At 29.3% G+C, this 64,637-nt stretch overlaps 6 protein-coding genes and 1 long non-coding RNA gene across 15 annotated transcripts; 2 read left to right on the top strand and 5 right to left on the bottom strand.

Moving 5' to 3' along the window:
• Positions 1–17,474: 17,474 nt before the first annotated feature.
• Positions 17,475–18,190, bottom strand: LOC122516092. Its single transcript, XR_006303487.1, has 2 exons — positions 18,081–18,190; positions 17,475–17,621 (listed from the first exon to the last, which is right to left on the bottom strand). It is a non-coding gene; the product is annotated as an uncharacterized LOC122516092 (long non-coding RNA).
• Positions 18,191–19,497: 1,307 nt separating this feature from the next.
• Positions 19,498–38,094, bottom strand: LOC122516084 (phospholipid phosphatase 1-like). 4 transcript variants are annotated; one of them, XM_043633642.1, is made up of 6 exons: positions 38,013–38,094; positions 27,309–27,477; positions 23,376–23,530; positions 22,995–23,218; positions 22,278–22,398; positions 19,498–22,199 (listed from the first exon to the last, which is right to left on the bottom strand). In XM_043633642.1, exons 1-6 carry the CDS (start codon positions 38,016–38,018, stop codon positions 21,819–21,821), a joined length of 1,056 nt encoding a protein of 351 aa, XP_043489577.1. In that variant the 5' UTR covers positions 38,019–38,094; the 3' UTR covers positions 19,498–21,818. The 4 variants fall into 4 exon arrangements, with proteins under 4 accessions (XP_043489577.1, XP_043489579.1, XP_043489580.1 ...); XM_043633644.1 differs by lacking the exon at positions 38,013–38,094 and adding an exon at positions 34,838–35,044; XM_043633645.1 differs by lacking the exon at positions 38,013–38,094 and adding an exon at positions 31,482–31,564.
• A 2,245-nt stretch (positions 38,095–40,339) lies between these two features.
• LOC122516091 (general transcriptional corepressor trfA) lies at positions 40,340–43,884 on the bottom strand. Its single transcript, XM_043633655.1, has 7 exons — positions 43,553–43,884; positions 43,309–43,434; positions 42,950–43,120; positions 41,878–42,292; positions 41,371–41,801; positions 41,201–41,299; positions 40,340–41,088 (listed from the first exon to the last, which is right to left on the bottom strand). Exons 3-7 carry the CDS (start codon positions 43,086–43,088, stop codon positions 40,343–40,345), a joined length of 1,830 nt encoding a protein of 609 aa, XP_043489590.1. The 5' UTR covers positions 43,089–43,120; positions 43,309–43,434; positions 43,553–43,884; the 3' UTR covers positions 40,340–40,342.
• Positions 43,885–44,119: 235 nt separating this feature from the next.
• LOC122516086 (methionyl-tRNA formyltransferase, mitochondrial) lies at positions 44,120–47,206 on the top strand. 2 transcript variants are annotated; one of them, XM_043633646.1, is made up of 7 exons: positions 44,120–44,454; positions 44,624–44,821; positions 44,938–45,060; positions 45,774–45,952; positions 46,169–46,363; positions 46,457–46,672; positions 46,748–47,206. In XM_043633646.1, the coding sequence occupies exons 1-6, from the start codon at positions 44,264–44,266 to the stop codon at positions 46,624–46,626; spliced, it is 1,056 nt and encodes a 351-aa protein (XP_043489581.1). In that variant the 5' UTR covers positions 44,120–44,263; the 3' UTR covers positions 46,627–46,672; positions 46,748–47,206. The 2 variants fall into 2 exon arrangements, with proteins under 2 accessions (XP_043489581.1, XP_043489582.1); XM_043633647.1 differs by having other exon boundaries at positions 44,348–44,438.
• Positions 47,207–47,391: 185 nt separating this feature from the next.
• On the bottom strand, positions 47,392–52,028 carry LOC122516082 (egalitarian protein homolog). 2 transcript variants are annotated; one of them, XM_043633639.1, is made up of 7 exons: positions 51,447–52,028; positions 50,893–51,037; positions 49,327–50,803; positions 49,163–49,243; positions 48,846–49,090; positions 48,389–48,774; positions 47,392–48,270 (listed from the first exon to the last, which is right to left on the bottom strand). In XM_043633639.1, exons 3-7 carry the CDS (start codon positions 50,731–50,733, stop codon positions 47,903–47,905), a joined length of 2,487 nt encoding a protein of 828 aa, XP_043489574.1. In that variant the 5' UTR covers positions 50,734–50,803; positions 50,893–51,037; positions 51,447–52,028; the 3' UTR covers positions 47,392–47,902. The 2 variants fall into 2 exon arrangements, with proteins under 2 accessions (XP_043489574.1, XP_043489575.1); XM_043633640.1 differs by lacking the exon at positions 50,893–51,037.
• A 227-nt stretch (positions 52,029–52,255) lies between these two features.
• On the bottom strand, positions 52,256–55,509 carry LOC122516081. 2 transcript variants are annotated; one of them, XM_043633637.1, is made up of 9 exons: positions 55,075–55,509; positions 54,837–54,994; positions 54,477–54,767; positions 54,351–54,406; positions 53,889–54,264; positions 53,392–53,542; positions 53,176–53,311; positions 52,522–53,099; positions 52,256–52,451 (listed from the first exon to the last, which is right to left on the bottom strand). In XM_043633637.1, exons 1-9 carry the CDS (start codon positions 55,153–55,155, stop codon positions 52,353–52,355), a joined length of 1,926 nt encoding a protein of 641 aa, XP_043489572.1. In that variant the 5' UTR covers positions 55,156–55,509; the 3' UTR covers positions 52,256–52,352. The 2 variants fall into 2 exon arrangements, with proteins under 2 accessions (XP_043489572.1, XP_043489573.1); XM_043633638.1 differs by having other exon boundaries at positions 52,522–53,096.
• A 456-nt stretch (positions 55,510–55,965) lies between these two features.
• Positions 55,966–58,033, top strand: LOC122516080 (maternal B9.10 protein-like). 3 transcript variants are annotated; one of them, XM_043633633.1, is made up of 3 exons: positions 55,966–56,083; positions 56,875–57,554; positions 57,640–58,033. In XM_043633633.1, exons 2-3 carry the CDS (start codon positions 57,111–57,113, stop codon positions 57,988–57,990), a joined length of 795 nt encoding a protein of 264 aa, XP_043489568.1. In that variant the 5' UTR covers positions 55,966–56,083; positions 56,875–57,110; the 3' UTR covers positions 57,991–58,033. The 3 variants fall into 3 exon arrangements, with proteins under 3 accessions (XP_043489568.1, XP_043489569.1, XP_043489571.1); XM_043633634.1 differs by lacking the exon at positions 55,966–56,083 and adding an exon at positions 56,171–56,340; XM_043633636.1 differs by lacking the exon at positions 55,966–56,083 and adding an exon at positions 56,171–56,351.
• The last annotated feature ends 6,604 nt before the right edge of the window (positions 58,034–64,637 follow it).

Here is a 64,637-nt window from a genome sequence, read left to right as displayed (position 1 = left end):
TTAGGAACCGTGAAGTTTTCTTTTAAACGAAAAAAAAGAAAAGAAATTCTCTTTTTCTCTCTCTCTCTCTCTCTCTTTACGAGCACGAAAATTCTTTCACAAATATTTTTCAACTCGGTGGATCGGCCAAAAATTCGAGTAAGCTCACGAAAAAAAAAAAATAAAGTTGCCTTTCAACCGTAATAACGACGGATAGTTTTTTTTTCCCTTTCTTGTTCTAGTTTTTTTTTCCTCCTTTTTTTTTTTTACAACAAAAATTTTTTCCTCTCCCTTTTTACGAGCTCGAAAATTCTCTCAACGATATTTCTCAAGACGATGATCGTCCAAAAATTCGAGAACCAATCAACGAGAATCAAAACAAAACAAAAGAATCCGTCCCATTGGAACTCACGTAAATGACTAACAGATTTTTGTTCTCTACTCCTTATCTTTTTTTTTCCTTGGTTTTTTTTTCTTTTTTTTTTGTTTACCTTCTTTTATATCAGAATAATACCTGATAAATTTAGAAACAAGTCCATACGCTTTTAATAGTGAATTGTTTTCGGAGCACGCGTATCTTTTGTTTTCATTTGACGTTCGCGCGTGAGCGCGCGCGCGCGCGTGCAAAAACAGAACAAAAAAAACGGGGGGCGTGAAGGATGGGTTGGGGGATGGAAATATAACGTTCGGTCTCTTCCCACTCGAGAAAGTAGTCATGGGGATTGGGTCAACCGTAATGGTCCTTTTTTTATGTTTACTCCTCTTTTTCTATTTTTGTTGTTGTTGTTGTTCCTTGTGAATGTGTGTTATATTCGTGCGTACGAGTACATATGTAAATGTTGCGAGAGTCGAATCTCTCCCGCTGCGAGCCACACAGTTCTTTCTCGGAATCGAAGCGTTGATAATTTTCAAAGTAACTCGAGTAGTTCCCTTTCCCACGATTCTTTTACTTTTACTTCTTTTTTTTTTTTTTTCGTTGTAGTCTTTTTTTCCTTTTTTCCATTTTTTTCTCTCTAGTTTCATTTTTCTAATTCCGAGAGAATCCATGTGTGTGTGTGTGTGTGTGTGTGTGTGTGAAAACATGGACGAACTAACGGTCAATCGATTTAGACAATTATATTTTTTGTCTACAGTTACATTAATATTAATCATTGGAATACTGAGATTATGTTTATTATTTAGTCCGATTAATTATTGTTCATTTATTCTATTATAATTTAATACGTGTACTGTTACACGTGTACCGTTCTCGATACATTTCTGAAATTTATTTCTATATTTTTCTCATTAAGTGATAAAGAAGTAATTAATTATTGTTAATATCACTTTGATATCATATAGAATTACAGTTTTCAAACTTTTTCGATCCACGGAACTCTTATGGTTGTGAAAATCATTGCTTTAGAATGATACTTGGTACATTTTTTAAAACTGTGCACCGAAATCTGTACACGCGTATAATTGTGACAATTTATTGATCGAAAGGTTTTGATAATTTTCATTTAACATTAAATAAATACAATGCATATAAGAGAAAACAATGACGCGTTTGTATAAAATATATAAGTATGATAATAATTTATAATTAAAATGACAATAAATCATCGTTGGACGTGTCAGATCAAATGGAAGCAAATTATCGTCCGCTTAAAAATATTTGAAAATGGTTGAAGTTTGTTTTCGAAATTTTAACATTAACATAGCAATTGCAAATGCGTGACTGGTGTACAATACAGCGAACTGTACTTCAATTTTTATTTTGTAATACGAAAGAAAACTGATTACATGCTCTCATTTAATAATAAAAATAACAATAGCGTACTAAACGAAGATTTATATACACCATTAAATTACAGAAAAGGTTATGATAATCCAGCAAACAAACATTGTTGAGTATTTTGATATATAGAAAATATAAAAAAATCTTAATAGTAAGGTTGCATGCAACATTACAAAAAGGGTGGACAAATCATCTTTATGTTTTCCTCGATTCAACGAAATACATCGGTACATAAAACTATGAATAAAAAATATTAAAAATAAATATATTACTAACTGAGATATATTTTCTTACATACACGCTTTTGCATGGAATTTTTTAATTTTTATCCAATTCTGTTTCTATAGGATTTCGATTGAATACGAATTAGAAAAAACGTACAAATGGTAAGATTCTAAATTGAACTTTTATATAATATATTGAATTATATTTTGCTGATTATTTAGATGTAAAATGAATCTTCTAGATTTTTGCCATATAAAAATTTATATCATTTTTACGCTATCGTGAAAAAAACAAAAACAACAGAATGTAGGGTTTATAATATAAAAATATAAACGGTGAGTGAGGGGTGACTCTTGTGGAGAAAGAGAAAAAAAATAAATTCCTTTTTCTTTTAGTTCTCGATTTCCATTGGACTAATATTGACAAAAATAAATGACAAAGAGGGCACCTGTTCCAAGCGATAGCTCAATCACATTCGATCGGTAGAACTGAGCTAGAACGTGCTTACCGACCGATCGCTTAAATTCTCGACATTTTATGAGGGTGCATTATACGAAGAAAACCTATGCGAAAGATTTACAACCACGGTTAATGCCTTTAAATAATCGTAAATCTTTTCTAGGAGAAAAGAGACTGCCATTCTTCAAGAACAAATTCTTACGCGTGTATATAAATACATTGTGTCAAACTAAAAGTATCAGGACAACGCGACGTTTCCTGCAAATTTTTATAATAGTTTTTAATTCATTTTGTTCAGTTTTTCTTTTTTTATTTTTTTGTACAATGTATCTCTCGAATCCAAAGTCGAAATATTTATTGTAAGCCGTAGCGGATTAAATTGATGTACAATAAAAGAAAAATATTCTAAAGCATAAGGGACCGTTCTTAGATCCCAATTATTTGTAACATTTAAATACCGATTTTATATTATATACCCTGGTGGGATTTAAAAATTGTATGTGCAATAAAAGAAAAATAATATGAAACATAAGAGTACTTTATTCTGTATAAAGTTATTTTTCAAAATTATATAAAACATAAGAATACTGGTTCTTACGTAAAAATTATTTGTAACAATTAAATACTTTTCTTTAATTGTACAAACAATAAAATCATAAAATTGATGTATACAATAAACAAACAAACAAAAAAATAAGATATTTCAACGCATAACAGTCCGTTTTTAAGTAAAAATTATTAGTAACATTTAAATACTACTTTTATATCGTACACACCCTAGAGAGAAATTTTCTTTCTCTCCATTTTCTTTTCTTTCCTCGAAATGGTTTTTCTACAATAAAAATCATCTACGTAAACAAAGAAAGCATATATGCATATATTTATGAATTTCTTCTTTGAAGGTAGGTATATGTATATTTACTTTGTTATATATTTCTCTGTTGATTTAAAAATAAAAATTTCATATCTTACTTGGTTGTAACCTATACTACTGTAAGGCCTATCTAATCTCAAATGAATCAGACGCAACGTTCCAATGAAACATCGTCTTCTTATCTGGCTTTGCAGCAGTTCACGATTGCACTTCGATGCTACGTACGTACTAACACTAAGTTGATTTACTGTTTCAAATATCTTCATACAGTATAAATAAAATAATTTAAAGACAATTCTCTCGAGTATAATTCGTATTATTCAAAAAGTATATACTACTTAAGTCACTTATTTTATACTATCGTAATCAATTCTTTTTCTTATATTTTCAAATATTCGTCTGTACATTTTTAATGTATGTTTAAATTTAATCGAATAAATTTATTTTTAATAACTAAATGCATGATAATAATGATATTATAATAAATTATAACGAATCTTTTTCTGTTTTTTCACCATACAGTAGTAGTAGTAGTAGTAGTAGTAAAAGAGTCATTTGATAGGTCAGTCCCGCCGTACAGTGTCGCCATCTTGGAATGATTTGCATGCACTTTTTACAGATACGTTGACGAGAAAAATCGACCGGCGCAATTAAACTCTCGAGGAAAGTTTTTATATTCCAAGTGAACCTCCAAAGAGAATAAAAAGAACAGAAGAAATAGAAAGAAAGCAACCTAACGAAAAGATGATTTGACTCGTCAAGCTTTTTTCAACGTTTAGAAAAATGATCATAGTTAATTTTCCTTGCCTCATTTTTGACATATATTCAAATCTTTTTTGGGGGAATTACATTTTCCTATGTTTTTATTCTTTAAATTTAATATTGTATTTGATCTCTTCCTTTTCAAAATCTTTCAAATAATCAAAATTGTAATAGAAAATTGTTAGAAGTATAAATTTGTATGCAAATTCGAATTTTTTTGATATTAGAATTCATCCACCGTTTTATTATTCTTCGTAATTAATTAATAGTATTAATTTATTATATCTCTTCTCTCTCTCTCTCTTTTTCTTTCTTATATTTTTCGATCACTAAAAATTATAAAATATAAAATTATTTTATTATATTATTCTTCAAATTTACTTATTATTACCAATTTATTATTATTGACTTAATTTTTATGTTTTTCTTTCTACCTTTCATTCTTACTCCTTACAACTACGAATAATTGTACTATAAAATTATATTAACTATGAATATAAATATAAATGTACATATAATTCGAATTTTGTTCGATATTGGGACACATTTTTTTTAATTTTCTTATTCTTTGAATTTAACCTTATAATTTCTCTCTCTATCTCTCTCTCTCTCTCTCTATCTCTCTTTATGTCTCTTACTCTTTTCGACTACTTGAAATATATAGTGGAAAAGTATTCGTAATGAGTAAAGCTTTTTCTTTTAATATCTCTCGAAAAGAGAGAAGAGTCTTGAGAGAAAAAAAAGAAAAAGGAAAGAAAGAAAGAGAAAAAGAGGAAAAAAAAAAGAAAAAAAGGGAAAGGAAAGAGAAAAAAAATGAGGGATCTAGGGAACTGCCATTATGTGTAATACTTTCAGTCTTGATAGAACTCCAAGAATCGTAGAACACAAGGCAGGGGCCTCCTCCTCCACTCGAGTTAAACTCACCTACACGCAGACACACATTCATCAACGTACACATATTTATATTTTTACTTATATATAAGTGAAACACGGGTACGCGTATTACTTGTACGTACATGTATACATACACCCATACATATATACGTTTTTCATCTCACATATACTTCTTTGAATCAACGACAATAAAAAAAAGATCGTTCTGTTACGAAATGATTTTCATACAAATTTGCTTTTTATCGTTCTTTTCTCATTTACTTCGTAGGTGTCATTAATTTCATATCCTACCAACACACATACGTGATATTTATCAACATATGAATAATTATTTCAAAAGATGCTTCTAAGGAAAAAAGAACGAGAAAATAAATGAAAATTAAATATACTAAAACCCGTTATATTATTCGTTCATTTATTCCAACTATTTTCTAGATACATTTTCTATCATATAAAATACATAATCGATCGATCTCATATTATATATCATGCATATTATGCAAATGACTGAACACTATTCAGTTCAAATATATCTATACATACAGTGTATATCAAAACGTTCTCCTTTCACTAACACTTTGTATATCGATATTAAAACGTATTAATATTTTGCGTCTTAAATGTTTATTCAACATTTTCATTTCACGATACACATAATAACAATTATTATTAATTAATTAATTAATTAAATTATTACTATTATTATATTACTGGATGGTCTGATTTCTCTGAACCAGGAATGAACCTAATTTTAGGATAGTCTATTATTCTCGTTTGAAGAAAAACCAAACTAACCTACATGTTCTCTGTGTTACTATTAATATTTTTACTTTTATTATTATTATACTACTGGATTCGTGTCTATGGATGGTCTGCTTTCTCTGAAACGGGAATGAACCAAATTTTAGGGTTGTCTATTATTCTTATTTGAGAAAGGCATGAACTATTCTACGTGTTTTATTATTATCATTATTATTATTATAATAATGGATTCTCATCTATGGATGGTCTGCTTTATCTGAAACGGTAATGAACCAAATTTTAAGAGTAGACTGTTAATTTTGTTTGAAGAAGGACGAAACTATCCTACATTTTTTCAGGATAATGTGTTTTTCTGTATTTTATATTTTCGTACTTAACTAAAGTCGCTTAACGTTTTACAAATGTTTATAATAATAATTATTATTATTATTATTGTTATTGTTATTTTACAAGGAACTTTTTAAAATTATATTTATCTTATCTTTTTCAATTATTTGTTTGTTTTTCTTTGAAAAAGAACAAAATTCATTTCAGGATAAGCCATATAAGTTAAATCTGTATATATTTGTGTGCGTGCACGTGTGCGCGTGTGTTTGTATGTGTACGCATGTCATTTATGTTTCTCTTTTTCTTTCTCATTCTTTTTCTTTTTCTTTCTCTCATTCTCGTTCTTTTTCTTTCTCTTTCTCTCTTCGTAACGTTCGCGCATAAATAGTACGTCACTGCTCCCACGAATACTGATGACGTAATCGAGAACATGGTGCTAACATTGTCATAGTATTTACTTTACACAGCTTACGTATATCTTCACGGAGGAACGGGGACCCATAGTCCCAACATACTACACTTATGATGATTTTATCAAATTGTTTAAGTAAATAACAAAATGATAAATATTTTTGTTCATTTTTCTTAACTATATCTTTCATTCTATTTACAAAATTATTTATATAAATGATTTACAAGTATGAAAAAAGAAATAAAGAAGTAGAAAAATATGTATTAAGTTTAATTGTGTATACGTGTGTGTGTGTGTGAGAGAGAGAGAGTACGTATGAGTGTATTTTTGAGCGGTTATGTGTGATTATGTTCATTATTTATTCTACGTATTTAACGTAATTCTTCACATGGGACAACGGACCCAGCATACTTGGACTTATGGGTGATTTTATAAAATCGTTAAAGTAGAAAATAAAATGAGGAATGTGTTTTAGTTGAAACTATATATCTCTTTCATGTTATATATGTACATACATATATACATTTGTATATAAATATGGAGAAAGGAAAAAAGATGAAGAAGAAAAAAAAATGTATTATATTTTTAACTGTACGTAAATATGAGTGTATATGTACATGTGTGTGTGTGTGTGTGTGTGTGTGTGTGTGTGTGTGTGTGTGTGGATATGCCCTCCTTCGAAATTCTAGGATAATAACTTTTTACGATCCTCGCTAGCAGGCTAGCTAGTAGTAGTAATAGTAGTAGTAGTAGTAGTAGTAGTAGTAGTAGTAGTAGTAGTAGTCGAATAAAGTACAGCGCGGCGATATTTAACTTTAGACGATTCGTTCCTTATATAAAATTATCAGTTCCCAAAAGTAGGTCGAACAGGAAAGTCAACCTCGGTGTGTCTCACAGATAGGCACGAGCGCACACCACGATAATATTGTGGTGGTGCTACCGATGGTGGTAGTAATGGTGGTGGTGGTGGTGCTGGTGCTGGTGGTTGGTAGTAGACGATGCAAGATTTACAAAAAAAAAAAAAGATAAAAATAATAATGATAATAATAATAATAATAATAATAATAATAAAAAAGTAGTAAGAAAGAAGAAGAAGAAGAAGAAAAAAAGCCGGAGAGTAAACGAAAGTAGTAAAAGGAAATTAAATAAATAATTATACCGGGTAGTTAAAATAAATAATAATTGTTAGGTCATTTGAAGTATTTACGTTGTATGCGTTTCATCCTAGCCAGCAAATTGTCGCATATCGATTTGTTCTTTTACGTGTATGTTAATCCGTACATGTACTTAAATACAAAACGCGTTTCTGCGTGTACTACGAAACGATGACGGTCATGAGTAATACGTAAAGATTTGGGAAAATCTATGAACGAGAAGTAATGATGACGACTCAAATTATAAACCTCCTTCCTGGATTCAATTTTATTTCTTTTTTTTTCTTTCTTTCTTCTTCTTCTTCTTTTCATTTTTTTTTTTTTTTAATTTATATGAGTTCCCAGGAAACTTCAATTTCAATAATGTAATATCTTGCCTCGCGCGTAAATTTAATAATATTACGATTGTTGAGGGAATATTGGTTTATTAAAAGGTGAAAAAATAGAAAGAAAGGAGGGGAAAAGAGAAAAGGAACTGAAAGAGAGATATAAGTGAAAAGTGTTGAAAGCTCAATTCGAAACATTTTGGAGGAAATAATAAAATCCTGCCAATGGACGTGAAGTATTTCGATAAAATAAGAGATAGAAAGATTGAAAGAGAGAGAAAGAGCGGGAAAGGGACAGAGAGAGAGAGAGAGATAGAGAGAGTGAGAGAGGAGTAAGAAAGAAAAATTGCTATCCCGGGTAAGAGGATGTACGGTGTATTTTCAATCATTTTCACGAAGGAAACGAATTTAGTCGGTCTTCTTTTTTCCTCTCTCTCTCTCTCTCTTTCTCGTTTTTTTCTTCTCTTTTTTTCATTTTTTTGATCCCCCTTTCTTCTTACGTTCCGTACGCGATCGCGTCGTTTCAACTCTTTCGTGAACCTATGGATTTATACTTCACGTAGATAGGTTAGGTACCACCCTTTTGCTTCATTGTGCGTTCTTCGGTACGTTTTTGTGCACATCATCTCCGATCCCCTCTCGTCTCTCTCTCTCTCTTTCTTTCTGTCTTTATTTTCCTTTCTTTCTTTTTCTTCCTTTCTTTTCCTTTCTCTATCTTTCCTTCTTTCTTTCTTTCTTTCTTTCTCTTTCCCTTTCTCTTTCCCTTTCTCTCTTTTTCTCTGGTCTACCCTCACAACCCCCTGGTCCACCCTATGCCCGAGCGCTCGCTTTTTCCTATTTTTTAACATTTTCTTTTCTTCAATGCCTTAAAATGCAAAAATAAACGAGACCTTGCCCGGGCTGCTATGGAATTGACTCGGCGCTCTACTCTCGACATTCTTTTACAATTTTTTTAACTGGCGAAAAAAAAAAATTTCTCTCTGAAAAGATTAATTGTTTGTCGATTATTAAAAACAGAGAGAAATTTTTATTCTATACGTTGGAAATAAATTTCGGTAAGGTTTAGATCGGCCCGGTGCGTGGACAATACGGAAACAGCCAAAGCTTCGAGCCATCGTCTCTGCCCGTTCGTCTCTATCTCTATCTCCCTCTCGCTCTACATATGTATATATACCTATACATATACATACATACATACATAGATACATACATACATACATATATATATATATATATACACATATATATATATATATACGTATCTATATATTTAGATATTTCATCTAAGTATATATAGATAATATATATAATATGTATCAAATATATATAATCAAGAGAAATCTATATAGAAATATAATATATACATATATACATATATGTATAAGTATAGATAAGTATGTACATGATGAATATGTATATATATATATATTTATTACGTAAGTATTACATATTTATATAGAACGCGTTTCCACGCATATAGCTTATATAATTCGCTCTAAGTATTAGTTATACCTACACATTTATATGTACATAGATATTACATACGTTTTACATATACATATATATATATATATATGATATACATATATATATTTTCTCTCTTCGTCTATCTCTCTACTGCCCTTCCTATTTCACTCCCATTCTCTCTCTCTCACTCTCTCTCTCTCTCTCTCTTTCTCTCACTCACACTCATCTATACTTCTCTTACTCCCAACTCCCTCATTTTCCATCTTTCTCGTACACTGTCTCTCCCTCTCTCTCTTTCTCTCTTTCTCTTTCTCTCTTGGGTACACGAAGCGAGCGTCGTTTTCGTCTAGCCAATGCGATAGCGATCAACTATTGTCCAAAGGTACATGAAAAAAGTACTCCCGAACGAGTAGGCAGTCACTTTTAGAAAATACAAATACTCCCACATCCTTCCGGGAAGACGTTGAAATTCTGGACAAAGTCGCGAAAAACGTGGAAAGTTGAAACGTACCAGCTACGATCGTCCGAATCTCGCGACGGCGGACTAAACATTTTCATCCGTTACTCTTGTTCGTCGTCGTCGGTCGTCGCGTCGTGTCGTATAGCTTCTCTCTCTCTCTTTCTCTCTCTCTCAGTCTCTCTCTCTCATCTCTCTCGCTGGCCGGTTGCCCGCACTCCCATCTCATTCCCTCTCTCGCTCACTCTCTCTCCGTCTTTCTCCCTCACGTTCGCTCGTTCCCTCTGTTTCCATCTCACTCGTACTGCCGCGAAAATACGCGCGCGCGCGCGCGCACGCTCCTTCTCCCACCCATCAAGCCTGCTCGTAGCTCACACTCTGTATGTGTCCTCTTTCTCCTTCCCATCCTTTTCCTCCCAGTCGTACTCCCTCGCTACATCTCTCTCTCTCTCTCTTTCACTTTGCTTCTCTCTTTCTATCTACACTTTCTATCTCCCTCTCTCTCTCTCTCTCTCTCTCTCTCACTCACACACACAGTCCTCTACGTATACTCGCGCTATCTCTCTCTCTCTCTCTCTCTCTCTTTCTCCCTCTGACTCCCTCGCTCACTCCCGCTACTACTCCGCTCGCTTTATTCGTCGTGAAACTTTTTATGTTGTATATATTAAAGGGAAGGTATCAAGCTCCTTTTCGTTAAAGCGGATATCGTCAAATTAAGGGAGTCTCCTATTTCCCTCTCTCTCTCTCTCTCTCTCACTCACACTCCACTCACACTCTCTCTTTCTCTTTCTGTCTTTTCTTTTCTTTTCCTCTTTATCTTTCTTCTTTCTATTCCTTCTTCTTCTTCTTCGTCTTCGTCTTCGTCTTCGTCTTCGTTTTCGTCTTCGTCTTCGCGTCCACTAGCAGCACCCTAGTTTACACTCACTGTGTGCTTCTTCTTCTTCTTTCTAGTCGGTCCGCCGGTTTGAACGCGCCCTAAACAACCTACCAACGGAGCCTTTTATTACCGTCCGGTTAGGACCGGTAAGGGCCCCGGCAGGTGGAAGAGTCACCGAACAACGGAAGACTTCTTTTCTCTCTCTCTTTCTCTCTCTCTTTTTCTCTTTCTTTCTCCTTTCGTTGGAAAAAGAGAAGAAGATTCGTCAAAAATATACAAGCTACCAGGTATTTTCAAGTTGCAGGACCGTTAGTTCGTTTTGTCTTCGAGATTAAGTTTCCGATTCTTTCTATCCTTTGCCATCGTAACTCGGCTATCACTGAAAGAGAGAGAGAGAGAGAGAGAGAGGGATCAAAGAACGAAAGGATAAAAAGGGATACGTGATTTACTATCAAATTCTCATATTATTCGTCATCATTCCTTCATTATTTTATTATATTATATTAGGTTGTACCAAAAGATTCTTTAATATTTTTTTTTTAATAAATTTGACACGCTTTTATAATTGATATTTTATATTATTCCACTCGAATAATATAAAGTAGACAAAAATGATTAATCATTGACTATATATTCGATAAATAAATATAATAATTAAATAATATTGTATGTGTATAAAAGTTAATAAAAGAAAAGTTAGAAAGAAACTTTAATTATTTTAACGTGTTCTTATAATTATATTTTGTATTTTATAATATTTTTTATTCTATTGTGATTAATAATAATAAGTAAAGAAAAAAAAGGTGATAGAACCGAATGGGTCATTCATTATTCAATAAATTAATATAAAAAGAAAAAGAAGAAAAATGATATTGTACACGAAAAAAGTTGATAAGAAATATTACGAAATTTTTTTGTAGAACAATCCAATATTTTAGTAATCGATTGATAAGTTCGTGCTCTTTTTGTCGTTCATTTACTCGCATCAGAAAAACAACCGCACGGACTTATTGGCCAACCCTACACACACACAAGCTCACACACATACATAATTATATGCATACGTAAATAAGCATGAATGTATGACGAAATCCGTAAGATTAATGTTAAACACGACAAGAGATGATTAAAAGAATTCCTCAGACTCGAGTATGCGTTATTGTTCGCAATTTCTTTTTTTTGTTGCTGTCTCTCCTTTAACTCCATCATTTGCTATCAATTATCATCGCGTCATTTAATTTTTCAATTTTTTTTCCTGATTCTGTCTCTCTCTATCTCTCTCTCTTTAATTTTTTATATCATCGGATAATACAAAGATCAGAATAATTTCTTCTAGGTGATAGAGGTATAGTTGTCGTCGTTGTTCACCTTGAAATTTACGCTCTGAAGTATTTCTCCGTAGATTTTCGTCCGAACTCGTGTTTACCGTATATAATGCAAATGACTCATGAACGGACGTCGCCGTTGCCATTTGGTCGGTCCAATGCCGGACTTTGTCGAATGCCTGCTATTTATTCATATAAATATAATATATATATATATATATATATACATATATGTGTATCTATGTGTTTGTATATTCATGTATACGTGCGTATATGTATGAAGTATCTTAGAGTACTTTGTATGTGTTATAAAAATGATCAGATATCTTATTCGTAAAAAATATATTCATATGTGTATGTATTTATGTATAAGTATGTATGTATGTATGTATGTGTATATTTTTGTATACGTAAGTATATATGTACACCATATGAATTCTTATACATATATGAAGTACCTCAGAGAATTCCTTCTGTATACGTGGGTGCTGTGGAAATGTTCAGATATCTATAGGTAAAGAAGTATATGTGTAAATATTTTTGTATATGTATATATTGTATGAATGTATATATAAGTATATATGTATATCACGCGAATTCTCATATGTGAAGTACCTTAGAATGTCCTTATACGTGTTGCCCAGTATGTTCAGATATCTATTTGTAAAAAACATATATATATATATATATATATATATATGTATACATGTATTTCTATGTATATACGTATGGTGGCGTATATATATAATATATGAATTTTTATATATAAAGTACTTTAAAAAGTTCTTACATGTGTATAGAAATATATATGTTCGGATATCAATTCGTAAAGAGATATATATTCATACGTATATGTATGTATATTATATATGTATATATATATAATATATGTACGTATGTGTATATTATATGAATTCTCGCGAATGATAGTGAGAAAGAGAACGTTGGAAAAAGGAAATATTCTTCGGCTACACGTAGGAGACTCCGTACGTAGGAGTTTCTCGTGAAAACGAGAAAGAGAAAGATAGAAAGATAGATAGAAGTATAGAACGAAAAGTAGAAAGATAGATAGATAGATAGATAGATAGAATGGTAGAGAAAGAGACGAATAGACTATGGCGGCGGCTTTTTCGAAAGCGAAGACAATAGAGAGAGTGCGCATAATAAGAGCGGATACGGTAGTAGCAAGAGTCTGACGAGTAGGAGTCCTACCGAACGATGCTAAAAAAAAGAGAAAAGAAAAAAAGAAAAAATAAAAAGAGGGAGAGAAAGAGAGAAAGGAAAAAGGATAAAGAAGTAGTAGAAGTAAGGCAAAAACCCGAAGAAGAGAGAGAGAGATAAAGAAGAATAACTAACAAAAAAAAAATATCGTAGAAAAGGGAAAATGCGTGCGCGAGCGCGCATTATGCCAGCGAACTGAAAATGAGTGAAATATTCTTATGCGTAACTGCATATTCTTTCTTTCCGTTAAGCGTATTTCAGATACATGTGTACACATATTCCCATTCTTTTCTCTCTCTTTCTCTTTCTATTTCTCTCTATCACTTTCTGTCTGTCTGTCTGTCTCTCTCTTTCTCTCTCTCTCTCTCTCTTTCTCTCGCTCTCTTTCGTTATCGATTAACGGAATTCGCTTCTGCCGTTCGTCGCGACTCATCGTCGGAAAATGTTAAAAGGATCGACGTGGGCAGACGTCGATGAATTCTTCTTTTCTTCTATATTTTGTACTCATTTTTTTTCTTTTTATTTCTCTTTCTTCCTTTCTCTCTTTCTCTCTCTCTCTCTTTCTCTTTCTCTCTACATATTGTCTACGTCCGACCAAAAGTCACTAACAACACTTTTGGCACGAAATGATTTATGCAGTTTATATAAGATTAAACATTTCATAAATAATACAGGAAAAGTTTATTAAGCATAATTAATAGTATGGAAAAGCATACTTTTTGTCTAAATCTGATTTTTCTAATTAAAATTTGTTAGACTAGCAACAACTCAGTCAGATTAACATAAATGTTTGTTAGTGACTTTTGGTTGAATATATATATATATATATTTTTTTTTTGTTCTCTCTCTTTCTTTCTAACTCTTTTTTGTTATTCCAATAGAAAGAAACAGATACTGAACAACATAGGGACCTGTTCGTGTTAATTCTTTCTCTCTGTCTTTCTCACGCGATGATTTTCGAAGGTGAATTTCGTGAATGGTTTCCCCGAAACGCAGGCGTACCTGCGCAAATCATTATGCGAGCCTGATTTTCATTCTTATTCGACGAGATAGTAACATGGCCGCCGAAATATCCGCGATACCTTCACTAAAGTTAACCTCCAAATTCGATAAAACCGAATATTCGGGTGTAGAACGGTGAACCAAATGAGAGAAAGAGAGAGATCCGTTGAAAGATCTATGGACTCTTTGCGTTCTCGTTCGAATTTTTACAGGTACAGATATAGATAGATAGAAAGATAGAAAAAGAAAGATGGTAAAAAGAGAGAAAAAGAAAGGCACAGAGTTTATTTCGCATGAACGAAAGCCTGGTATGGATAGAAAAGTGAAAAAGAGAGTAATATGTACACATATATGAGGTATTAAAAAGAAGAGAACTAACGGAGTGACAATGCGACATGTGTACATGTATGTAATGAACAGCGTATTATTATTATTATTATTATTATTGTTATTATTATTGTTAATATAAAATAAAGTAAAAAAGAAGGAGGAGAAAACTAAAAGCTTAAAAGAAAAAGTTAAAACAGGGGTTAGGGAGATGGGGGTGGGGGTAAAATAAAAAAAAAATTGAAAATGAAAATGAAAATGAAAATTGCGAACCCGACGTGTCGAAGTTCAAAGGAAGTTCAAATCGACTCTCGCTGGATGCTTCACAGTCTGTGCGTTTCTCTCGATGTGTTCGTGAAAAAAAAACAAACAAACAAAAAAAAGAAAAACGAATAATAAATAAATTAATACGAGAGATAATTAATACAGACAACCGAAAGATAAATTCGTGTATGCGTTAGTCGAAAAATTGTGTAAAATTGGTCGAAGATCTTCATGGTGGTCGTTTGCTAGGATCGAACATGTTGAGTAAATGAAAAGAAAGTTTGAAGCTTTGTTTTCTCCAATTAGAAAATGAAATATGTAATTTTATCTCGGATCATGCAATAACCGGATCGATCCTGCATACGTCAGCCGAAATTTTGAAAAATTTCTCGAAGATCTTCCATGGTGGTCGTTGATTAGGATTGGACATGCCGAGCACATCGAATTTGAGGCTTTCCGATTAGAAAATGAAATAATTCTATCTCGGACCATGGAACGGTCGATCGATCGTGCATACGTTAGACGAAAAATATTGAAATTAGTCGAAGATCTCATGGTCGTTGTTTACTAGAATCAAACGGTTTGGGTACACGGAAAGAAAGTTTGGGCTTCTGTTTTGTCTATCACTGAAAAATGAAATAATTTAATCTCGGACCACATGCACAATGGCCGATCGATCGATTGTACCATACGTTAGCCGAAAAATTGTCGAATTGTTTCTTCGATCTTATGGTCGTTTGCTAGAGTCTAACATGTTGACGGGCACGGAAAGAAACCGTGGGATTTCTTTTTTTCTTTTTTTCCTTTCCCGGTTAGGGAATGAAATAATTCTATCTCGCATCAGGCCGATGTAATGGCCGATCGATGAGACGTCATTAATATTTTCAATCCGTTACGGAAATATGAGTTATTAGTAATATCAGGCGAAACGTTTTTACGATTCTTTTCGATGTAACTAGTACGTATGTATGCATGCACCGATCGATTGGTGGAAAACGAATGCGATTTTTAGATTAACAGAGGCCGCGTAATTCCGCGTTAGCTGGAGGTAATAAAGGGTGGGGTGGAGGCAACTAGGAGGGCAGAGAGAAAGAGAAAGAGAGGGCGGCGGTGGACTAGCGGGGTTAAGGGGGGCTGATGAGGGATTGGTAGGAGGGGCACGGGGAAGTAGATTCGAATCGAAAATTCAAAGGATATACGCGCGGCACGGCGATATGCACTGCGCGCCGCAGCGCTTTTCTCTTCTCTTCTAGCTTTAACGCGGAAAAGAGACAGAGAAACAGAGTGTTAGAGAGAGAGAAAGAGAGAGAGAGAGAGAGAGAGAAACAGAATATGTGTATGAGAGAGAGAGAGAGAGAGAGGGCAAAAAAGCGCAGGATTTTATTAAAAAGTCTTATTCCCAGTCGAAATAAGTGATCGATTTTGCATGTAATGTAACCCTATATATTATCTTCCAACGGTGTATGAGGGTGCCTTGAGATTTTCAATTGAATGCGTCACAGGACGTCCTTCTGGGCTTGGTGCACGTTCTCCCTTGCCTCTGCAGGGAAGCCCGAACAGTTATTGACCTACCGTCCGAGATAAATATTTTCAATCAATTATCGAAAAAGTCCGATCTAAAGAAACTCTTCGATCAATATGAAAAATTTGTAAAGAATAATTTAATCAGAGAAAAATTTTAATTTCTATTACATCGGATCATTGGTAAATTCAATCTTTTATCAAAGAACTGGGGACAGGAATTTTGCCATCGTTCGGACAAACATCGCCGTTGGAAAATGTTTTGTCCATACTGGCGTAGCCTCTCTAGTGATACGGGCCGCCATCTTGCGGGACTTTCGGCAAGATCTCGATGGCATCGCAAGCGCGTCATCGTCCCGATGATGCCAACTCGATGATCTCGTCCACTTCGGCTCGATCGGGACTTGAAATTTTCTTTTCTACCAAGCAGGGCGGGGCATCACTTTCGCCGCTTACCTCCTACGTATGGTATATTAGGATTAAAGTGGATCTCGCGTTGTGCCTCGTTCCCACAATAAAGGGAATGTCGCGATATTAAAGCCCGTAAAAGCTACGGAACACGTAGCTTGCTTTCTTTTTCTTTGCTACGTCTTTTTCTCTCTCTCTCTCTCTCTTTCTCTTGTCTTCTTCAAGGGATTCCTTGCGTTCGCCCAAACCAGACGGAACCAAACACCGAAATCCTTTCGTCTTATGCCATCTTCTTTTTCCTTCTGTTATAGTCTTCTAACTGATCTCTTCTCCTTCTCCTTCTCCTTCTACTTCTTCTTCTTCTTCTTCTTCTTCTTCCTTTTTCTTTTTCTTCAAACAAGTCCATCTAGTATCACCATCGGCCTGACCCCATCAGCCAGAACTTTACTTCGTTCCTGGCCGTTCGAATCGGACACCTTTAGAAAACTTTCGATGACGTTCTTAAATGATCCCTTTCTTTCTCTTTCGAATAAGACAGAAAGGAAGAAAGAGAGAAAGAGAAAGAGAGACAAAGAAAGAGAGAGAGAGAGAAAGAGAGAGAGAGAGAGGGAGAAAGTTGGAAATCGATCGATCCTTTTCTCCCTCTCTCTCTCTATCTCTCTCTTCACCGACTCCAATGGGAACGGTTCCAAACAACGAAATTCAAAAACGAAATCAAACGATTCGAAAGCCTTCCTAACGCTTTCCTTTCATCCAAATCCAACTCTTACAGAAGAACCTCCGTCTTATTCGTATGAACTGGAAAAAGGAAGAATATAAAAGTAAAAAATAAAAGAAAGAAAGAAAAAAATAGTTAGTCCCGTCTAGGGAAAACGTCCGACTCAACTTTAGAAGACGAGGATGAGGAAGAGGACGAGGACAACAACGTGTAGTCGGTGACGACAAACACGTGGACAGATTTATGGTTAGCTAGTTCTTGTTCTCTCTTTTTCTCTGTCTCTGCTTTTTGTATTCTTTTTGCAAGTGTTGTTTCTTTTTTTTGTTTTGTTTTTTTGTTTGTTTCATGCACCACGCGAGATCGGGTCGTGCGCGCTTTGAAAACGTTTAACGAAGAGTGGCAAGTGTCAGTCAAAGGGTGAGAAGAGAAGAGAAGAGAAGAGGAGAAGAGAAGAGAAGAGAAGAGGGAAAAGGAGGAAGGGATGAAGAGGGGGTGGTGGAAGGGGGTGGGTGTATATACGGAATCGACGATTGGCTTACATGCCACCTGTAGCACCGCGGGAATGTGGTCGGACTCTCTCTGGGCCGCAACCTCCACCTCCACCTCCACGGTACCAGCACCACCAACCAGTACCACCACCAGTACCAGTACCACCAGCAGCAGCAGCAGCAGTAGCAGTAGCAGTAGCAGTAGCAGTAGCAGTAGCAGTAGCAGTTCCACGCGATATCGCTTAGAGAGCCTCCGGTAGAAGGGATTCATCAATAAAGTTTACTATTTTTCCGATATCGTTTTTCCAATTCTATAAATCGTCGTAGCGGAGAGTTCGTACATACGTGCGCGGCGGGCGCACACCGGCGAAAGAGCCCCGTTATGAATGGCCCACGTCGGTTGACGTTAATCTGCCACTTCATCTCTCTCATCCAGGCTCCGCGCGTTGTATTGCGCCAATCTCCCTTCTTCCCCCTCCTCATCCTCATCCTCATCCTCATCCTCATCCTCCAACTCCTCTACCTCTTCTTTTACCTCATCCTCTTGCACATCCCCCTCCCACGCAAGCGACTAACCGTCCTACCCTTCCACCCCTTAGCAAGCCATCCTCCTAATCAATTGTTTTGTTGGAAGGGTGGTGCGCAGGGTAAAGGAGGATAACTGCTACGCGGAAAAAAAAAGAAGAAGAGTCACGCGAGAGACCCACAACAGAGGACTGAGAGAATGAGAGACATAGATATAAACGGAGAGAAAAAAAATACCTTCGACATAGGAGAGGAGCATCCCGTAACGCGCGTTCGTTCGTTCCATCGTTCGTCCGTCCGTCTGTCCATCCATCCGTACGTCCGTTGGTCGGTCGGTCCACTTTACGCGCCACGCGCGACCACCGAATTAAATCGTCGTCGTGACGCTCGTTTTGGATATCCGCTTGACCTCGAAAAAAAAGCAACCTCCATGCATGCCCCGACCTTTATGACATTCTTGATCGCATCGATCCGGATTAATCACTTCCGCTCGCGCCCCTTTCTTTTTATTTCTGCTTCTTCTTTTTCCCTTTTTTCCTTTTTTCCTTTTTTTATTTTTGTGTTCCACCATGCTCTCTTGCTTTTGTTATTTTTTTATTTATATGTTTGCTTTTACTCTTTTTTACGCTACTTTTTTTTCCCCTTTCCTTTCCTCTTTTTTGTTTTTTTCTTTTTCATTCTTTCACCCACCCACTTTACTTTTCCCGCCCGCGAGATCGTTTAAAACGTCATTTTTATTATCCCACCCTCTCTCTCTCTCTCTGTTCATCTACTTTTATTCGTTTTTTTTCTTCTTCTCATTCGTTCGTTCGTTCGTTCGTTCGTTCATTCGTTCTTCAACACGACCCGTGATCTGATTTATTCCGCCACTCTTTTTTTCGGTTATTTAATCTTCATTGATAATGACGAATGAATGCACTTTCCGTGGAGAAACAAATATGCGTTATCTTTCAAAACTTCTTTTTATTCGTTCTCAAGAAAATGCCGTACTAACAATTAATGACAATACTATTTTAATTATTTTCTATATCCTATATTACCTAAATTATTTACAATTTTTTTCGTCATTTTTTTTTTCGTTCACGTTGATTGAATTAAAAAGTAGTTTTTCACCACCCTTATAATTGTAAGGATATATTTTTTTTATTTGTACCGAGATTTACTTTCTTTTCAGGATAATTGACATTTCTATTACACGCGTTACATTGTTGCAACGTTAACGATTTAAGGCAATGATCTATATATTTAAAAATTGACTTTTATTTTTTATTTTATTTTATTTTATTTTATTATTTTACGCTAAAGTCAATTTGTACGATTTCAGTCTAAAGATTCTGGAATATTTTTTAGTTTCTTTTATTCTATTTTAATTATTTTTCTTTTTTTAGCAATACTATATCACTTATGCGTTCTCTTTTTTTTTTATAATATAATGGAAGCACCAATCAAGCAAAATTTATTTATTTAAGATTATTAGGACGGCGTTGTTACGTTTATTTTTTTTAATTACTATATCTTTCATCGCTCTCAATACTGTCGATTTTCGTCTATACTCTTATTGGTCTTACAGATAATACTTTAGTTGTAACACAATAACAATCTTTTTTGCAACAGTACACAAATTCATATCTGTAACGCAAATGTTAAATAAATGTAAAAGGTTCTACATAATTGGAATGTTAATTTAAATGTATTTTTTTTTTTTTTAACAAAACAATTTCAATCTAATTGCTTTTTACTTGCGTTCTCTCTCTCTTTCTCCCTCATTAAATTAAATTAAATTAAAGAGTAAATATATACCTTAAACGAGAAGGTATCATTTATATTCTAATAAATGTTTGTTTATAATTAATATTTAAAGGAACGCAACCCTAAAAGCAACTCTAACTCAATCAAACGAACCAAAAATATCTCAAATATTTTACATTGTACTCGATGTTTCACGAGTACATTTTCTTAAGAATAATAATAATTTATATCTATTAATAATATTTTAATATAACGCACTTTATGCAGGAATCTTAAATGAGTAAATTTCTGTCTTTTTTGTTTGTCTTTTCTCGACGTTGGATCTCATAAAAAAGAAAAAAAAGAAACATTTATATGTAAGGTAATGAAATACTTTAGCATATAAAAATAAAATAATAAAATCCATTCGCGGTTTACCAGTAATGACAAAATATTCCTTTGAAAAACCTACGTGCAAAATACTTTCTATATCAGAGCTTCTCAAACTTTTCCACTTGGTGGCTATCTTTTATTCGAGCAAATATTTTCGCAAGCCTTGTTTATAGACTCTATTACTATCTTTTCTTCAACTATCATAAACTCACAAATACTTAAACTATTTTTGAATGAATTTTCGATCGTTATACGTCCAAGAATTTTTCACTTTTGCTACAATTTCAGCTACCCCCAAATTTAGTTACCCCACGACCAATTTTTGACTTTCCTGTACCAATATGTAGATATATATATATTAAAAGTGATATATTACATATGACGAGGCACGAACGTTTTTTAAATGTACTTTCTATTATACATCTACCATCGAACTATAAAACGCACAAATTTATCATCTTTACACGTAGAATGGCACACGAGAGATTAGTTATTTCTAAAGGGACCAAAAAAAAACACACATTCATTCGCACACGTACATACATTCATACATATTTCTCTCGTGAATATTATTTTAACGTTCCCATTTACACACACAAAAAAATGTGTCCATCACAGTACGATGTATTCTTATACTATCTAATTGTAAAATCTATGAATGTAATTAATTTGGAATTCTAAAATTATTTGTCCTATTATTTGCAGAGGTACTTTTGTAGGATTACAAAATATTTGAGAAAATTTTGAACGCTATTCCTAAAATCAAATTATATGTCCTATAATTTGCAAAGGTACTTTTGTGTAATTGAACATTTAATTTGGAATTCTAATACTAAATTATATGCCCTATAATTTACAAAGATGTACGAGGGTTGATTGAAAAGTTTTGAGAATTATTTTCTCAGATTCAAAATTATTCAATTCAATCCACGTACAAAATGCATCGACAATAAAATTTAATAGGGTTGTTTAATACAATATCAAATCTTTCCCTATTGGATAATAATCAACGATGAACTCGGTACTGAAACATTAAACATTTCTAATCAAATTTTGGAAAAAACAAAATAAAATACAATGTAACGTTTTCATCTACCGAATACAATTGTATAGATATTTGTCTTCTTCTTCTTCTTCCGGTAATCATTCTTTCCAAGATACAGTAATGTCACGCAACTCGCGTCCCTCAGGAATGTCGACGTTGTTGGTACTGTTCACTAATTTTTTCTTACTTTGATAATTTTTATCATCGAAACATACGACTTGATCGTTGCCTATAAAATCACTTTTAATTTGTTTGGATGACAAGTTTCTTTTTTCCAAACGAAATACGCGACATGGGAATATGACGATTAGGATTGCCATGATCGATCCAATAACCAAACCAGCCAATACGTCCCACCAATGGTGCCTATTGTCTCCAATTCTAGTCAATGAACATAGTACTGTCCACATTGATACCAAAAACTGCAACCATGGTTTCATCAACAACGTTCTATCCGTCATACGTTGTTGCAAATAACTCTGGAAAAATATTATTAATTATTTAGCGTTATTATAGATATTTTTTCATTTATTTATAATTGTTAATAATTCACTTACTACGATAAAAATAGAAGTAAATACAGAAAGGGCCGCGTGAGACGATGGAAAAGATTTACTCGCATCTGCTATGAACCAATTGGAATAGTCCACATTTGTGCAAGTGTACGTCTCGATGTATCTGAAAATTTAATTTATAATTAAGAAAAATATTTTATTAATATTTTAGTTTCTTTTTTTGTAATGAAAATAAATAAAAATCGATCAATAAAATAGACCTACGGTTGATACGAGGATAAAATCTATTTCATATCGTGCGGTCGGTATAATTATAATTATATAATATTTATTATATTAATTTATTACATTTAAGAATGATAGTTAAAATGTATTGTAACGTTTAAGATTACAAATTTATTCAAAATCAGACGAAAAGTTAACATACTTCGACAATTGGTTTCCAGGTTCCTACATTATCGACCATAATTATATTTTTTAATATAATTTAATTATTTTGTTAAAATTCGTATAAAAAATATGTCTAATGTGAGTTAAGTTAAACTAAAACCTATGATCCCTCGAAATAACAATAAAATTCGTTAATAATTGTGTATTTTCTAATTTTGATTCTTTTATATTAATTTTAGAAATATAAAGCAAATAAAATTAGAAATAATGAAAGTTTTTTAATGAAATTGAATTCAATTTGAGATTATTGAAAATTGATAGGTTTCTACTTAACTTTGATAATATAATTTGATATATATATATACGTACTCGTTCGTACAATTTCGAGCTTCCAGAGGTTGGCACGTATGAAAAAAATGTGGCCTGGGTTCTCCAATAACTATTTTCATAACGTCACATCCAACAGCCAAAGTGATAATTCCTATCAAATAATGGCTGTACCAAAACCACACTTGTTTTAATCTTGAGTTATTACTATTTGGTTCTATATCGTAACTATTAATTGTATGACTAGCGCATTCGATGACCCACATCTAAAAAAAAAGAAATACATTAAATGAGTAATAAAAAAAAATAACTTCGATAAGGAGAAAATTACAAAAAGTAATTAAAACTATAGAAATGTGAAAAAGGAAAGTTTTCAAAAATATATACTTCCGATGACAAATCATAAAAATTCCAATAACTTACCACGAGCATTGGCACAGTAATGGAAACGGTTAATAAAACAGGAACGGAAACTGTATCTCCGGTAAATTTAAAGGAAAGTTTCGGATCATTGCAGAAAAAGCCGATTTGATTGCGTGGAATATTACCAAATTCCAATAATCCTATCAGCACGATCACTAAAAAAAAAATCAGGAATCAAAATCAATTCTAAAAAAAATAAGATAATCATTAAATCACGTTTTTTGCTTTTCGAATTGATCAATATCAGTTCTTACGCAAGTATTATATTTTTTATTCTTGCTCTGCACTTTGCAAAGTAACAAAATTTATTATAAACTTTACGAAAAGTAAATGAAAAAATAACATATAAAAAAGAAGTTCCCCGATTACTGCAATGTTTGAAATTGCATCAGCACGATAAATACGGTTCATTACTCATCTTGAGATTTCTTTTTCTAAAGAAAAGTGCAGGTAAAAAAATTAATCTTTGGTAATCTTTTTATCATAATTTCATCAATATACATGCATAAAAAAAATACTTACAATAAAAAAAATTATTTCTGTTTGATTTAAATATTATTAAAACGTTTTTATGATTAACGTCATTTCTTTTTTAGCAAAAAAATTTGCATCACTTAACGAACGAGTGTCCTTTACATTACATTTTAAGATAATTATTGTACAATTATAGGATTAAATTTATCAATAGCTATCTAATTTTATTGACACTGAATAAAAGTCTAATAGTTCCGAATAAGAAAATGTGTATTTTAATAATATGGTTCGATTCATAATTGCTTATTACATAATTTCAACAGGACTTAATTTTCTATTCTTATTCAATTAAAGAAATTAGATAAATTATTTTTAACAAAAAAATAAAATTCTTTCATAAATATTTCAATTATTCATTAAATGACAATTGATTTAAAAATATAATCTTTCTTCAATTGCAAATTAAGAAAAGTGCACTATGAATGACGTTTAAATAAATGAATAAATGTATGTGTATTCAAGCGCATATTTAATAAAAAAAATACAATAGAAAAATAAAAAAAATACAAAACTCGCATATATACAAAAATAAAAAACTAAAAAAGATACAAAAGCTCGCCTAAAGAAAAAGAATAATAAAAACTAGATGATAACAAAAATGCATCCTTCAATAAATACAGAGTTTACTTAACTATATTTAATAACATTTCACACTACAAAACAAAATAAACAAAATATCATAAAAGAATAAAAGAACAACAAAACAGCAATAGCCGAAGAATATAATTTCTTATGAATGATAATAAGTGTAACTTACTGAAGCTATATTGATTACGTCGTTGAGATGATAACGCAATTATTTTTCTCCAATTACATACGATACTATTATTCATTCGTTTCTTCTCATACAAGCCTAGTTTACCTCGAGAATACATTTTATGCGAAACAAAAAATAACGTATTTGTTATGCACGTACAACTAAAATATTTAGAAGGGCAACTAACCCAAATAGAAAAATAAAAAACATATAAAGATAAACATTAAAAAAAAAGAATTGAAAATATTAGATAATGAAATGAGAGATAACACTCATCACTATTAGACTATTATTATTCTTATGAGTGAAGAGACTTTTAAAATACCTAACCATATAATATAGTAAATCTTCAACGCTTGCGCGTTGACTAAACGCTCAGCTGATTTCAGCAGAGATATGGTAATAGCAAGAGTGGGGGAATAAAGAAGAGTGGGGGAATAAAGAAGAGTGGGGGAAGAAAGAAGAGTGGGGGAATAAAGAAGAGTGGGGGAATAAAGAAGAGTAAGGAGAAAGGAGAACCACGTGATTTCGTACTATAGTAAAACTAGCCGCGCTATCGCATACTATTTCTTCTTTCATTTTTTAAATGTTATTAGCAAACAAAGGTAATTCACACACCAAAAGAAAATATATGTATATAATATGTGTTTAATGTGTATAGCCATCTATGAATTAACTTTTTCCGAATTTAAATGACTTTATATTCAATTGTAATTTTTTCAATTAAATGAACATATCAAATATTCGAGGTCAACGAGATACGACTTTGTAAGTTTATACGTCTTTTCAAATTTTTAGTGTTATCGTTACACTAACAGATAAGACGAAGTGTTAATAAAATCTTACGCAAATTTAAAAGTTACTATAATTTGATAAAAATGCTTTAAGGGGTTATACGCAGTTGCGAGGCTCGAAAAAGACGTATTTTCATGAATTTTTTCTAGAAACAGTTTTTATTTCTCAAAAAAAATTGTTGGTAATTCAAATAGAGTGAACTTTTGAGAATACAATAGCGCGTCGATTCTGTAAAAATATTAATCTGCACTGCTCCTGTAGATGATTTCCTGAACGTCCTCTAAAAAAAGACGTTTGGCGGTGATCTCCATTTTGGCGGTTTGGATTATCCGAAATTAAAAAATATGGTGGATTCTTTTAAAGGATAGATTAATGAAGGTATTAAAACCAAGGAATAATAAAAATTTTGATTTTTGACAAAATAGCGTCTATTTGAAAAAAAGTTGTTTTTAACTAAAATTTTCGCTCTAAATTGATACAAAAAAATTGTAATAAATTTTTTTAAAAATTATTCCTTATACTTAATACCTGAGGAATATATCTAAGAAGATTGTGTAAAAATTTGAAACCGATCGGTTAAGCCGTTTTTGCAAAATCGAGATCACCGACTTTGAAAATACCGTTTTGAGAAAAACGCGTTTAAAGTTTCAAAGAGACGTTTACACATAGTTAAAAATTTTTGTTTGCAGCTTACATGAAGTGAAGAATATTTGTCGGATCGATTTGAAAAAAAAAAATTTTCAGAGAATATACTTAAATATAAGTACATTCCGAAAATGCAAAAAAAATATCGATTTTTTGAAAATCCTAACTGCGTATAACCCCTTAATTGTAAACACAATAAAATATGTATTACTTATAAGAATAAACGAAGTTACTTTCCGAACGATATAATATTTGTTCGTAATTTTGTTATAAGTGCACCTGGGTATCCAAGAGCTTAGCAACGATAAAATAAAACTTAAAAGGATTTATTCAGGTAATAAACTATGTCTTGAATCTATTCTAATGTGAATCACCCGGCATAGCTTATGACTCACAATGAATGGAGGAGACAATAGGCTTGACTTGTGCTGCACGATGATTTTATCTATGATCAAACGTATTAACAATAAATATATTTGATTTATTGGTACGCGCACGAGTAATAATAATAATAATTAATATTGACATAAGTGATTCTATTAACAATACTTATGAACATAAACAATATAGATGTACTACGATTAAAAAATAGAAATAATTTTCGGTTGATTAATTGTTTCATCTAATGAAGAAAGGTATGTTTGATAAAAAAAATAAAAGAAAAAATAAAAACAACATGAACGTATCATTTCCATTTCATACGGTTCGTTGATTCAATGATACATTATACGTGTGTGTCTCTATGTGCGTATGTATTTTATATATGATGTATATGAGAGAAAGAAAGATGAGCGTAAATTTAATAGTACGAGCTTATTGCCTGGAAAATTCTAGACGAAGAACCATCTGTTCAGTATTGAATTACAGAGTTCGTAGTCCTCTTTGCCAATTTTTGTTGCTATTATTGTCGTTTTACTATCCTTATAAGCGCGAGAAAGTCTAACTGTTAAAATATTCGTTCATACGCATGTGCGGGTGCGCGAAAGTGCGTGCATTAATGTGAGTATAGTATATATTTATGTGTATACGTATTTATATTTAGTGCATATGATTAGAACGAATTTGAGTCGTTGCATTGAGTGCAATTTTTAATCGTAAAAATTCATAAACGTGCGTGTGCCAAATATGAAATAAATATAATTGATGTTGAAATTAAAGTGGAAATAAGTCTATTTATAAGTTAACAAAAAATAAATGGTTACCCATTAATACTATCAGCACGTCGATCAGGATTACCCAGCGTAATGTATTCTTGCAAACACTCATGATCTTGGGTATCGTTTGGTTTTCCACCACGTTACCCGCCTTATCAATTGCTATTCCTTCTTCCAACGAGGTTGTACTGCACCGAGTCAGCTGTTCAGTCGATCTCTATTCAAACAAAATTAATTTTTTTCATTCATTTTATTATTATTTTATTGTAATATTTTATAAATAAATAATTATATTTATCTTTTAATAATACCCTCTTATGCAAAATAAAATTATAATAAATATAATAAATATTTATAAGGTAGTACACTTTATGCTTTTTAATTTCTCAATAATAATATTTTGTATTAATTATAATAATTAATATCATTAGCATTTTTTTCATCCGAAATATATCACTTATTAATTATTCATTAAATCTCTTATATTTTTTTATTTATAAATTTTATGAGAGCTTAGAATGATAAAAAAAAGTAATATTTATGTAAAGTTTTCTGTTATTTTTGTTTAATTAATGCTAATTATCTAAGCTAATTTGATTATATATCAATCTTGTTATTTTGTAATCTATTTTCGTAATCTTATTGTATCTTTTAATAAAACAAAAAAAAACTAAAATCTACATATATTTAATACGTGAAAGAACATTGACATGGGAGAAAGAAACGTGTGGTCATTTTTCTCTCCTTGCAACTCGAAACTGCATTAAGATTGAATCAACTTTCTACCGCAAACCGCGAAAGGTAATGCGATCGGTCAATTTGTCCGAAGAATTGCACATTTTTTTTCCTCTTCCTTCTTTCAAATCCAAAGTGATAGGCAGCCATTGATAAATGTTTCTTTTTGATTAAATACAGTTAACAAGGTATTATAGATTAACAAGAATTATGCTAACTTTTCACAATTGTTTACACATTAATTCGAATTAATGTTTCTAATAATAAAAACAAAAGATTCGTATATTTAAACGAATACATAAAACGAAAACAAAAAATACAAGGGAAGAACTTTAGAACCTAACTTTTATGATAATTCAAACACATTTTTGTACAAATAACACACGTGTACATAAATAATTAAATGCAATGTAGTATTAATAATAATAATAATAATAATAATAATAATAATAATAATAATAAAATTGATAACTGAAACAAATTGCAATGAGAATGCAGAATTTAGAACAAATTCTCCACACCGTATTTGATCTTGAAAGCATGCTGCTGATTCAGTAAGACAATAATAATAATAACAACAACAATAATAATAATAATAATAATAATAATAATAAATAATAATAAGATGGTGTCTGCTTACGGGTGAAAGAGCAAGCCCTAATTATGAGTGAAACGTTCGCTGAGCTCGAGATTGTACTGAATGAATCGTACGTTGAAGTATGGTGTGTGTTAGCAGTGTGGCTAATACGTTCTCGTAGGTTCATTGAAGAAGTTAGGAGAAAACTCAGAATGAGAGACAGACAGACAAACAGAGAGAAAGAGAAAGAGAGAGAGAGAGAAAGATTATCTTCACAAGCACGATCGTAAATGCGATCTTCACGCGTTAACAACCACCATTATCGTCAGCGCCATCAGCACCATCATAACCATCGTCATCATCATAGTGATGGTAATCATCGTCACCGTGATCCTAGTCATGATGACGACAATAAAAAGACTCCTTTTAATAAGATTCGTTTCTAGTAAGTGTGAGTATTCGAATTTTGATTCTTGGTATTATTGGAAAACCTTTTAAGGGTCTTTGAACATGTTGACTTGGTCATATGTGGAATTATTGTAAGATGACTCGACTGATTTATGAATTCAGTGTTCGGAGTTTGTTATTTTTGTTTTTGTATCCTTATTTGATCAACGTGTTTTATCGATTGTAATAGGAATATATATAATAGTGTTTTCATTTAATTAGGTCAGTCTTTTGTGTATACGTTTTAATCTTGGACACGCAATACTGATTTTATTGTAAATGTTCTGATCATTTATTTTATAAAATACTGGCTAATATTAATTACAATATATATTGAAATAGATAGTACTGTTATGAACTATAATAATTACAATTATTAGTATAATAACCTATATTAATGCATAACTACCATGCAATTACATAATTCATATATCAATTTCTATAATTGGTTGTAATACTAATGATAATTTGTTAATTCAAATAAAAATACAAATAATACTGTAATTATATTAATAACGATTGATAACTACATTAAATGACATGATTATTATAAAAAATAATATAAAAATAAAAAATAAGAAAAAAAAAGTAAAGTAAGAATAAACGTGTAATTATTAAATGTTTAAATACTTCAACTAGATTGTGTGTGTGTGTACCTTACATACAAATTTGAAAATAGCGTCACACCCTTAATGTAATTATTAATATTATAATCATTAATGCCTATTGTTGAATGTACGATTACTATAAAAAAGAAAAAGAAAAAACAACAATACAAATGAAAACGAGACAGGAAGGAAGAAGAATAAACGTGTATATAAAAAAAAAGTACTTAAGTACTTAAAAAGTACACGGTCCTAAAAATTGGAATATGTCGGTGCACCCCCTTAAGATCGGAAGCAACGAAGCGTGAATTATCCCGGGGAAGTTGACGCATCCTCGAAAAACGAAATGAAACGGATGAACTTGTAGCATAAGTGCTGCAAGAGAAAGAAAGAAAGAAAGAATGAGAGAGAGGGAGAGAGAGAGAGAGAGCAATTATTCGCAGTTCCTCAAAGGCGCCGACATAAAGGGCCCTACTTTCTCGCCATTCTCCTACATCTTGATGAACCTTCAACAACAATTTTCCCTTCCTTTTTTTCTATTTGATTTTTTTTCTAAATCTTCGTTTATCTAATGCAACCCCACGCAAACTAATCAACCTTCTTTCAAACTCTTCGGAGTATAGGGAGATAAAAAGGTTTCCTCTTTTCAATGTTTGCGTCTACGTACACCGTGCATGGGGTCGGCGACGGGGGGAGGAGGGAGAGAACGAGGAGAGGAAATGTTTTTAATCACACTTTGTGCAAAATTAAAATTAAAAAAAAATATATATATATAATAAAGAACAATAGATATCAAATATTCGCCGTACTTCAATAAGAAGTTAATGGAGAAAATTTATTTGTTTTTTCTTTTTGTTTATTAAATTTTATTATTATTATTATTATTATTATTATTATAGATGTCTTTGTTTTGTATTTAAAAAAAAAATTGTTAATTAAAATTTAATTTCGATATCATAAAAAAAAAGGAAATATAAAAAGATTGCTTCCACCTATTTTTTTGTGTTCGGGAAAGGGACGATAATTACTTTCGTTGTCGCGTCACATTCGAAACTCACCCCCCAACCCTTCTTTTGCCCCTTTCTTCTTTTTTTTTTCTTTTTCTTTTCTCGTTTTGTTCGTCGTCACAAAATTTCTCTCGATATTATTTTTCTGACGGGTTCGTAGAAGCAACGAGCAAACACTTTGCTAACGTCGACGAATGTCTCCTTCTCCTCCTCCTCCTCCTCGTACTCAACCCTTTACAATCGTTTCAGTGTAATCGTGATATAAAAAAAAAAGAAAAAAGAAAGAAAGAGGGAGAGGAAGGGAGAAACAAAAGACAACAGGCGGATGCTGTCGTTTCACGTGTCTCCGAGTTAGCAATGACAGGCTGAAAGCTTACGCTTGCTTTATTATAATTTGTCATCGTTGACAAAATCTTAGAACGATTATTAACCATTTGAACTTTTATATGAACCAATAGATGATTATTATATAGAATTGTTATTAATCTAAAAAAAAAAAAAAAAAATTGACTAAAATAATTAAAATACAATAAAATAATTTTAACAAATCAAACTTCTCCTTTAAAATAAATAAATAAATAAATAATTATAAAATATTAAAATTATATTATGTCTTTATTATTCTCCTTTTTACAGGTTTTAGGAGATAAAATTATATGAAATATAATATAATATTATACATGAAATAACATAAGATTGTATAAAATAATGGTAAAAAATTAAACTTGCTCTCTCAATCTTAAAATAAATAAATTAATTAATTAATTAAAATTATATGACATGCTAGTCAATAAAAAATCGTTTATGCGTACATGCGTGTTGTATTATAATTTGTATAAAAATCACTCACCCGAAACTTTCTTTGCTATCAATCTTCCGTACAAAATGAAAAAAAAAAAAAAATAAAATAAAAAACAAGAATTTTATGACACACAAAAAAGTGATTATAATAAATAATTAAATTAAAAAGACTTGCTGTGATATTCTATTTTAACGAGAATAATATGTAGTCTATAATAATACTAATATTAATAATAATAATAATAATAATAGTAATGGTTGTAAAGCACAGTGATGTTTCCGCGTTGACGTTCGAGAAGCAACTGCAACTTTTAATAGTGGTTTTCAAACCACCAACAAGCAGGCCATGCAAATCGAAGCCGAATAAAGCCGAGTCGAGAGAAAGACATGAAGTCGATACGTTCGTGATCGTTTTTAATTCTGTTTTATTATTATTTTTTTTTTGTAAATAATCGTTAAGCAAATCAAACGACAATATTTAATTAAAATGAAATGAGATCAATTAAATAAAATTACTTTTAAACAAGCGCGTTTATATTTTCAATATAAAATAATCAAATATATCTTTGATCGATCTCATAGATCATTGTTATTATTATTATTACGATTATTATTGTTTGTTGCATTATAAATTATCTGTTTCCAAATGATTTAAGAAACGACAAAGTAAACGAATTTTTGTTTGACTGTAAAAAAAACAAAATTTTATATATTAGGACAATATCATGTATTACAATTTTCCTCTTAGTTTCGTGTTGCTTTTTTTTTTGACGCTTGTAATTTTATTTTATTGTGAAAATCAAAAATTTGACGTATCGTGCGTTTTACATTTCTTCCTCTCCTTTCTTTCTTTATTTATGTCTTTTTCTTTTTGTTCAATTGTAAATTTCATTCGTTTGTAAAAATAAAAAAATTTGATGCACCTTTTTCTTTCCTCTGTTTCGTTTTCTTTTTCTTGCTTTTTTTAACTTAATTAAAGTAAAATTCAAAAGAGGGGGTTAACTTGGAATGCAAGATGTATCGTGCCACAAACGATATACGTGTTAGGAACGTATGACAGTAGTTAAGGGTTAATAACGTTTGTCTATGAAACGCGATAACATCCGCATTTTCAGAGGGGACATCTCTCTCTCTCTCTCTTTCTTTTTCTTTCGAGTGAGAGAGTAAAAGAGAGAGAGAGAGAGAGAGTGCGCTTGCGCGCACGCGAGCGACCAACCGTGCACTTTTAGCTTAACTCGGCTGTCATTATGAAATAATTAAAAGGGAAAAGCTTATAATCTAACTTAAAAAGAGGGTTCGTACGGCAATGAGGAACTTCGTTCCACTGCTCTCATTTGAAACTCTCGTCTTGTTTCGATCACGTTAACGATTACTACCTTGACTATAATCACGGAACAAATTATAATCATAGACGATAGAAATCAGTTTTTCTCTTTTCTTTTCTTTCTTTTTTGTTTTTTTTCTTCAATTAAACAAATACAAATTAATACAAAAGTATACTTACTACTCGATTATTTCTTTACATGACAAACCTTAAAATAAATCATATGTTTTGTATTTATATTTTATTAATCTCTCTTTTGATGTTTATTAGATAATAAGATTAATTTTTTGTTTGCCCGAAAAAAATTCGAAGATAATAATCTCGAGAGAAATGATTAAATTATTTATTAATTTTTATTTTATTATATTAGATATTTAGATAATGAGATACTTTTGTATATAATATTTTTTTCTTCTTATTATTATTATTATACGATAAAAATTAAAGTAACTACAAACGAATGTTATTATACTCGTTGTACGAGTACATGCCACGCACGAAATTATAAATTCTTTTTAATTCTTTTTTTTTTATAATTCTTTGTATAAAAAAAAGTCTAGATTTTGTAATGAAATTTACATTATCAACTGGTGAAATATGCGTGAGTGTATTTGAGATAAAGAAAGAAACAATATACGTTTGAATAAGTCCACAGCATAATTTTGAACGGATTAAACGGAATATTGGAGAGCTTCTCTCCCCTATACCTTAATGTGTGGGTGTCTGTTCGTGTGGGTGTGTATGTATATACACAAATGAGTAGGTGTACTCTGGGCCTGATACTTGGTTACATGGGGGTTCTCGAAACATGCTCAAAAGATCCAGGAATAGCTAACTGGCTGGCCCTGCATCGAGGACATCTTGCTTTCTGTTTGATAAATCTCCAAGTATGCTTTTCAAGACACGTACAAATATAAAAACGAATAGTGAGGGATAAACAAAACAAAAAATAATAAAAACAATAAAAATTAATTATATAAATTCTGCGTAACGTGACTTTTGGACAGAATTTTTGTTGTAATTTTTCTTTTTAAACATAAACGTACCTTTTTTAACGTCCAAATAATTTTTACAAATATTTATACAAAAAAGAAATAAATTTAAAACTAATAAATGTAGAGTAAGATAACAACAATGACTATCAAAATTATTCACATGCAACGTACCTTTTTTAACGTCCAAATAATTTTTATATATATTTATACAAAAAAGAAATAAATTTAAAACTAATAAATGTAGAGTAAGATAATAACAATGACAATCAAAATAATTCACATGCAACGTAAAGTACTTTTAGACAAAATTATTGTTGTAATTTTTCTTTTTTAACACGAATGTTCCTTTTTTTCTTTCAAATAGTTTCTATCACGTATTCGTGAAATAAGAAAAAAAAAATAAAGGTATTCGACGAAGAGTGTGTGTGTGAGTGTGTGTGTTTGAAATGATAAAATATATATCATATCTAAGATAACGTACTTATCGAAAATATAATTTTAAGTAAGTCTCTGAAATATTATATGATAAGAATAGGATTAATATAAAAGAATATTCGTATTCAATAAGATGCATCTTAAATTAAATTTGCTTTATCTTTCGATCTTAACAATTTGTACATGTAAAAAAAAAAACTATAAGTGAATATGTATTATAAGAATGAGTCAGGTAACCGATCCTTTTCTTAAGATAAATTCATCTCATTCTTATGATAATTTTATTTTGAACAATCTAATTCATTCCATCTAAATCATCTTACATTAGATATAGTAGATACATCATGCATAAAAGTTTTATTCTAATGATAATCTTTATATAGAGTTAAATAATTACAAACAGAAACAAAAATATTCAAACGCGTATAAATAAATGTTCTGTATTCATTCGGTCCGTATTTTTATGAATATAATAAAATAAATGAATCAGTACGGTGTGTAAACATTTTGTTAATTTTTATTAATAAAAATTTAATTAAAATACTTGAGAATACTGCACAGATACTACAAATATTGATCTAATAAAGTATATAAATAAATAAAAGATAAATATTATTTCTTTAATGCTATTAATTTATAAATCAAAAATACCTGAATAGAGGACGTGCATGTACGTAGTTTCGATTAAAAAAAAACAATCGTTGTCCATCAAAGTCTTTATGGGGGAGAATTCACAGGGATATACCGTAAATCCATTAACGACCATGAACTCCCTTGTGCGAACTTTAGCGATAATTCGAGAAGACATAGAGAGATATCGTCCTGGTGTGATAAACAGGGATCCTTTTTCTTTTAACACTTCTTTGTCCTACGCCCACTATCATTTCACGAAATACACATAATAACAAAAAAAATCCCCTTTGACGAACGACATTTATTTATAAGAATAATACAAAAAAAAACCAAAATAAATGTGAATTCAATGAAAATCAATATGAAATAAAAATAACGAAATTTTGAATTTAATGTTGAAGAAAAAAAAAGAAAGATAAATATAGAAAAATAAAGTAAGAGAATTTAAGTAAACTAGCAATATAAGTAAATAGATAAACAAAAATAGATAGAACAATGGGATGTAAGGTCCGTGTTGTTCAGTCTAACGAAATCGAGCGCTGAACTTCAACTAGCGTATCTCTCATCTTGAATCAACGACTTCCTCGCAAGCTCAAATTAAATGCTCCTACCCACCCTCACGTCTTCCCACTCTTACAACTAGGAGGGAGGGATTCCACGCGCCGCCACAACTCCTGGACTGACTGACTGACTGAGTGAGTGAGTGAGTGAGTGAATGAGTAACTGACTGATGTGAGTGAGTTACTAACTATGAGTGAGTGAGTTAGCAAGCAAGTACGCTAGTGCGCGTGTTCCAACTAAACTATTGGGGTAAACGAAACCTTCTCCTTGCAGCTGGTTAATCCTACGCAACCTACTACTCCTTTCGTCCTTTTCTCCTTCCCTTTCTTTTTTTCTTTTTTCTTTTTCTTTTTCTTTCTCTTTCTTTCTTTCTTTATCCTTTAAAGGAACTACGTGTAAAAGGAAACGGACTCGTATACAGTGCCGAATAAAAACACATGGCGCTAGATTTTATTTTATTATAAGATTGTTTTCTTTTTTTTTTTTGTGTAGATTTGACGAAAGGATCTACGGTGATTTTATTAATTTTCTTCTAAAATAAATATCTGTTTAACTATATACAATATATTTCTATTCAAAACCCGAATTAAGACTTTTCTATTTTATTCTCCAATATTTAATTCGCAAAAAACACATTCTCTAATATAAATCAAAATATTTAAAAATCCCGTTTCTATTTTCGTATTTCTGCTTTGTTTTCATATTTTTCAACATTAATTCAACCGAAAACAAGTAAAGTCACATGAAAACTAAGATAATAAGGTAGAAATAAAAAAGAAACTTCGAGATGCTAACTCGATGACCTTGGTATAAATCATGTATCTCTCTCTCTCTCTCTTTCTCTCCCTCTTTTCTTTCTTTTTCTTCCTATGTTCGAGCGAAACTCTTATACGATTATAATCATCGAACGTTACTAATTTTCTTTTGAAAATCGATATATCGTTAAATTCCTATCATAGTTAATTTTCACGGCAACGTAATACGTTATTCTGATAAAAGCTACGCCTTGCTTATTACTCATTGCTCTCACTATCGTGACAGAGAACAATCACATGTCATTTTTTCTTTTTTATTTATTTGTTTTCTTTAACGTATTTATCTATCGATACGTTTTGTGTTACCGTATAATATAAATTATTTATTTAACTATGTATTGTTACATGTCACTAATGACCTTGTTGTTGATGCGACTATAAACTGGTAATAAAAAAAAAGAAGAAAAAGAAAATTATGTTGATGCGACTACAAACTGGTAATAAAAAAAAATAAAGAAAATAAAAATTATTCATTGAAGTAATTTATGCTAATGTTTGATCGTATTTTTAACAGATATTTAATAAAATGGATTTTATTTTTCGTTATTTTGTGAATATTAGATAGAAAGAAATTAAATTCTCATTTAATACAAATATTTGATTATCTGTTATCTTATCATAAATTATCGTTTATTTATCATTGATTGTTGTTAAATGAGAAATTAAAAATCTGTACAAATATTTTCATAGATATATAAATGTATGTTACGTTATTTTATTCTCTCTGCGTAAAATCGTTTTAAAATGTCGCCATTTTCTACGCGAAACTTGACGATTGAAACAATCCAAAACAGAAAAGATAAGTACTACTCGTTTTTTTATTATACAATCCCAAGGAAAAATTTGAAATGTATTCATTTATAATATAAATAAACATAGATTAATTATAAATGAATATTTATGTAATTAATTTATATGAGGAGCTGTTTGCATAATGGCGCGAATTAGACAAAAATAGGACTACGAAGAATACGAATTGAACATTATTATTTATCATAAAAATACTATTAAAACGTGAAAAATATATAAATTTAAGGAAAATTTCAGACAGAATAGATATTACGCGCAAAACATAGAATCTTGCGTTAACGATTTCAAATATTCATTACGGTGTGTTCTTAGCAAACGAGAATGTATTTAGAATGAGTATTGTTTTCTTTCACTCTCGTATAAGAAAATTATACGATAGAAAAACGTGAAATTGCATTTAATGTTGTCATTTCTATTCCGTTTGTCTATTCTTTTCTAGGTTTCCCCTATTTTTATTTTCTACATCCTTTCCTCTTTTTCTCTCCGTCTTTCCTATTGTACATAGCAAATACGTAAAGGAAAAAAAGCACACGTTCAAAGGAAAAAACCATTGATAATATCCTTAACTTATACGTCAAAGAAAATACAAAAAATAAAACCGAGACTTTTAAAATGATTAATTCTGAATTAACGATGCGTGTGATTCATGTTCGAATAATTTCTTAAGAAATCTTTTTCAAATATTTCTCTCTCTAGTGAAAGTTAATAGCTAAATTGTAAAAGTACAAATCAATTTATATAGACAATATTAAAAATCTAAAAACTATATATAAATATCTCCGTTTTGTTGTATAGATAATTAACATTATTATAATTATTCTTCTTGAAATAAAATTTAAAATATAAAACATATATTATTATTAATAAATATAAAGTTGGTTTTTAAAAACTTTCATTATGTTAAATAAAAAATTAACATTTCTCTTCTAAAAATAAAATGTAAATAAATACAAAATAAATATATATATAAATAAATAAATTAATTAATTAAATAAATTTCTTCTAACCTGCATTTTGTTGTATAGGTGATCAATTTTTTGATTTTCAAACACTCACTATGTTTCTTCCTATAAACATATGTGTATATATGTATATATATTTATGTATATATATATATATATATATACAAATATAGATATATAAATAAATGTTTATCTGTTATTCTCCTTTTCTCTTTTTCTAGTAAAAATAACACTACGTTAAATCGGTTCAAGATTTCATTGCGGTGACTCGAATAAGACGAAGAAGCAAGTATAATATATTAGATTTAAGAGTCACTGACACCAACGCTATAACACACACTACGAATATGAACATGCACGATTCACTTCTGAAACTTAGAAGGCACGTCAGTACTGTTTTTCTTCTTTATTCTCTCTCTCTTTCCTTCTCTCCCTCTTATTCGTTCCACACTGTGATTTTCGCCTTTGAATATGCGATTACCAAGAGTGGCATGCAAACATTCCTGCACAACGAATTTCACTATTTTCTTTTTTATTTTTTTCAATTTATTTCCCACTCTTTCGTCATTAAATTATAAGAAAAATTTGTTAAAGTTTATATAAATATATACTTATTAGAGTTCTACTTATTCGATCAATATTTTTAAGCATTTTTTTATTTAAACATTTTTATTGAAATAATTTTTTATAAAATAAATGGTCAGTATGAATATTTACTGTTTATTATAATTAATAATTTGTCAAGATTTATATAATAGGATAAGGATTATATTTATTGATGCATATATATATATATATTTAATTATAAATATTAACTAACTAACCATTTATTTAAAATAATAAAAATGTTTATTAATATATACTCACTTAATAAATAGCAGCCTTCATTTCATTTTACTTTGTTTGTTTCTTCTACTATAGTTATTTCGTTAGCATTTGAATCATATTGTCTAATGTTTATTCAAGCATACAAGTATCGAATGATAAAAAATAAATTGCACGTTTAAATATTTATACAGTAAGTATATAGAAAATTAATCAAAATAAACTCTAGAGCTTGAAATCTTTTTATCAAAAGTAATTTATACACAACTATTCGATATTAAACTACATATGTAACTACAATTTATGTTAGAAATAATTTAATACAAAAGAATGTCTACGAGAGTTTACCTCGAGTTTTTACTAATATTATTATCGAGATACAATGTCAGAAAAGTGATAAGATAAAAAATACATAACACGTTAGTTTATACATATTATGAAATTGTTTGAATATGATATAAATTGTTCGTATCTATGCAAAATTACTCCTTTTCTTTTTTATAGAAAGGAAAGAAGTTCAAAATATTAGTATTCATATTAATAATAATAATAATAATAATAATAATAATAATAATAATAACTAATAATAATAAAAATATAAAACAAGTCAAATTCAGAAAGTAATTTTTACAATATTTTACACATGCTTATTTGATCAATCATTCATATTTTATGTTGTATAAATTTATCATATTGAATATTATATGTATCGTCATATTATTGAAAAAATGATTGCCCAATCTAGAATAATAATGCTTGTGTATGAAAAATTATATTCAAAATTGAGTAACATTTCTATATAATGAATATTTTATCTTTCACTTAACTAGACCAGCTTAAATATATCGTTTATTTCGTACAATAAAAAGAAATGTTAATACTAATATAATAATAATTTTTTTCTCAAAGTATTTTTATTCGAGATATCATCAAATGTTTGTCAGGAATTTTAGTAAGTGCTCGGAGGACAGCAAATGAAGCTATAAGCTATAAGAATATTTCAGTATAAATATAAAAAATGACGTTGAAAAAAAAACTCGTCCTTTCAATAGTGAAAGGGATAGATATAGATCGGTGCCTTTGAATAGAATATTTTTTTCCTCTAATATTTTTTCCTATCGTACGAAATAAACGAAATATTTTAAGTGGTTGAGTTAGGCGAAAGACCCTATATATATATAAATATAAAATATATGTATATATATACGTATAAATGCTTATAAAGTCAATGCTATATAATAAACCTGTTTATCGTTTAAAATTGTATTTTATCCATAAACAAAATCGTTATTAAACAGTCAAAAACAAAAATATTAAAATAATCGAAACTAAACACATATGTAAATGCCCCGTTATTTTAATACAATTAGAAAATCTATTCTTAAATAACGTATAATATATATATATACATATATATATAACGAACTAATACATTTTATACAAGATATTTCAATTTTTAGAAATGAAATTTCTTTACTCTTTTCGATTGAGAGAAAAAATAAAAGAAATCTGCAATAATTAATAATACAAATTTCTCTTTCTTTCTCTTTCTATTCGTTTTCTTTTTTCACTGCGACAGATTGAATATCTGAAGAAACGTTAGGTGTCATAGTCAAGACTTCCAAAGAATTTGTTTCCGTAACAGCTATGTTATTTTCAACTTGATTATCGATTATATCACAGTTAGAACTAACCATATAAACTTGCAACACCGTTTTTCCTTCCTCTGGAGATTTATTAGATAAAATAACTAAAGAACCTGGTTCTACCTCACTGATATTAGGAATAGCAGATGTTATAACAGCAGGATTTACTTGACTATTGACACTGGTCAAATTGGTGTTGCTGGAAGTGGTATTTGTAGATTTAATTATAGTTTTCTCGTCTTTAATTTCTAATAATGTTTCTTCTGTATTATCCAATTGTTCCTCGGTGTCAATATTATCTAAGTTATTTACGTCAGGACCTTGCAATTTTCTAACTTTTGGCACTCTACCAGATCTGGTCGGTCTGATTTGATAAATCTCAGCATCACTATCTGATTCTTGATCGGATATTAAACTTGAAGTTTTACCATTCTCTTTCGTTAGTGTTGTTGTTGTTGTTGTTATTGCTGACGTTGTTGCTGCAACTTCATGCGTTTTTTTCACACTTAATTTACAACGTTTTCTTGATTTCTGTAAAAACTGATTATTATTTGCTTCTACATCCTTGTATTGAATTTCTCCCATCTCTGATTCCATTACATCATCTTCATCTGATGCTATAATTTCTCCTACACTTCTCGCTGCAAATCCTACAGAGATACATTTATTATTATGTTTTGATAGATAAGAAATGTTTATGCTTCTTTTAATAATTCGTCAAAATTTAATAAAGATTATATTATGGAATAAAATGTTACGTACGGGATCCTTGTCTCCTTTTTAATTTCTTTTTCTCTTTATTCTTCGTTTCCACTTCTTTTTCTGTAGAACATTGTTGTCGAATCGATGCTTCGAATTTAGCTAAAAAATGGAAATATAAAATCATTAGAAAATGTTTTAAGAACGATCAATTTTGTTCAAATATATTTTACCTAAATCTTCCTCCATTTCAGGACTAAATTCTTGATGAAATTCTAACGCCTTTTCGATTAACCTTCTGTTTAATCTTTCCTCCTTCTTATATTTCAATTTAATCTCTTGTCGTGTTCTATTTGGAAATAGAGTTTGCATTAATAAGAAATCTGTACCGACAATATTTAATGCCTTGTAGAATTTCAATGTTTCCCATTTTGGCCATTCCTTTCCTTTTGGACGTCTTTTATAAAAGCCTGATCCATAATTGTCATCATCGACAATAGCTTTTTTGGCAAACAGTTCACGACTTTTTTTTGCATGTGATTGTTCTATTACTAAACTTTGTTCATCTATTACCAGTTGCCCATCAGCACCAACTTTAACTTGTGGCACTGGCATCGATGAAGGATCATCTTCCTCTTCTTCCTCTTCCAATTCCTTTTCGATTCTGAAATACGATTAAAAAATTTATCCTGTATTTAATATAATTTTTCCCTAAAATTAACAAAATTAATTATACTCACTCAGAAGTAGATTCCGTTCTTGTGGAACTCTTAACAGGTTCATTAGATGTTTTCATAGGATTGCCAACAGGATTATAATATATTAAATCATACATAGTAAGCTTCGCTCTATCTGGTGTTTTGTTTTCATGCTTTAATAAAAATTCTCTTCTAGCTTCTGCTAACTTCCTTGCTGATTCTGATATCAATATACGTCTCTTCTGACTAGTTTTTGTTTTAGTAACGGTATTGCTCGGTGTGTTATTAGAAACTTCTTTGTTACTTTGAACTGAACATATAGAATCGTTGCGCGTTCTATTATTTGTTGCATTATTAGTTACCCTCTTACTATCATCTTCAGATTCGCTTGCACTAGCTCCGCTACCATGAATACTGTTACTTCTTATTCGACCATTGTTATTTAATCTTGGTACGGGTCTCATAAATAATGATCGATTCTGTCCAGTCTTCGTGGGAGATTCTAACACTGAATTCAAATTATAATTAATATATTTTGTTTAATAATTATCTACTTAAAGTAACTTACCATTTATATTTGTATTAGAATATTCAGGAGGGTCCGTAACTTGTGGAGTGATCTGCTCTACCGACTCAGGCTGAATGCTTTGTTCCTTTATTACACATGTTTTCTGTGTTTCTTGAGATTTGGTTACAATTGTTATTTCTTTAATATTTGATTCATCCGATTCACAGGTCGGTTTAGAAACACTTGCAAGTACATCAACTTCGTTAATATCTTTTAATAACTCTTTATTATCATTAGTATCAATAGTATTAATAGTATCATTAGTAACATTATTATCATTATTTATATTAATAGCATTAATAATATTATTCTCATTATTAATATTCTCATTATTAATATTCTCCTGAATATCATTATTTACATTCCTGTCGTTGTTTTTATTAATATCATTAGTAGTATTATTCTCATTATTAATACTCTCATGATTATTGATATTCTTAGGAATATCACTATTTACATTATTATCATTACTTTTGTTAATATCGTTAATAATATTATTTTCACTATTATTATTCTCATGATTATTAATATTCTTAGGAATATCATTATTCATATTATTATCATTATCTTTATTTTCATTTGTTTTATTATCGTTAGAATTATTTGTTTCATCTTTAACTGCACTTTGTAACGCCTTTCGACGCACTGGTACTGTGGCCACCGCTTTTATTCTTGCACGTCTCATTTTAAAAGATGCTTGTTAGATATTTAAAAAATCTATACAAAATATAAAAAAGATTATAAATAAATGTCATTTAATTGTTCACATATTGAACGTATGTAGGGTGTCCCAGTTTTCTTCTACAGAATTTTACCGTCATATTCTGTAAGTGAAAATAGGTAAAATTTTGTGAAAAGAAACTAGGGCAACTCATATATATAATAAAATAAAAAATATACCATACCCGTTATTAATATAGTTCCTAGTTTATAATAAAAAACTAAGAATATATGTGTCACTATCTTGTTTGTAATTATTCATTTTAATTGTCATATAAATATATATGATTAATACCTATGTTTAAGATAACCTGAAAATAATAAAAATAAATATATCTTTAATAATTACATTATCTTAAACTAGAGATTAATAGTACTATACTAATAGTAATAGTACTAATAGTAAAAAATATATTAATAATACATTACCTAATATTAGCAGGTAAAATAAATAACAAATTCACTCGTCTAGATATAAATGCTCCAGCGTATTTAAAGCGACAGCTGGAAGAGTTATAATTTTCTCTTCCATCTTATATTTCTCAAGTAAGAATATCAAGAAAATGAATTAGTCGAAAATAACCTAACTTTATGGATAAAAATTTTCAATATTAAATTACAAGATTAAATAAAATTTTCAATATTATGCTATTAAACGATAAATTCGTATAAATAACCTCATGTCAAAACACTTTATCCTCCAATCAATTATTGTATATTACAAAGGTATAATATGTACGTCGTTTATTATGCAGTATGTAATACCAACTTTAAGACGGTTCATTTATAATCGATTTATGTTCATTCATTTATTGTAAGATTTTAAATTTCTTATATTGTATGACAAAAAATTCTATTGGTGATTAATCGTCGATAAAAATGATTCGAACTGTTTCAAAAGTGGTCGAAATAAAGCGAGAAGAAAATCTTTATAATTTTGTATATGCTTATAACGTTATCAAGCATTACTATTGCGTGTAAAAGTGCCTATAATAATGTTCAGATGGCGCAGCGATATATTGCGAATTCTATTCGTAATAAAACTAACTGTTTAGTACTTAATAACGGTCAAAGTGATATCTGTATGAATGTTAATCAAAAATGTTAATAAATAGATTTTACAATAATTAAATCTGCATAATGTTTATAAAAACTTGTAGAATGAAACATAAATTTTGTTATTTTAAACAAACAGTAAGAAGTTTATTCAAAATATTTAAACTTTCTAAGAGAGAAGTACACACCGTTCCCAAAGAAGGACCATGGAGTGTATTATTTTTTGGAGTTGATGATTTTTCTTTAGAAAGTTTAAAAGGTTTACATGAAGAATAGTTAGTTTTTAATTTTAAATATACCGTTATTCTCCATTGTTTTATAAATAATACTATGTAAAATATAAATATTATACTAACAGATATTATGTTGAATAAAATTACTTTTAAACAATTTACATTATTTTACTGGTATTGAATTGACAGTAGATATATTTTTATTGTATAGCAAATTAAAAACACTATGTCGACTGGAAGTTGTTACGACACAAAAAAATAAGAAACATGAATTTATAAATTATGCAATGCAACATGGAATTACAATGAGAACTTGGCCTATAACATTTGATATAAAAGATTTTCATATAGGAGTTGTCGTTTCCTTCGGGCATTTAATACCAAAGCATATAATTAATTCATTTCCATTGTAAGTGCATTCTTATTTTGGATTTATATGATTATCAATTAAATTTCTTTGCTCTGTTGTGAATAAATAGTTATTTAATTAATTAAATTAATGTACATTATTTATTATGTTTTAAGAGGCATGTTAAACGTTCATGGAAGTTTATTACCAAAGTGGAGAGGAGCGTCACCGGTTACATATGCTTTAAAAAATGGAGATACACATACAGGTGTTACAATAATGAATATATTGCCAACAAAGTAATTTTCATTATATTACAAATAAGAGTCATTGTTTTTATAAAAAGAAAAAAGGAAAATAGAAAACAAAAAGATTGATCATTCAAATATTGTGTTTTCTTATCGACTATTTATTGCATTATATTATTTGTATGAGCCATTATTGTTTTCAAAAGAAGGAGTTAAAATTTTAAGCTTATAATGATTATTAATTTAAAGAAGTAAACAAATGGAAATGAAAGAGCCGTTGTAATATTCAAACTATTAGTATAATTGTTAACACATTCGTAACTATAATTAATACAATTTCAATTTTAGTAACATAAAGTATTATAAGAAATATTTCATAAAATAAGATTAATCATTTAAGTCTCACAATCAGGAGTCTAGAAAAATTCTGTCAACAAGTGCCAAGCAGGGTGACAATGTATCGCTTTTACATTACATTTTACTAATGTGGCACTTTCTGACAAGAAATCTGAACAGCACTATCATGCCGCTTGAGACTTGAGTGATTAATATTCTATCTCTTTTCTTTTTTTCTTTTTTTTTTTCAAAAAAAGAATCAAATTCATAATTTTTAATATTTCTTTGTATATGGCAATACTTTAAAGATATGTGTGATCTTTCAGGATTTGGATATACAATTTCGATTATAATAAAATATAAATAATGTGTGTAATAAATATTAAAGTGGTTTTAATTTTAACTATTTATCTTTTATCGTTTTTTAGATTTGATATTGGAGAGATAATAGCACAGGAACAAACGAGTATTCATCCAGATGAAACTTTACCAGAATTACGTTCTAAACTAGCAAAAATAGGAGCAAATCTTCTAATCGAGACAATTAAAAAATTACCATCGATATTATCAAATGGAAGACCTCAAAACGAAAAGGAGGCAACGTATGGTAGTTAAACATATTATTTACAATTGTTTTTTTTTAACTACAAAGGTGAGTCAAAAAGTTTTTAGCCTTATTCAAAAAAGAACTTTAATTTTTTTTTTTAAATAGAAGTGAATTTAATCGGAAAGATTATTTCCAACAAAAAAAAATTGTTTCTATATTGGGCTCAAAACTCTTCACCCCACCCACGTATATTATTATGCATTAAATTATTTTTAGCTCCCAAACTTACACCGAAGATATCGTTGATAAAATGGGATGAAATGTCAGCTATAGATATTTACAATCTACAACGTGCTCTTATAGGATTATATCCATTAACTACAAAATTTCACGATAAAACGATTAAATTGTTAGATATACGAAAAATAGATAAACCCAGTCGTTTAACAAATTTAGAATCAAATATACCAGGTAAAAAAACATAAAATAAGAAACAAACGAAAAAATAAAATCGCATAATTATTAATTTGTTACTATTATAATAATGTTAATGAAAATTTTCAGGTGTTGCGTCATTCGATAAAGTTAACAAAATTTTAATAGTAAAATGTAAAAATGATAGTTGGATCTCCGTCGCTAAGTTAGGTATTCCAGGACATCGTTTGATGAGTGCCAATGATTTTAACAACGGCTTCATTCTTGGTCAAAAGCAAAAGATAATTGTTTTTCAATAAAAAATATTATATTAGTTGCAACACCTTTGGAATATACACGTACTATGTAAGTATCATTATTATTATTTATTATTATTTATTATTATTTCATTTCTTTTTTCTTTCTTCTTTTTTTTTATAGATGCAATAAAGAAGATATGATTAACCGTGTTTATTTTTTGCAAAATGGAACACGGGGAGTTATTGTTATTTTTATTATTATTCATGTTCGTTTATATTTTAAACACATTCTTTATTCTCTTGGCACTTGAAAACGGCTGAGAAAAATAAAAACAAAACGAAACACATAAGAATATACTTTTTTAATATTATTAAATTATTTGTAAAAAGTGAAGAAGCTTTTCTCAATTGAAATAGGACTAGCGTGAATCTCGTCAAGCTGGATTAAATTTTTAATTAAAAACAAAAAGAAAAAATAAGAAATGATACCTTAATAAGTTTGATAAGGGGTGGGAGAATATTCTATATGTTAATCATTAAAAAATACAATATAATTGTTATCGATCAACACAGAGAGAGAACTGAAGGTATAACAAAAGAAGAGAAATAAAACAAAATATTAAATAATTCGTTCTAGTTAGAAACGCATATTCAATATTTGCAAGAATTATTTGTTTAGTAATACTTTTCTTCAGCCTCCGATTAATCCTGTGCGCACTCTATCATGTCAGTTAAATGTTTTTCCCATAAAATGGAAAGAATATATGACATGTTAGTAGAATTATCGATAAATACGCCATATGGTCAGATTTATACAATAATGTATAAGCGATTAATTAATGTATTGTATTTTTAAATCGTAACGTCATTTCTAAAGTAAAGTGATGATCGATTAGGTAGCTACTTTTGTTTGATTATATTTACTTTCTTATACTAATCGTAAAGAAAGGTAATCCCTTTTTAGTAGCATAATCATTATCGTCATTATCACTTCTCAATGATATGATAGGATACATTTTTCCACAACAAAATCTGATATTAATAATAATAATATTTCAGATTTGGAAAAATGTCCAGAATTATGTATAAAAAACAAAAAAAAAGGAAAAATGTATTTACAATGAACCGAGTCGTTGTTCATCGTTGTTAACAATAGTATTAGTTATGAAGTTCACAAAATAGAGATGATCCATATTGTTTCATTGCTCTCTCTCTCTCTTTTTCTTTCTCAGTTTTCGTTAAATATTTATAAAAGAACCTATTAATGGCAACGTATATATTTTTAGCTGCTTATTTATTATTAAAAAAAGCAGCAGCAGTTTGCTCGCTTTAAAATCTATTTTTTTGGCGAATTCTGTAATCTTACTCGTTCTTTTTCCTCTTCAGTGACAAATACTCTAGTTATCGCAATATCACCTGTACTAAGCGTTTGGCAGGCAGTATTAACCAATTCCTTGTTTTCTTTCGTTGGGCTATTATCAACTTTATCGTTTAGACATTTACAAACACATTGTCTTGGAGAAATCTCTGTACTATTTGGCGATAATTGATCGTTCGAAGATGTTGTCACAGCTGAAAGTATTGCTTCTAATTTTTCGATTTTTTCCAACCTATCCATTCGTGCATCCGATAGGATTTCATCGACCATTTGCATAGATTCGGTTAAACTTGGAGTCTCGGAATTTCTCGGTGACAATATTCCACCTACAACATCAATCATGATTTAATCATCTGACAGATAGAAAACATTAGATGTAACGCAGCTGTATTTGCACAGTCTTCGCAATGCAAACTTTTGTTATTTCAATATTATAAAATATACCAGAATGCGAATTCTCCGAAGTATAACTCTCCATGCTATGATAATCCGTATCCTCCATTTTATCCTCATCATCCTCGTCGCTGCTATAACCCTTTTCTTGACCCATATTCTCTAATTTTTCTAATTTTTTAGCGACCTTGTAATTGCCTTTTAATTTCTCCTTTTCTTCCTCTGTAAGGTCTAAGTAACGAAGAAGACGAATTTCTCGGTTACTTAATACTATATTTTTATATGTTGCCTCTTCCATCTTTTTTTTTAAATCTGCTACTTCTGTCTCTACTTTTCTTTGTTTTTTACGAGCCTTTACTTCTAATGGTTTAATATGCATCAGAACTTGTTCTTCGCATAATTCCGTAAACAGACTTTGAAACTCTGGCTTGATCAACCTACAAAATAATATAAACAAGAAATTAATTTTTCTCTTAGTTTTATCAATCATAATAAATGCATAATTTACCTGGATGTAGAAAGATACACTCGAGGTACAAGACTGAGAACATCACTACTAGCATAAATCAACATATCTCTAGTCATAGGCCGACGAGACCAGTATCTTTGGTCCTTGCGATAAATATTTTTTAATTGTTCCTTCAAAGGATTGGATTGTGCTCCATAGTGATCGCATAAGATATTTAAATTGACATTTTTCACTTTGTACACAGGTTTTCCTGTTTCTTGGAATTGAATTACAGCATGTGCAGCCTATATAAACATATAAATTATTTTAATAATCAAATATTATTTTGATATATATAAAAGGATATATTTACATACCTGCGTATCAAACACATTATTCAGCGTTACATTAAATTGATTATATAAATTAACGCTATCGTTTTTACAGTCGTGTATCACCTAAAAAAATAAAATAATTTTATATATATAAGATATATTTTCACAGTATTTATATAGAATATAAATTGTTTAAATAAGCTCACCTTGATAACTTTATCACTTTCTAAAAGTTTTTGGAGTCCACCAGCTTGCATGAGAGTTGGACATGTAAATAAATCAAAGACATAAGCTTGTCCAGTCATAGTTCCAATTTGTATAAGAGTTAATTGTCCCTTAGCACCCAAATTAATTCCTTCGCAATCAAAGGAAATAACATTATTATCAGCACGTGCTTTCCGAGGATTGATTATATCCTCTACAATCTGTAAACTTTCTTTAGGGTTTACAATTACCCTCGTCTGTTGTAATACTTTTAATTTCCATGCATCACCTTTTTGAATACTTTGTAAACTACGATCTTTATCCGTGTTATCGGCTAACGTCTTCATTACAAGTGTATTTATTCTTTGTTTAAGCGTTTGTTGCTGTAAACTTACTAAAGGACAATTATTGTTAGACTCGACAGGTGTAGGAGACACATTTTGAGATGTATTATTTTCAATGTTGTTGTTACATACAACATTTTCTGAATTTACTGTCTGAGAACCTGTTTGCGTAGTATTTGATTGTGTCATTGGTTGTACTGCGTTCACTCGATTAACATTATTACCTCGATTTCGTGTCAATTGAGTAGGTTTATTTTTTGTATCTGTTTCTATCGTTGAAGACTTTCCACGTTCTAATAATGTTACAAGATTGCTTTGAACGTGAAATGTATCGGGAAACATTTTTACAAACGTTGATAAATCCCTTACTGTTTTAAATATCGACGTCCAATTTCCTGGGCAAAATTTTTCATTAACCAAATTAAATAACTGATCTATAAAAATTGGACCTTTCTCTTCTATGCATTGAGCAAAAAATTGTAACAATTTAGCAGTTACTTCTGGATCAATAGGTGTATCAGGTTCCAATTCAACAAATAATTTTACTTTCATTCCTTCATATTGTTTTAACATTACATTATCTTCCGTAACTACAAAGGCACTGGGATACTTCAAGAGAAAATCTCTAAATTCTTTATAGCGTTGACCAGAAATGTGTCTTACTTCTGGAGATGCTTGAGAACGATGTCCAAGTAAGCTAGTTATTGGTACCTCAGTTCCTACTCCATACTGCATCAATTTATTAGAAAAATATTCTACCGCTTCTCTCGCATAATCACGAGTTCCGCTTAATTTGGATCCATTGTCTTCTTCGATTATGGATTGAAAAGTATTAACAGTAACATAATCACCATTAATAATAAAAAGCGATGGATGCTGAGATAAAAATTTTTTAAGGCCACTCTGAGAACCACCAGCTATTTGACGCATTTCCTTGGTGAATCCTTTAGCTCCAAATTGACAACTTAAATCATGTAGCGTTCGTGGTCCGCCTTTATCCATCAAACGTTCGAAGAAGAATAAAAGAGTCATATTTCTGGCCATCTCGTATTCAGAACTATCCATTTCGTAAGTTTGTATTATTGTAAAAAATTCCTTTAATCATTCGTACTTGATGGCACTGTCATAAAATATCCTAACAAATATTTAAATGTTATTTCACATTGTGTATAAGAAAAAAAAGAATGATATTATTTTAAACGACAAATAAAGTTACTTATTTACCATTGTATTCAAATGACAACGGTAACAACAAAAATGCATAATCAAGCATAGAAAATAAGGTTTCTTATATCCTTAAAACAGATATGCATGACGATTGATATGAGTGAATAGATGCATTGCTAATATCGATAGCGCAAACAGGATCCTGCACATAAATACAATATTATGTGTTATAATAAAAGCATTAATTAATTAAATTACGATTAATAAAAGGAAATTTCATTAATTACTTGTACGTAATATCTCATACAAATATTAATAAAACCATACGCTTTAAAAGATAAGCTAATTAAATGCGTTACTAAAATTTTTCCAAGAACATATACTACTCTCTATATTATTTAATATCCTCTTAACACGTTATTTAATTATGCAAATCAATATTTCTATATTGTTAACAATATTGTCAAATCTACGTTGGGTACGATTAGATCTTGGTTGAAAATATTTCAACGCAAGTGATATGGAAAACATATTACAATAACAATCTATAATAATGCAGGAGCTCATTAGTCATTGTTATCTCGTATGATGTAAATTATGAAAGTATTTACCATCGATGGCCGAAGAACATTAAGTCCTCTTCATTAAATATTCGACATATTTGAATAAATGAAATCTAAATATTTCTAGGTCAACACATTTCAATGGAATTTTATCAATAATTAACAAACAAAATAAATAATATTAAATTTTAATAATTTAGTTTGCTAATAAAAACATAATATTATTATAAATATTAAATAACAACAAATATAACAATAATAGGCACTTTAGGAAACAATTATTACATATCACCAATTATTATCCGAGAACAATGGATACATATTTTCTAGATTGTACTTCAGTTGATTTTACAAGAAGACATATACACAACCACGAATGATCACCGTTGTATTTTTTCGAGATTATCGCCACCTGTCGTTGCGTAAGGGTACAAATATTTATTGGCGCGTGCTCTTCGAAACATTGTAATCAACCGTAAGGTAATACGCGATATCAATTGATACGTAAACTTTAAATGTAACACTAGGAGCATTGTTGATTACGACACCCCTTTTTTGTCTTTCTTAAAGTCACGCGTCTACACACGATATCTTATTCACATTATAGCAGTACGTACTAGTTGATATTAGATTATTTTAAATACAGGATAAGAAAATACTTCTTACAATTAGACATTGTTTTTTTTATGACTTTTAACATTTCTTAATATTATTATATTAATTACAAAAATTTATGGAGAAATAATTACCATTCATTTTTACAATTCATTAGTTTTGTAAGTTAAATGTAAAAATAACTCTATGAAAAAAATATTTTTTGTCTATTATATTATTTACACACAAAAATTTTTTCTCTCTTTCCCTTATTTTATATTATTATTATTATACCTAACAGCACTGGTTTATATCTTTGGTTAACATCTGATTAGTAGATCTTTTTAGATACTTTTAAATTTAATTTGGAGCATCTTTACTACTCGTATCGAGTAATACGATTTCTATACGTTCGTCGATAGTTTTGTTCTTTTTTAAATCCACGTTGTAAGTATTGGCCTACAAAGAAATTATTCATTATTAAAAGTTTATATTTATGCTTTCTTTTAATTAAATTTACTATACGTACCAGTTGTAATAATGCTAGAAAATATCTAGCTACGTCGTAGCTTTGCTCGTCTTTAACAATATCATCGAAAGAGATGTTCTGATTTTTATTAGTCTGAATTTTATCGTTCAATTTTTTCATTATTTGAGATGCATAGTTTTGTATACAAAATATTGGCCTTTGTTCGACTTCGGCAAGTTTCAATTGCATCGATTGATGCCATTTAATTATTTTATGATCAAGTTCAGTCTTAATATCCGAATCTTCAAATAGTTCTTTCATTTTATCTTCGATCAGTCTTTCATAATTTGGTAAAGAAAGTTGCAAATCAATTTGGGAGGAAATGCTATCCATTCTCGAAACTTTTAAATCAGTTGAAGAAACTGGACTGATATCGCAATCGGGTATGCTCGATGTATATGTTAATATACCAGAATCTTCATAAAATGTATCATCTGAAAAAGAATCATCTTCGATCGAATTCGTTCTCATTCTCAAATCATTCGTTGTTGCATTTATTACTTGATCATCGAAAGAATTTAAGCTTTCTGTGTTTTTGAAACAATCCTTGAAAACCTTTTGTATTTCATCAACTTCTTCTAAAAAAAATTAATAATAATAACTTAAATAACCATCGTCGTATTTAAAAAAAAATTGATAATATAAATTTCTTGCCTGATCTGAATTGTGGTAGTAATTGTTTTTTGGATTTCTGAGTAGAATATTTGTCTTGCAACATTTTAGATTCTTTCAAAAGAAAATTTACCACGCATTCGTTTTTGTGCATTTGCGAAATTATTTTCTTTTTTTTCTGTAAAATGTAAAAATAGAAATTAGTTTTTATAAATCTGTAGAGTAATAACAGTTAAATCAGATTGATATTAAACTTACACGTTCAGTCTTCAAAATTATCGAAGAAGTTGAATTTAGTAGATCGATACGTTTCTTTTTTATTGAAATATTATGTGTAAGGGATATCGGTTCCCACATTTTTGAATTATACGTTTTCTTCATATTAGTTGGAAATTTTATTTCTTTTATTCTAAAATTATATTTTTTTTTAAATAAAAAGGATTATATGATATTATTACAACTTTGTACACTTTTTATTTTACATTTTAACTAAAAATATATTTTTTTTCTTTTTAAATTTGAAATGACAAATATACAGCTCGAAAGGTCACAATGCGAGTTGCAAAACTGTTAGCATTTTAGAGAATGAGAAAAAAAATATATTTTTAGTCAAAATGTGAAATAAAAAGTGTACAAAGTTGTAATAATGTAAGACAACCCTTTTTATTTTTAAGCAAATCTTAAAAAACAGCTAATTTCCAGCCTTCTAAATGGTCTTTCCCCCTTAATATCATCTTCATAAAAATTATTTATACCTTCTGCTAGAAGGTTGACTTTTATTAGAAATATTGCACATATTATCCATGTTATTCATATTAGTATCACAATCATTAAATAATTGTTTATTAGTTTTAGAATTATCCTGCGACTCTTTTTTCTCAGCAATATTTGTAGTCTGTTCTTTTTCACAAATTGTATCGTCTGTTTCATTGAAGTCATCCATATTGACCGAATAATCAGCGAGTTCTTCTAATGGTGATAAAGAACAATTTGTTAAAGTTTCTGTGTTATTGTTGGTGGTTATATTAGTTGTATCAATCGGATTATTAGAATTATAAAAGCTATCAAATATCGACATATTCGAACAATATCCCGAAGTAGCAGAGTTATCATTGTCCATTATTTTAAAATCTAAAAGAAATTAATTAAAATAATTATTTAATTACTTTCTCTTATAAGAGAGAGAGAGAGAGAGATAATTAAGAATATAAATTTACCATCCGGGGTAGGTTCATCTATCAGTAGACCGTTCATACTCAAATATTGATTACATCTGAATACATAAATTCATGATTAAAAACATATAAATAAATGTTTAATATACTTTTACTGTATTATCATACCTGAAATCATATTTTTTTCCTATAATATCCCCATGAATATCAATTATTTCTATCGCATTATCTACAGGATTTTCAATAATATTTTCCAATTGAACAAACCGTCGTGTTAACAATTTCACTGGTTTTTCAACGTTAAATTTATTCTTTGTATTAATATTCTTTCCAATATTATCCGACAAATTGCATAATTTAAAGTCATCAAAATTGATTGAATTTTTATTCAAAATTCTTTTATTATTTATTATTTTGTTGCGCTTAGAACTTTCATTCGCATCAGCATCTTTCTCCGAACTATAAAACTAAAGTTTATTATCTACTTTTATTACTATTGAGTATAGCGATTTAAATAAAAATACGTACTCATAATCAATAAAAGTTTCATTTAAATCTACAGTTTCATTGAAAAGACATTCAACCCTATGCGTGAAAATGTTAACAGAATTTTGAAGGATTAATGCAGCCTCTCCAAAATTAACATCGCAGTTTCCTTCGAGTAAAGAATAATATTCTGTTAGAATCTGGAACATAGTAATAATATAATTTGTAATAGATCATTTGGAAAGAATCCATTAAAGATTAATCTTAAACTTATACATACTTCTGAAAGCGGAAAGTTCCAACTTGAAAAGTTTTTTGATGATTTCACAAGCTGGCGACTAATATCTTCTAGGTTAACCATTTTAGTCTAACTTATAATTTTTTAACTTATATTATTATTCTTTCATTTCTTTTTAAATATTATCTTTATTGGTAAATTAGTAAATAATACTTGTAACAAAACAAAGGTTAAGAATATATTGATATTAATGTACGAATATATATGATATAATTAAATACCAAGACTATTATTATTATTACACAACAAATATAATAGCGTAGATAATTTGCATTTGATTTATTTATTTTTCAAGATTAAATCGTAATCACGTGTTTGGACTTCTCAAACTATGCCGCGTTCAATGTTTGTTAATTTCGGATATTTTTATTTTTTCTTTATCCCTACTTAAATTTTTGAGTATTAATCTTTTTTATAAATTTTATTTTTTCAGAATAAATTTATCAATTCTTTACATGATTAAAATAAAATGAACTCGTTTAAATGATTTTAAATTAATAATTATGGTTTAAATGTTTTTAAAAAGAATTTTAATTATAATATATATTACGAATATATATATATATATATATATAGTAGTTTTAAATTCTTATGTAAAACTGATTGACTTAGCATTTAAATTTATTCTAATTGTTTTCAACTTTTGTATTTAAAGAAATATTTCTTAATTAAATATAAATATATAGAATGTTTGAAAATAAAATAATAATGATAATAATAATAATAATAATAATAATAATAATAATAATAATAAAGATAGATTTATCTATGCTTAAAAATAAAATAAGATAATAATAATAGAAAATTAGATTTTTTGATAATTAAATGAGTATATTTGTGAATATATTTAAGATAGATGTCTATCTTAAATTTGTATGGTTTATGGACTTGAATGCAACGTAACACGTGTTGGGTCGAGTACGTTTATTTAAAGAGGGAGAGGACGTAGTAGTTTAGCCAGAAATACGGGCTTTTATTCCTTATTTAATTCGTAAGATTAATTTAATATTACTATTATAATCATTATAATAATAATAATAATAAGTATGAGTATGTTGTTCCAACATGTTAGACATGAATAGTGATTAGTATCGAATATTAATCGTTTATCTGAGAAGTTTGAAAATAGTGATGTTAGAAATACATGTATCTGCTGCTTGCCACACGTTCCCTTGGCATAAGAATGAGCTGGCATAAATTGCTCGTTGGTTGAAAAAAAAACTAAACTTTTCTCAATTTTTACCAAACGTAGGCTATTCGTATGTAGAAATTAAGATTATAACTTAGAAACGTATAATTATTATTATTATTATTATCCTGATTATAAATATTTTTTTCTCGTATTTATTTACGAAATATTCCTAACCTTTTAAACGAAATATCATAGTCCAACTGTTGTATGCATAACATATTGTTATGTAGTTCGCTTTCAATGTGCTATTAATCTTAATCCAGATTTATTTCTATATTATTAATATTACGAAGCTAATTATAAATGCACTTGAGATATGTTAATAATGTCTAATATTAGTTAACGTTTATCTGTAAGATGGATTTAACAGCATAGTGGAGATAACTTTGATTTGTATGAATATTCATTTTTAGAATGATCTTTTTATTGCATTAATATTTTTATTTGATAGTATTTTTTAATGTTTATTTAAATCGAAGAGTTACTTTACTATGACCTCATTTGTATATGTTGCAAGAATTAGAGATATTGAAAGAAAAAAAACATTGAAGAGTACGATACTAATATAAGTTGTTTCTGTTTGTTTTCAGGTCAACGTTAAAAAAATTTAAATGCAAGGAAAAAAAAATCAGTGAAGGTGTTTATAATTATAACAAAAAGGAAACATAGATCTTGAAACACTCAAACGTTGTAACGTCGCAAAAGGGCTCTATGTACTCCATATCGGCTTTCTTGAATGGTACTTTAGTTTACAAAAATCTTGTCTCAACTTATCAGAAGAGGAACAAGTCCGCAATTTATAAGTTTATCACTCAATATTGGTATCATGCGCAACGAAATTACAGCAGCAGTACTGTTCTTAGTACAGCTGATAGAAAAAAACGAAAAATTTAGTCCCGATCAATTGGAATGTTTCAAGCGACATTTAGTTGAATTGTTGACGGAACGTTTTAAAAATCATTGGTTCCCGGATAAGCCATTCAAAGGTCAAGGTTATCGTTGCATACGTGTTAATGGGCATAATAGAAGGGATGCAACATTGGAGAGTGCGGCTAATGCTGCTGGAGTTAAGTACGAAGATTTGTCTCTCCCAGTAGAGCTTACACTTTGGGTTGATCCTAACGAAGTTTGTTGTCGTTTTGGAGAAAGTAAGGGATCATATTGCACATTGGCATCATTCGACGATAAAGAAAATACCGTACCAATTTTTCAAAGAGACCATCAAGCAGAAAAAGAAAATAAACAATCCGAGAGGCAAACAAAAATGCTGGTAAATATAAGAACTATACATTTAGATATTTATATGCTCTTTTTGGTGTAAATAAAGAAATAATTGCATATAAAATGTTTTACAGAAAACCCCATTAGTTCCTACTATGGAAGAACAACATGAAGTTAAACCTTTGAGCTCTGCGAATCAAAATCAACATCATAACAGTACTGGTACAGGTAGGAAGCGCAATTTGAACAGTCCCAGACTCCATGTTAACAGAAATCGTACTTGGTTTGGTCACTCCTTTGGCATGGGTTATGGACCCCATCCAATTACTCAACCGTGGTATAATATCGTGCCACCTCATTTTTTGAGTGGCCCATCTCCACCTCCCTTCATGGGCCATCGGGGAAACAAATGGATTCCTACTTCTTATCCCGCTGGCCCAACCCGTTTTCATCACTGGTCTCCGAAAGCTACTCTTAAAGTATAAACAAATTTGATGCAAATATAAATATAAGAAATCTGTTCCTTTATTATTATTATTATTATTATTATTATTATTATTATTATTATTATTATTATTATTATTATTATTTTTGTTCTTTTTATTTTTCGAAAACTATGGAGAATGGTTATTTCTTTTTTTGTATCTTTCATTCTATTTTATCTTTGTAATTGTGTAGTATTTTAACCGCCTTTTCTTATGTATCAAAGCATATATCTATGGGGGCTAATCTAATTATATTTTTTATTAATTATTAGGAATAGATTTCTTTATTTATCGGTGATGAAAATGATTCATTCTGTAATTACAAATGACCTTGTTCGAATCAAGACTAAGGCTTACGATTTTTTATGACAAGAGATGTTGTATTATTACATGTTTATATACATATTATAATTAATCCAAATAATAGATATTTAACTCCGGATGCAAGGTTGCTTGTAAAAAAACACTAGTCTATTGGGGGAATTTAAAATAGAATGTATTAATTTGTACATCCGTATATGATGAAAAGAGGCAATGAACGTTCAATGCCATTAGCGACGATTTCTTATCGGATTGGTTTTTTATATATATAAATAAAAAGAAAACAAGAGAGGAACTTTTAATGCAAGAAATATAGGTAAAGTAAGTCATCTTTATATATGAAGCAGTATTGACTTGTGTATATGTATTTGAAATGAATGTCAAAGTCACAGATAAATTATTCGTGCAATTTATTACGGCTGAGCACGATTTTGTTTCTTTTTGCATCCCGCGTTTCTTTTCTTTTATACTGATCATAAATATTACATTAAATATAAATTTTAATTATTGTACGTGGAGATATGAGATTCTACTTTCGTTCTCTTTCTTTTCAAAAATTCAAAAGTTATATATATATATTTATATATATATATATATATATATATATATATATATATATATATATTGGAATATCGATAATAATGGTTTAAAAAAGAGGAGTCTTTGAAAGGTCATTTAAAAATGCGCTTAGTGGAAACTGTTATTTTAAAATGTATGATGTGTAGGCGTATTCGAGTATATGCGTCCATGCACAACATTTTTGTTTTTAAAAGTAAAGGAAATGGATTTTATTAAGTTACAAAAATGCAATGAATATTTACGATTGTTTAATTTATTTTTTCATGTTATTTAATTAGAGCGATATCTGAATTTCTGTTTTATGTTTAAAAGATAAAATACTGCACGAATATTATACCTGTTACATACGATTACGAGAAATTAATCTCTTACTTTCGCGTATGCTTCTTTTTGGTGGTATAAACGGATTAAAGTCTCTTTTTCATTCATTTGTAATTTATAAATGTGCATCGATTTGCATTAATGTATTAATGTTTGATTCTAAATATTATAATATTAATGCAAATTCAATGTGACCTCTAATTAACAATGTGTAATGTACATTTAAACATGTATATTGTAGACAATTCATCACACATATTAGTATCTTATAGTTATTTAAGCTTATACGTTTGCTGTAATCTCTGCCAATGCAAATAGCAGATTTAATACATCTAATAACGATAAATATTTTTAGTATCGCAATGTTTAATTAAAGTGCAATATTTTCTTTTTAGTTTCGTAATTGGACAATATATCATTGTTGAATAGTTGTCAAAATTTATTATTGATTTAAATTGTATGTTTTATTTTTTAAATTATATCAAGTTTATGGAATAATATCTTCTTTGACCGCAAATTTATTTAATAGTCAATTTCATTTCTTATTTTATTTTCACATTTTCTTTCTTTCTTCTTATTCTTCGCTAACTTAGGCACAAATCAGATTATTATTGTTGCACACACACACACACAAACACACACACAGTATACTATACAAATTTATCATTTAATTATAAATAAATAAGTGAATTGCTGATCGAAGTTTTTATTTACAAAATATATATATATATATATATAAATAAATAAATAAAAGAATATATACATATATATAGTATATATATATATATAATAACTATGTATATGTATATATATATGTATATATATATATATGTATATAATATATAACTAAAATTTTGCTATTTACATGTTATTTATAATTAAATGTATGTCTAATTGCGCTCCTAGCATAGGTAATGTTTGTGTTCAATATCTTTGTTAAATCTTATTATTAGTTCTCTCAAATGAAATTATTTTAATGTTAAAGTGTGAACAGAAAAATATGATGTTTGAAAAAGTCTATATAAATGGAAATATTGAAATGTTTATGTAGTATTTAAGCAATGTTGCATTCGGACGTGTTCTTTGTGTGAGTGTATGTGTAGTTGGCGCGCGCGCGCGCACATACGACCGCGTTAGATTATTTACGCGTTAAAAAAAACGTGCGCGCATTACATACCAATGTCGTATGTATGCATGTGTATGTATATATTTAAAAAAAAAAACACAAATAATACGTGTGTAACACGACGTTTATATTGTATTGTGAAAAGTATCCGACAAATTTTGTTTTTATCTAAATTGCAATAATCTTATTTTGCCCGAATTTAACGCACTTTACTCGTTCTCTCTCTCTTTCTCTCTTTTTCTCTCTTTTTTTATTTATATATATATATATGTATATGTATTTGTATGTGCTTTAAAGATATTCGATCGAATTTTCATGCAAAAACAAAATTTCATTCTAATAATATATTTTCTACTCTTTCACTTATACTTTTGTAATTAAAAAATTATCCCATAAATATCGTCACTTTACAAATTATTCATTTATTTAGTATACGTAAAGCTTGTGTTTATTTTGTAATTTTTTTTTGTTTTCATTTGTATTTCATCCAAAGAAAATTCGATCGAATGATTATAATAAAAGAAAACTTAATATTTCCATTGGTATATCAACATTTTTATATATTAATATTTAAATGAGAATATGTGTGTATATATATATATATATATATATATATATATATATATATATAAATATACATATATTTATATATAGTGAGTCACAGGAGTAGTTGTACTTCCTGTAATTCCTGTGTAAATTCGAAATTATTGATATTTGCTACATATATATAATATGAAGTTTCAAATTTGTTATACACATAAACATATTTTAAAATTATTAAATTTACAAATTAATATTAATGTTATTGTAAAAGAATATTTTATTAGAGAAATATAACTTTACCTAAATGATAACAAATTGGTTTCACTAAAGTATTTGTACCTATGGAAAATATAATACAAATACAATTATTATTTTTCTAAGTAGTACTTGGTACTCCTTTGCATCTTGTAATGCTTTTGAGATGACTAGGCGTATTTACATTTTGTGAGACCAATTTTTTTACTTCTCTTAAATTTAAATGCTCTTTTGGAATAAAATTTATATCAATTAAAAAGAGTCTAATAATTCTAAAATATGTTTCTGTGTATACGAGTTTTGCAATATTGTGTTACATAAAAATATTGGTTGCTTTAAATTAACAGTGAAGATACGAATATTCCTGTGACTCAATGTATATAAAAATAATCGGGCAAATGCGATTATAATTCCACGATCCAATGTTATATATATATATAAAAATCTAATAATAAGCTTTAAGAAAAATGATTATTCCGTTTATTTAAAAAAAAGAAGAAAAAAACGATTATAATGCGTATAATGTATACAAGAGCTTTAATTTTTGTGATTTATAAGAGAGAAAAAAAAACCAAATGAAAATGAAAAAAAATATTGAAAATGAAAACGAAAACGAAAACGAAAACGAAAACGAAGAAATATAAGTCAAAACAAATATTCTGTTTTAAAAAAGGAAAAAAAAAGAAAAACTAAAAATAATACTAAAAACCAAAAGAGACTGTGCGACAGAAAATGTCAAATTAGGGTTTAAAACCAGACGTCATTTTGCGAGTTGAAATTTAAAAAATCGTATCGTTAAAATGAGTTTCGACAAACTGTTAGTAAAAGAACAAAGAAAAAAGAAAAACGAAAAAACCAACACATTTATATTTACGGAAAAACATTGCGCCTCTCTCTCTCTCTTTTTTCTTTTTTTTCTGTTCTTTTTTTTTTACACTATATACACACACATATATATATATATATATACATATACGTTGTAACAACAATAATTTTTACTTGTTTGTTTATAATCAAGATAAATATAATATAATAATCGATGACGAAGACGTTAATTATGATAATGACGATGATTACGATAATAGACGAAGTTATAATTTTATTATTTTTTGTATATTCAGTACCAGTTCTTGCATTTTGTTTTATGATTTTAACGAGAAAAAAGAATAGTAACAACACAAGAAAGAAAAATAAAAAAGAAAAAGATGATACACATACACGCAAGCGAGTACACGCGTACACATATTATTATTAGAGAAAGAAAAAAAATAAACACACACTTTTTTTCACATATACACACACAGAGAAACACAAGGGGAAGCGCGCACGCGCGCGCGCGTTTGTACGTGCACGACGCTCACTATTTATTTCGTGCTAACCAATAAAAAATTATTCATGTATCAAGCAAAATATACTTATATCGTTAGAATTTATTATTACTATATTATTATTATTCATTATTCATTATTCATTATCATTATTATTATTATTGTTATTAATCTTATTATTAGTTATAGAAGGGGGGAATATTAGGGGTGGTAGAATTTATATAACACGATAACACATACAATCAAATCTTTTCTTCTAATTATCGAGTATATTTCGAAATTTAGAAAAATTCAGTATATATATATATATAATTAAATAAAGTTCTAATATACTTAATTTAAGATTATCGAAACCGATGTATTGAAAAAATATTAACCATTTGCTCTCGACAATTTTTTTGTTAAGGCGAACTAGCAATTACTCGAGAGGATATTACGAATATTAAGCAAATTTCTTACAGCTACTTTTAAATAATAATATATATTTATAGAAATAATAATAATAATAATAATAATAATAATAATAATAATAATAATAATAGTAATAAGTAGGCACTCGAGTTACCGTATGAAACGTCATGGCGACTGAGTGTTTTTTCTCGAGTGCAAAGGGTTAATATATTTATTTATATATATATGTATATTTACACATATACATATAAATAAGTATTCACGTATATATATACGGATATATTATATCGAAATTGAAATATTTATTAGTGATTAATTTTTCTTAAATATTTTGGTACGTACAAAGTGAGAGTAAATTTAAATAGACAAGCACGGAGAAACGGATTTTATAGAAAAGATATAAAAATAATCGATGATCGAATTATATATTTAAAAAAAAGTATGAATAAAAAAGAGAAATAATTTTGGCATTAAAAAATTTATCGTTAGGCCGATTTATAATTAAATTCCATCAATCCTTATATTTCTATCTTTATCTCTATCTCTATCCCTTTCTGTTTCTTGGTAAAAATTCATTCGTTTCGTTTCTCCGTTGGTCTAAAAACACCCTCGAAGATCTTTCTAACAAAATTTAGGATATATATATATATTACATTACATTACATGTAATTGCTTTCTTTTATAACGATGTGCACTATATACATGTAACAATTAAGTTTTCACATGTGTATGATGATCACTTTAAATGTAGAAGCAGTTATAAAAAAAAAACAAAAAAAAAATTTACGTTACATTATTTTATATTCTCCGAGCTAAGATAATCTTTTCGGTATATAGATCACGATAGAGATTTTTATTAGAAATATATAGAAATTCATTTTATTTAATTAACGTAGTAACGTTTTCAAAAAGTGCGCGAAATTCAAACTTTCAATCCTATTTTTACTATTATTCTATCGATTATATTATATTATTGTTGTTATTATTATTATTATTATTATTGTTGTCATTATAAATATTTTTTAATTAATCACATAAGATCATAGAACCGATAAAAGTTAGACAAAGATAGCAATTTTCATTAATTCGTCAAGTTCACCACATAAAACAAATGTGGCACGTAGAAAATGGAAGTGAATTACTTACAAAACGTCTACGCTATTTCATAGAATTAAAAATGAATCCATTCACTGATATTAAAGAAAGAAGCCTTCGGGGAAGACCGAAGATGGGAAATGGGGATTGTGAGAAGATGTTACTTTCGTTCGATCCTTTCGTCGAATTTATAGAGAGAGTTCAAACATCCTCGTACAAAATGATTGCATTTTATTTCGTATAAAAAATGTAAAAAAAGGATCTGCTTTATATATACATAATCATACATCGTTAATATATCTACAAGAAGTACCTCTCGTTATCCTCGAGTCATTATAGTGTTCGTATTTCAAATCCGTCAAACGTATCTTGCGTATCTTTTTTTTGTTAGGGTTTTTGTTTTGTTTTTTTTTTTTTTTTTTTTTAACTAAATAAGAATGATTTCTCGAAACCGGCAATACCGGTCGTTCTAGAAATTACTAGAAATCCTCGTTGCTAGGTGCAATGTGTGTGTGTGTATGTGCGCACGTGTGTATGTGTGAGTATGTGCTATTCCTCACGTGTAACTTTCCGAGAACGTTTTCTATTTCCAGCTTACAGGACTTTCGCTTTTGCTTCGTTATCCGCATGAAATCATCATCCTCGATTCGATAGTACGAACGTTTCTC

Source organism: Polistes fuscatus, unplaced genomic scaffold (assembly GCF_010416935.1).
Source record: "Polistes fuscatus isolate 324 unplaced genomic scaffold, CU_Pfus_HIC Scaffold2, whole genome shotgun sequence".
Classification (NCBI taxonomy): domain Eukaryota; kingdom Metazoa; phylum Arthropoda; class Insecta; order Hymenoptera; family Vespidae; genus Polistes; species Polistes fuscatus.
This window is presented reverse-complemented; position numbering and strand designations above follow the sequence as displayed.

Excerpts from the sequence above, each read along its gene's own strand:
- LOC122516084 (XM_043633642.1), bottom strand. Across the intron at positions 23,531-27,308 it reads CGTGCTGATAGTATTAATGG|TGATCGTGCTGATAGGATTA; the intron begins GTAACCATTTAT and ends TTTTTTTTTTAG. Across the intron at positions 23,219-23,375 it reads TTACTGTGCCAATGCTCGTG|ATGTGGGTCATCGAATGCGC; the intron begins GTAAGTTATTGG and ends CTTTTTTTTTAG.
- LOC122516091 (XM_043633655.1), bottom strand. The coding sequence starts at position 43,088 with ATGAGACGTGCAAGAATAAAAGCGGTGGCCACAGTACCAGTGCGTCGA. Across the intron at positions 41,802-41,877 it reads AGAACGGAATCTACTTCTGA|AATCGAAAAGGAATTGGAAG; the intron begins GTGAGTATAATT and ends ATCGTATTTCAG. Across the intron at positions 41,089-41,200 it reads AAAAAGGAGACAAGGATCCC|GATTTGCAGCGAGAAGTGTA; the intron begins GTACGTAACATT and ends GTATCTCTGTAG.
- LOC122516086 (XM_043633646.1), top strand. The coding sequence starts at position 44,264 with ATGTTTATAAAAACTTGTAGAATGAAACATAAATTTTGTTATTTTAAA. Across the intron at positions 44,822-44,937 it reads ATAATTAATTCATTTCCATT|AGGCATGTTAAACGTTCATG; the intron begins GTAAGTGCATTC and ends TTATGTTTTAAG. Across the intron at positions 45,061-45,773 it reads ATGAATATATTGCCAACAAA|ATTTGATATTGGAGAGATAA; the intron begins GTAATTTTCATT and ends ATCGTTTTTTAG.
- LOC122516082 (XM_043633639.1), bottom strand. The coding sequence starts at position 50,733 with ATGGATAGTTCTGAATACGAGATGGCCAGAAATATGACTCTTTTATTC. Across the intron at positions 48,775-48,845 it reads GTGTATCTTTCTACATCCAG|GTTGATCAAGCCAGAGTTTC; the intron begins GTAAATTATGCA and ends ATTATTTTGTAG. Across the intron at positions 48,271-48,388 it reads TTCGGAGAATTCGCATTCTG|GTGGAATATTGTCACCGAGA; the intron begins GTATATTTTATA and ends TTGATGTTGTAG.
- LOC122516081 (XM_043633637.1), bottom strand. The coding sequence starts at position 55,155 with ATGGTTAACCTAGAAGATATTAGTCGCCAGCTTGTGAAATCATCAAAA. Across the intron at positions 53,312-53,391 it reads TAATTTTGAAGACTGAACGT|AAAAAAAAGAAAATAATTTC; the intron begins GTAAGTTTAATA and ends TACATTTTACAG. Across the intron at positions 52,452-52,521 it reads TTCTAGCATTATTACAACTG|GCCAATACTTACAACGTGGA; the intron begins GTACGTATAGTA and ends ATTTCTTTGTAG.
- LOC122516080 (XM_043633633.1), top strand. The coding sequence starts at position 57,111 with ATGCGCAACGAAATTACAGCAGCAGTACTGTTCTTAGTACAGCTGATA. Across the intron at positions 57,555-57,639 it reads AGAGGCAAACAAAAATGCTG|AAAACCCCATTAGTTCCTAC; the intron begins GTAAATATAAGA and ends AATGTTTTACAG.